Source organism: Delphinus delphis, chromosome 12, assembly GCF_949987515.2.
Source record: "Delphinus delphis chromosome 12, mDelDel1.2, whole genome shotgun sequence".
Lineage (NCBI taxonomy): Eukaryota > Metazoa > Chordata > Mammalia > Artiodactyla > Delphinidae > Delphinus > Delphinus delphis.
Genome location: NC_082694.2, coordinates 73534179 through 73606267, shown reverse-complemented (window position 1 = coordinate 73606267; position 72089 = coordinate 73534179). Strand labels below are relative to the sequence as shown.

Below are 72089 nucleotides of genomic sequence, written 5' to 3'. Positions count from 1 at the left end.
TGAAAAAGCAGAAAGTGCAGTTTTCAGGTACACATAAGATTTCAGGGTGAAAAGAAAGCCACAGAGAATAATGGAGAAGAGGTGTAAGGCAAAGGGATCTTAACGTGCTGAAGTGAGCTCACCTTTGTAGAGCTACAGCTAATCCATAAAGAGAATTATCTGCCTGCAGTTGGTAAGGATGACAAAGTATGAGAAGCAAAATCAAGGGCATTGAAGTTTAGTGTGGTATTTAAACTGTGTAAATACAGAAGCGTCTTATTAGGATGAATTTGTCAGGAGAAGGAAGTGAACGTAAGAAGCAAAACAAACCAAAATTGCCCATCAAGACAAAGAAAATAAGGTGCAATTAATGATTCACAAAATATACAAAGGATTAATTTGGCCCTTTAACAAATCCTTTATATCAGATAAAATTGGACTGAAAAATCACAGTGTATAAAGCATGAGTGTTAAAGGACCTTTCGTTCTGAGCTGCACCTCACACCAGAGCCTTGAGATCCCTTGATTCATTAATACCAATGGGTTTATTTTTACACAGGTTAAATCACCTGTTGTTAGAATGTGGTTCTGGGTCATTACACAGTGAATTTTAATAAATTAAACCTGCTGTCTTTTTCAAAAACAACACATGGGTCAACAACTATGATTAAGTTGTCTATATTAATAAGTGGTTATTTCTAGGATAATTACAGTTTCTTCTAAGTAATTTATATAAATGGGAAATGTCTTTAAATAGTTCTAAGTTATTTATATCCTCACCTTTGATATGTCCTGTGTGATCATATATCTGTGTATGGATACCCAGTGGTTCTAAGTTTAATATTTAGCTCAATATCCTGTCCCTTTTTTCCAGTAAGGGAGCAGTATGGCATAGTGGTTAAAGGCACAGCCAAACAAACTGCCTGGGTTAGAATCCCAGCTCTGAATCTTGCTCTTTGAACTCAGGCCTGTTGTTAATCTCTGTTGTGACTCAGTTGCTCATTTGTAACTTGGAAATAATAATAGTACTTATCCATTAGAATTATTCTAAATATTAAATAGGTTAATATATTTATAAAGTGTTATACAGGGAAAATACTTTGTAAGTTCTTAGAACAGAGTCTGGTACGGGACAAGCACTTAATAATTTAACTATTACAATTTCAGTCATTCTAGTCTCTGTTTTACATTGAGTAATATTGCTTGCTTGTTCTCTTGTTGTGGCTATTTCCTTCATAATAAGAAGGTAATTAGGTAATAAGGGGGAAAGTAAAACAGAAAATACAAGAATAAAATAACAAAGGTAAAAACTATAACACAAATGTAGTTTATATAACATATTATTATAGTACTAGCACTTAACGTCATTTTCTTCAAACTCAGGTAAAACATAGCTTTCGAACTTGGATATGTTCCATTTCAAATTCTGAATTGCCGAAGGAGACAGATTATCCTTTTTACCTGATGGCTTGGTGGGAAGGCAAAACTTTTTTTTTTTTTTTTTGAGGAAAATAGGAAAAGCCAATTTTCCAAGCTCTGAGGAAAAGTGTCTGGTTGCATTGAGATAGGGAGATATTCACTGAGCCTGAGTCATATCCTTTGGGTCTCTGTGAAATATCATGTTTTCTAGAATTCCACCATCTAGAAGCTAGTGACGAGGCTGGATGTGATTCACCTTGTCTCCCTGTGAATCACACCCAGGCTTACCGTTAGCTTCTAGATAGTAGACGTGGAGTTCCTAAGTTGATGCTCGCTTAAGGTGTATTTGAGCGCCTGTAAGTTACCAGAAAGCTGCTAGATGCTGGGAATACAAAGATGAACAACATGTGAATGTCTTTGACCTCAATTTTTTTTTTTTTCCAATTACTGGGGGAAGGTCACAGAGCTGATTACAGAGCTGGGATGTGTGAAAATATAATTCCAACAGCAGAACCATGGGAGAGGACTGCTGGGTGAAAACGGTTTGTACAAAATGCTTTTAAAGCACATGAAGTGAATGATGAAATTCATCACAGGAGGGGGAATATTGAGAACTGGGTATTTGTATAAGACTTAACCAATTGAATAATGTTTTAAATTGGTCTTTGAAATAATATTCATTTTCCCAGGCTGAGGAGAATGATATTCTAAAATACATCACTCAGAAGCTTCAAAAACCATTAGGGTACATGAGGACATCCAGAAAGTGAAATCTGGAGTCCAGTGGAGACCAGGCTGAAGGTACCCAAGGACCTGGTTGTAAAGGTGAAGAGTTCACGAGACAAAGAGAGTCTACTTTGTCCTGTAATCACGAAGGAGATACATATGATTAAGAATCAGAATCATATGACACGTTTTCATTTTAGAAAAACTACCTGAGAGGAAGCGAGGAGATTGATCAGGAAACTCTAAGAGAAGAGAACTTGAACCAGAGCACTGTCAGATGGAATGGGAAAAAGGAGAACGGATTGGAGAGGTGTATACATTGTAAAAGTAAGAGGACTCAGTGGCCAATTAGCTGGAGAAATGTGGTATAAGAAAGAGACTAGGATGACCCCATGATTTCTAGTGGAATGATTACATTATGTCTTTAGAGATCAAACCAGCAGATTTGTGAGAAAAGATGAAGATGCTGGTTTTGACCACAGTGAGTGTGAAGGGTCTACAGGACATTGTAGAGCAGACAGATGCTTATGAGTTGTGGAAATAAGATTCTGGAGCACAGGGAGAATTCTGGTTTCATGGTAGAGATTCAGAACATAGGTGGCTAAGTGTTACATACGTGAAGTCAGATGAAAATAAAAAAGCGAGGGAAAAGAATGAGAGCTTATGAATGTAAAATTCAAGGTGTAAAAATGAGATCTAAATAGAAAATAAGATGGAAATGGAGTGGCCAGAGAGAGAGGAGGGGTTGATGACTCACAAGCTAAGTGAGGCATTTTAAGATGACAGAGCCTTGTTGGGGTATCACATTTTCTGGAGAAGTCAGGTAAGAAAGTTTGAAAAGAAGCCAGTAGACTTAACATTTCAGATATCAGTTTCACTGGATGAATGGGTGGTGGGATTGAGGTATAAATTGGAGCTTAAAAAATAAAGACAAGGGGTTTAAATTCAAGATTTGTATAGCACAAGGAAAAAGAGAGGTATTTTATTTAGAACAAAGAGATAAACTCAAATATGTGAAGGTGTGCTATAAATTATAAACACGCTATACAGGGCAACCTTACTGAAGCCAACTCACCCTCTGCTGATTGGAACTGACCAAAGATGCTAAAAAAACATGTCTTCTGTTTAACTTCATGTGTGTCTTTTAGGGCTATGAACAAGGTCTAGGAAAATCAACAGGGTTCTAATTTTCCATGTTTACCTCCATTTCTAATACCTCTATAAAGGTCTCCTGAGGGATACAAGCTTCTTAATAGCCGGATCATCCAGTCCTGGGGTTTATGACCCCAGCATTGTTCTCTACTGGGTTAACACCGCGCCCCCCCCCCCCTCCAGCCATGGAAGTCTCTAGCTTCTTTTGTTTCCCACACAGGCTCATACTGAATGAAGTATGCATTTCTTGTTTAAATTCTAAAGTTTGTTTCTTATTGAAAACAAAGAGAACAGAAAACAAGCAATACTAAGTGCTGACAAGTCCCTGGAGGCACGTGGTTCTCTTGTTCTTTAAAAGCTCTCCATAGCCTTTGTGGAATTAACCAAAGTTCATTCCAGAGACAAAGAAAAAACACAGTTCTGCAGTGACAATTCCATTCACCTTTAAAGAAAAAAATCAAGAAAACAAGAATAGCTTAAGAGTCTAAATGTTTGGTTTCAGGCTATATTTTAATTTTTGTTCCCCTCCAATCAATCTAGAAAATCTATTTTAACTTTTAAAATATAAGACTATGCGATATCAGAGAAAGAAACTCTAACCTAAAACACCAGAGTCTAACCATTGAAAAACAGGCCTTCGGATGATGGGATTGTTGTGCCTGTGATTTTAAGGAAAAATAAAATCAATTTCATTGAAATTACCTGTTTATAAAACCCTGTTTGGATCCTATACAAACTGATTTCTTATAAAATGACATCCTTTTCCTGTGAAGAAAGGCGGGGAAGTGATTTTATGCCATTTAGAAACAAACATATGTTCTTAACTAAAGTTTATGCAGGCATTCTGTCTCTAAACTGACCAGGGCATTGTCAATACCTCCCTGAGGTTTCTGGAGATTATTTCCACTACTGATTCTCATCCTCTTCAGACAAGCTGAGCACCAGTTTTGTGAAGTACCTGTAACAGTTTTGTGAAGTACCTATAACACTATCCTCAGCATTAAGTCTGCATATGGCTCCAGAGTTTTGTTCACATCTTGCTAGGTTATAACTTTCTCTCTCATTCCCTTTAGTCTGTATGACAGACACACTGAACATGTATGTAAAATATAACATGTTGACCCAGAATTCCTCAACTGCTTATTCTCCCAGAGGAACTTCAGAGTTTAACTGTCGAATAACAACCACAACAAAAACAGGAAAAAACACATTTGTAATATTCATAGTTCTTGTTCAAAAAAAAGTGAAATACTTGCCTATTTATTCACCACCCCCTTTTCTGTGTGTGTGTGTGTGTGTGTGTGTGTGTGTGTGTGTGTGTGTTTGTAGTTTTCTTCATTTAGGACCCAAATCTTTCTAGGAATGCTTATTTCTAGTTGTTATGTTTTGTCCATGCTTGAGCAATGGCATTTCACCTTCTAATTGACTATTGGAGTTACACAGAAAGCTGCTGATTTTTTACATAGAAACTTTTCATCTTTAACACTTTATGATTTACAGAAAAATTGTGAAAATAGGGCAGAGAGTGTCCATATATCCTGCATCCAGTTTCCCCTGTTGGAACACCTTAAATTAGTATCGTACATTTTTTACAGAATGAGTATTGATGTTATTATTATCTAAAGTCCTCATTTTTGTGTTCCAGAATCCTACCTAGATGCCATATTACATTTTATTATCATCTCCTTAAGCTCCTCTTGACTATGACTGTTTCTCAAACTTTCCTTGCTTTTGATGACCTTGACAGTTTAGAAAAGCACAGGTCAGCATTTTGTAGAATGTTCTTCAATTGAGATTTCTGTGATGTTTTACTCACGATTAGCCTCAGTTTATACAATATGAGGAGAAAGATCACAGAGGTAAAGTGCCGTTCTCTTCACATTATACCAGGAGCACATACTGTTAATACGCCTTAACAAAGTTCAGTGATGCTAACCTGACCACCTGGCTGAACTAGTGTTTGTCAGATTTCTCCACTGTAAAGTTACTCTTTGCCCCTCCTTTCCATACTGTACTCCTTGGAAGGGAGTCACTACGCTGAGTCCACTCTTGAAGAGTGAGGAGTTATAGTCTACCTCCTTAGGGGCAGAACATCTACACAAATAATTTGGAACTGTTTGGTGTAAGTGATGTGTCTCATCTCCCTATTTCTTTATTTACTCAATTACTTATTTATATCAGAATGAACATGAGGATATTTATTTTATACTTTGAATTATCAACCAATACTATCTTTTTTAAGTACCCCATATTTTCCAGGATTGGCCATTAAGAGCTCTTTCTGATGGCTCCTATGTCCCTTTAGTGCACTCCTATCATTGTGCTGTTTTCTGGCACTGGAAGGTGGTAGGGTGATAGACAGATAGACAGATGATAGACAGATGGATAGATGGATAGATGGATAGATAGATAGATGATAGATAGATAGATGATAGATAGATAGATGGATAGATAGATAGCAGACAAAGATAGGAGTATCTATCTATATCTATCAACCATCTATACCTCTATGTCTATCTATCTATTATCTATTATCTATCTAATCTACTATCTATCATCTGTCTATCTTGTCTCAGTCTTAGAATCAGCCATTTTTCCAAGAAGTCCTGATTCTTTGTATTAGAGAATGACATTAGAAACCAAGATCTGAGTGCTTGTTGTGCTATGGCTACTGGGGTGTAGTTGAGTCTAGATACTCTTAGCTAAGAGAACAGAAACATATACTTGTATATACTAATGTTTGTATATACACAGATCTATAAATTCTCCAGTATGTTAACCATCTGCTAAACTAAGTTCATACTGATGTCTCCAACTCTAATCCATTACCATGTGGATTATTGTAGCCTCTATCCCTTGTTTATTTGTAATCTCCAGTTCCAACTCTGAGAAACCTTGGTTCTACCTCGCCATCTATTTACTTAATTGTTCAAATCCAGTACACACGTATAGCAGTATTGGAAGTATGAGCCGGTACCCCATGGGAAACAACTTTTAACTAAAATGCAGTGCTTATTTGCAGTTCCTTTTGGCTTTAGACTCACCTATTCATATCTGAAGTTACTTAGGTCACTGCTTATTCCCCCTACCCTCTTCAGGGAGGTTCTTTCATAAATGTGTAATATAGATAGATAATTCTGTCACATTCAACTTTCCATTTTAGGATCCTCTGCATAAATATATTTTCTTTTCAATTTGCATGCATTAAGTTTCATTCTTTCTACTGTAAAGTTTTATAGGTTGTGAAATACATAGTAACATATAATTAATGTTATAGTATCACACAGAATAGTGTCATTGCCCTAAAATAATCTCCTGTGCTTCATCAATTCAACCTTCTCTCCTAAACCCTAAAGTCTTAAAATCACTAACATCTACCAGCATTATAGTTTTGCTATTTCCAGAATGTCATATGTAGCCTTTTACGACTTCACTTAGCAATATGCGTTTAAGATCCATCCATGTTTTTCGTGGCTCGACAGCTCATTTCTTTTTTATGACAGGATAATATTTCATTGACTAGACATACCTCAGGTGAGGTATGTCTGCAATCACCTCTGCAATCGCTCGTTGCAGAGCACCTTGGTTGCATCCAGCTTGCAGCAGGTGGAATTTATGAATAAACTGCAATAAACATTTTTATGCAGGTTTTTGTGTGGACATAAGTCTTCAACTCATATGGGTAAATGCCAAATACCAGGATTCTTGGATCACATGTTGAGTTTATGTTTACCTTTGTAAGAATCTGCCAAACTGTCTTCCTAAGAGGCTTTCTTATTCTGTTTACATTCCCACCAGGAACCTATGAGTGTTACTATTGTGCTGCACCCTTGCCAACAATTTCTATCGTCATATGTTGCTTATGTGCGGGTGTTTTCTGTGTGTGTTCGTTCTTTAGTCATTCTAATAAGTATGTAGTGGGATCTCATTGTTATTTCAATTTAAACTCCATAATGAGACATTATATTGGGTATATTTTCATATACTTACTTATATGCTATTTAAATATCTTTTTTTGGTAAAGTGTCTGTATTTTTTTTAAGTATTTAATTAATTAATTTATTTAATTTATTTGGCTGCATCAGGTCTTACTTGTGGCAGGCAGGCTCAGTACTTATGGCGCGCGGGCTTAGTTGCATGTGGGATCTTATTTCCCCAACCAGGGATTGAACCCATGTCCCCTGCATTGGAAGGCAGATTCTTAACCACTGGACCACCAGAGAAGTCCCTGCATGGATGTTTGACTCATTGTTAACTGAGTTGTTTGTTTTCTTGTTGCTTTAAGAATTCTTTGTGTATTTTGGATACAAGTCCTTTATCAGAATGTGTTTTGGAAATATTTTCTCCCAGTTTGTGGCATGTCTTTCATTTTCTTAGCAGTGTATTTTGCAAAACGTAAGTTTTTTTTAATTTAAATAAAGTCAAACATCAATTTTTAAAATGAACTATGCTCTTGATGTCACATGTAAAATCACTGTTAAATCCAAATTTATGGACATTTCTCATTTCTCTTATAAATTTTATAGTTTTGCACTTTACATTTAGGTCTATGATCCATTTTTAATTAAATTCTGAAAAAGGTATGATGTCTGAGAGGTTTTTTGTTTTGTTTTATTGTTCTTTCCATATGGACATCTAATCATTCCAGCACCATTTGTTCAAAAGCCAATCCTTTCTTCACGGAATTTCTTTTGATTCTATTTCAAAGATCAGTCACTGTATTTATTTAGGTATATTTCTAAGTTATCTATAGTGTTCCATTGATCTGTGTATCTATTCTTTCCCCAATATCACACTCTCTTGATTATTATTTCTTTACAGTAAGTATTGAAATCTGGTAGTGTGAGTCTTGCAACTTTTTTGTCCCTTTTTAGTATCGTATTGGCTCTTCTGGGTCTTTTAAGTTTAGTTAACTGATACTTACAGAATAGCTTGCTGGAATTTTGATTGTGATTGCATTAAATCTATAGATCAGGTTGGGAAGAATTGACATTCTAACAATACTAAGTCTTTGAATCCATGAACATGGAATGTCTCTCCATTTATTTAAATTTTATTTAATGTATGTCATCATAGCATTGCAGCATATAATCCTGTATATACTTTGTTAGATTTATACCTAAGCATTTTTTTTCTTCTTTTTTACTAGTTGCCAGAAGATTTTATCATAAATAAATGGATGTCAGATTTTGTCATCCCCTCCCAGCTCCCCACCCCCTGCATCTATTGATATGATCATGTGATTTTTTTTCTTTAGCTTGTTGATGTTATAGATTACATTGATTGACTTTCAACAAAATCAAAAGTTGTTTTGATATATATGATATAAACTCTATATAATGATAAAACTCTAGCCAGGCCAAGCAAGAAAAAAATGGAAAAGACAAAAATTACCAATATCAGAAATGAAAGAAGAGACATCAATACTCATACCATGCACTTTAAAAGGATAATAACAGGATACTTTGAACAACTCTATGCCTACAAATTCAATAACCTAGATGAAATGAGCCAATTCCTTGAATGACGCAAACTATCAAAACTCACGCAAGCAAAGATAGATAGTCTAAATAGGCATATACCTATTAAATGAATTGGATCAAATATAAATAACCTTCTTCTCCATTAAAACACCAGGCCCATATAGTTTCACTGGTGAATTCTACAATCACTTAAAGAAGATGTGATACCAGTTCTCCACAATCTTTTCAAGAATATAGTAACAGAGAGAACATTAAAATTCATTCTATAAGGCCAGCATTACCCTAAAACTAAAAGTAGATAAAGACATTACAAGAAAGGAAAACTGTAGACCAATATCTCTCATGAATATACATGCAAATACTCTCAACAAAACATTAGCAAGTCATATCCAAAAATGTATAGAGAGAATTACACACCATGACCAGGTAGAATTTATTCTAGGTATTCAGGACTGGTTCAACACTTGAAAATAGGATGCCATCTAACTTTTCTTTCTTTTTTTTTTTTTTAATTATATAAGACATGTCACTCTTTTGCTTTGAGGCACTGAAGATTGTTCCTCTATCATTGAAGGCTAATGATTTTATAAGGATATATAGCATAGCAAAATAGAGCAGTATTTTCAAGAAACTTATAGTAAGAAGGATAAACCTTGGCTACTAGAGCTAAGGATAGGTCACTAAGAGTAATGGGTCCTTAATGTGTGCCATGTTGTTAAGTAAATAGGCCCAGAATAACACCTAGCTTTTCATTTACTTACAAAAGATAAGGTTTTTAATCAGAGAGAGTCAGTATAGGCGGATGTTGAAGAGTTATTATTTTGAGATCAGTGGTGGTATTTTTACTTTCTGGGTTCCATTGGATTGGTTCTCAGATGTTTATTTAGTAAAAAAAAAAAGATGCTTTGCTGGTTCAGACATGTTTGGTACCCACTTTTACAATAGATAGTTGACTCATCTTGAGTAATTTTGAATAATATGGGATATACCTTTAGATAATGTCCTCCCTCCAATGACAGTTGACAACTGAGATAATAAACAGTTGTTTGAAAACATCGGAGCTTTTCTTACTTTGTGAGCAGCTCTATGGTCATTATCAGTCAGTAGATAGAGTTAGTGCTAAATTGTCCAGATCAATGGAACGTAAGAAGTAGTCATCCGTATTTTGGAGCAGAGAATTTGAGTTTGATATAAGATTCTGAAGAAATAGGATAGAATTTCATAAATCATAACTTGAAACATAATTTTCCAGTTAAACTGTTGACTTTTTCTCAAGTGAAAGCAACTAAGTTGTTTGGATATGCTTATCCATAGGGGTCTTAAAGAAAGCCGAACATAAATCTACTATAGTAAAGAATTTGGCTACCGCTTGATCCAAAGTGTATTGTTTAGTTTAGGTATTACTGAGAAGCAAGGTATAACTATTTGTTAATTGCTTTGCATATCTATGACAAATCTATAGCCTTAAAAATTAGTTTTTTTTTTTTTTTTATTAGCTTAGCATATTACAAGCACTAATACAAAGGTACAGAGATATTTTTTCTAGTATCTTTCTCAATTTTTTTTTTCTGGTTACTGCTGACTGGAGACTTTCCTTGGCTTTAGTTTTAAAATATTGGAAAGCTTAGGTAACAAGTTACAAGTATTAAATTGGACTCTTATGGGCTCTACTCCAAATATTCTGCCTAAGACTTGGAGTTTTTGCTTATAGGGATTCTGAGACCATAGCTAATTCTTTGGTTATTTCTTGAATTATACATAGTATAAGTCTACTAACTTCCAGATCAGCTATAATTCGATTGTATGTTGGAGAATTTTCTGGGACTTCTAAAAATAGTTCTTCTTCAGTACATTTTATCTGGTAGTTCCATTTACAAATACTACTCTACCTATTAAATGTGCAGGTTTTTATCAAACAGAAGAGGAACTGTTCTCCTGTAATAGTTCTAAAGTAAAATTTTCATGTTGAGACATGGAGAAGCACTTAGGATAGCTAGAATTCTCCCTATTTGAGTGAATTTAGTAATCAAAGGGATACGATGTTCTGTTAGTGGGGTTAATGATAGATACAGTGACATGTAAAATAAGAAAACTATTGATATATAGCTGTAACCTAATCAAAACTATCCATACGTCTTTTTTTTCTAATGGAACACTTTCATAATTTTGAAGAGATACAAGAAGGAAAAACATTCAGGGTTAAAACAAAAGTTACATGGAAGTAAAGAAAGCAGAATAAATAAACACATTATTGCAAGGGTATTGATGTGTAGTGCACCTCCAAATCAATAGGTCTAATTATATTTGATGAAGACCTATATACATATAGGCCTTAGAATAACAAAATAAATTCATAAAGTGAAAAAATTATATATTTATCTTTGTATCAATTGTATTAAATTCATTGTTTTCATTCATTCAGTTTTACTTATGTTTCAAAATATGCTAGTTACAATCTGAAAATTAAACCAAGAAAACAATTCCATTAACAACATCATAAAAATAAAGTATTTAGGAATAAATTTAATAAAGGAAGTATAAGCTTTGGCTACCAAACCATAAAACATTGCTGAGAGAAATTGTCACAGATCTAAATAAATGGAGAGACTTTCCATGTTCATGAATTGAAGAACTTAATATGAAAATAGCAATTCTCTCCAAATTGATGTATAGATTTTATGAAATCCCTATATAAATCTTAGTAAGATTTTCTGCTGTAATTGATAAGCTTATCTTAAACTTTATATGGAAATGCAAAGGACCCAGAGTAGCCAAAAACTCTTTAAAAAGAAAAATTTGGGGAGACTTATGCTGCCTGATTACCAAGTATATTGTAAAGCCACAGTAATTCAGTAGTGTAGTATTGGCATACGGATGGCCATATCGATCTTCATATCGATTAATGGAGTTGAATTGATAGTCTACAAATAAACTGTTAAATTTATGGTTAATCAATTTTTAACAGAGGCCAAGACAATTCAGTGAGAAAGAATAATCTTTTCAGCAAGCAGTGTTGGGATAATTGGATATCCACATGCAAAACCAAACAAACACACACACAAAAACTTAAATTCCTTATCTCATGCCACATACAATTATCCACTCAAAACAAATAATATATCTAAATGTAAGAACTAAAACTATAAATTTTTAAGAAGAAAGATTTTTCCTCTATCATTGAAGGCTAATGATTTTACAAGGATATATAGCATAGCAATAGTATTGAGGCACTAATCTATTTTAGGTCTTTATAGATTTGCCCATTCTGGACATTTTGTATAAATAGAGTCATACAATATGTGATCTTTTGTGACTTGCTTCTTTCATTTAGCATGATATTTCAAGGTTCATCAAAGTCATAGCATGTATCAGTGCTTCACTACTTTTTATGGGAAATAACATTCCATTTTATGGATATGCCACATTTTCTTTCAATTGTCAGTTGATACATATTTGAGCTGTTTCCACTCTTTAGCTATTATGAATTATGCTGCTATGAACATTCATGTACAAGTTTCTGTGTGCACTTATCTTTTCAATTCTCTTGGCTATACACCCAAGAGTGAAATTTCTGGTTTAATTTTGTTTAATTCTGTTTAATATTTTGAGGAACTGACAAACTGTTTACCAAAGTGAATACACCAGTTTGCTTTCCCATTAACATTGTTTGAAGATTCTAATATCTCAATATCTTTGCCAACACTTGTTACTGGCCTGTCTCTGATTGTAGCTGTCTTTGTGAGTGTGAAATGTTATCTTACTGTGGTTTTGATTTGTATTTCCCTATGACTAATGATGTTGAGAAACTTTTCATGTGCTTATTAACCACTTGTATATATTATTTGGAGAAATGTCTATTCAAATGCTTTATCTGATTTTTTGAGTCATTTTAAAAAAAATTTTTGAGCTGAAAGAATTTTTTGTTTATTCTAGATACAAGTCTGTTAACAGATATATAGTTTATAAATCTATTTTTCATATTTTGTTGGTTGTCTTTTTTTTTTTTTTTTTTTTTTGCGGTACGCGGCCCTGTTACTGTCGTGGCCTCTCCCGCTGCGGAGCACAGGCTCCGGACGCACAGGCTCAGCGGCCACGGCTCACGGGCCCAGCCGCTCCACGGCATGTGGGGTCTTCCCAGACCGGGGCACGAACCCGTGTCCCCTGCATCGGCAGGCGGACTCTCAACCACTGCGCCACTAGGGAAGCCTGGTTGTCTTTTTCTTGATTGTATCCTTTGAAGCACAAATTTTTTTAGTTTTGAAGCAGCTCAATTTATTTTTTCTTATAATTATGATTTTAGTGTTATAGCTAAAGAAACTTTGCCTAACCTAAGGTTATGAAAATTGCACCCATTTTTTTCTAAATGTATTGTTTTATATTTACATTTAGGTCCTTGATTCTTTTTAAGGCAATCGTTGTATATGGTGTAGGATAGGGGTCCAAACCCATTTTTTTGCATGTGAATATCCAGTTGTCTCAGCACTATTTGTTGAAAAGACTGTTCTTTCCCCCATTTAATTATCATGATTCCCTTGTTGAAAAGTCAGTTTTTGATGATATGTGTATGGATTTATTTCTGGACCCTTCAAGTCTACTTCATTTATTTATATATCTATTCCTACTTATTTCAGTATTTTTTAACTTGTTTCATTGCATTTATTTTACTTTCTTAAAATTTATTCTGTTGAATTCTTTTAGTTTTTAAGTATAATGATTAGCTAATTCATTTTCAAATATTCATACAATACTAAAATGCATTTAAGGCTATGAGTTTGCTTTTAATTTCCACTTTGCTGGAATCTGAATAAGTTAAACATTTTTAAAAAACAAAAACAATACAAACATCTAACAATTTTTACTTTGGTCTTTGTTTTAACCCATGGACTATTTAGAATACTGCTTTACTGTATTCACACATATTTTGTTTATTTAGCTTTCATTTTATTGATTATTGTTTTTCTCTTTTTAATTCCAGTAATAGATATGTTCTATATAATCTTATTCCATGGGAATCTGTTGCAAATATATCCTACTTATAAAAGACTACCCTATGAATAGTTTTCTGACTGCTGCTTTGAAAGCTTTCTGAGGAACACTTACCCGGAAACAGATTGTAAACCGTCTTTAGTTACTAGAGATTCTGTAGTGTCTTAGGAAATTTTTCACAGTTCCAGCACCAAGGAATATTTTCCTGGGCATGTAACTGATATTCCCTATGGCTTGGGGCCCTGAGGTTCACCTCCAGCTTCACTACAAGAAGTAAACATGGATCCAGAGTTCAAGCTTTCTACGGTACATGGATCTGATGTGGATATTCCTTTGGCATTTAATCTCCAGGCCCTAATGGTGATATCAGAACGCCTAGGGCAAAGCAGCCTCATCTCTCACTCACCAGTAAGTGCTTTTTTTTCCATTTTTCTCTTTCTTTTATTAAATGCAAATATGGTTTTTAATGTGTATTGTGTGTTTATACATTTTATATAGCATTACTATGTGTTTAAAACAAGAAGTGGAGGGGGCTTCCCTGGTGGTGCAGTGGTTGAGAATCTGCCTGCCAATGCAGGGGACACGGGTTTGAGCCCTGGTCTGGGAAGATCCCACGTGCCACAGAGCAACTGGGCCCGTGAGCCACAACTGCTGAGCCTGCGCGTCTTGAGCCTGTGCTCCGCAACAAGAGAGGCCACGACAGTGAGCGGCCCGCGCACCGCAATGAAGAAGTGGCCCCCGCTCGCCGCAACTAGAGAAAGCCCTTGCGCAGAAACGAAGACCCAACACAGCCAAAAACAAACAAACAAACACATAAATAAATTAATTAATTAATTAAAAAAAAAAAAAAAAAACAAGAAGTGGAGATTTAAGCCTATGCCCAAATTGCCCTTTTAACTCAGAAGCTTAGTGGATTGTTTTTTAAATGCATTTTGCAGATTGATCTACTAGGCTTTTATGCCTTCTGCATGAAAATTGGTCTATAGTTTTGTCTTCATCATAGAGTTTAACGAATTTATTTATTTTTTTCCTTAGAGAAAGAATATAATCTGAAATCACTTTATAAATCTCCAGTGTGATAATTAAAGTTGGTATAAATATCCAGGGTAGATGTAGACTGAACACGCACAGTAGTGCTTGAGGTATTTCCCCAATCACAGCCCAGAACGTACTCAATTTTATCTACCATCACATTAAATAATTATTTCTAATTATGTGAGACTTTAATTTATAACATTATTTCCTTTCTCTTATCACTGCAACTATACACTTCACTACATCTACTGGGGTTAACAAAAATTCTCTTTGCAATCTAATCCTCTTTGTCAGCTAAAAGGAAGAGAAAATAAATGCAGGTATGGTACGTGCTGAAAGTTGGAATCAGAGGAATATACTATTTAAATAATGATTAAATATTTAGTCTAAATATATAGTCTATCTCCACAGATAGATAGATTTTGTATATGATATGTAAACTAGACAATAATTATTGCTTTTAACTGAACAGGAACTAGGTACAAATTGGTTCATAACTGGATCTTAAGGTCACATAGCCTATGTGATCCATATTTGGCATTACTCCATTCATTCCATTATACCTACTGCACTGCCAATACTAATGACTAATTCCTAAACTTCACAGAGCAATTAATCTCTCTCACTAACTGTGACATCACTGAATGTGGGATTTGTTCACCCTTTAATTCAATGAATCTCTCTAGTGACTAGATGTCTGCTCTTCCTTTCACCCCTGGGATCCTGAAGATATCCTGCTTACCAGTCTTATGGTATGTGTGGTATATTAAATTACTGTTCAGCATATATTCTCTATCTTCCTTTGACCTATTTGGGAAGAATATATTTCTGTGCTCCTCTGATATTGTGTGTAGACATGTAGCAAATAGTATGTAAATGGACATAATGTAAACAGAGGCCTGAAATGGTCTTGCACAAATGTGCCTCTTTTCTTCAGCCTCTGCAATTGCCAAGACAAGAATATAGCATACATAGTCCATTAAATCCCGGACCAGGGATCGAACTCATATCCCCTGCACTGGCACGCGGATTCCTAACCACTGCATCACCAGGGAAGTCCCAGTAGCAATAACTCTTATCAAACTAGGAATAAAAGGGAACTTTAAAATAATTTGGTGAAAAATATGTAAAAAATCCTAAGGCAAACAAGACATGTACTGTTGAAATATGGAACAAATTATTTCTGAGTTTGGGAATAATGCAAAAAATTCTATTTTCATCACTTGTATTCAGCATTGAACTGGATGTCCTAGCTGGTAGGATAAGGAAAAGGAAAATAAACAAAATTAATAATGATTAAAGAAATATAACTGACATTACTTCAGATCTCATTACTATGTATCTGAAAGTGCAAGAGTCTACAAACAAATAATAAAAATTAAGAATTGAATTTAGAAAGATTACTGTGTAGAAGATCAATATAAAAATCAATCATATTTTCATATTCCAACAAAAAATTTAAATTAATAAAAAACATAAAGCATCAAAATCATGCTAGATCTTGGAATACCCCAAAAGCAGATACAAATAAAAGGAATAAGTGCAAAGTTTATAAACTAGAAAATTTAACACTTTAAATATGTCAGTTCTCCTGATATTAATCTATAGATGCAATCTAATTTCAATTAAAATTACAGTGCTTTATTTTCTTGAAAATTGTTAAACTGTTTGGAAAAATTCAGGTTAAGAACAGCCAAAGCATATTATAGGGATAAGAACAAATCTAGAGGATTTAAACCACAGGACATCAATAACAATTATAAAGCTATGGTAACTAAGGAATTTTGAAATTGGCACAAGGACAGACAAACTGCACAAAACAACAGGGTAGAGTCAAGATAAGTATCCACATCTAGAAAGGCAGGTGATTTACAAGAAAATTGACACTGTAATGAGTGGGGAAATGGTGGTCTTTGAATATATGTTGCTGGTTCAAATGTATATCTGTATGGGGAAACAGAACATTTCTATTTGTTTTACTTTCCTACCTTAAACCACATACAAAAATTAAATTTAGTTGTAAAGCTAAAACAAGCAATCTTCTAGAAGAACACCAAAAAGAGTACCTTATAAACTTAGAGTATGTAAACATTTCTCAAACAGGACATACAAGGTACGAAACATTAAATAAAAAGCTAATAAATTATACTCCATTGAAAGTAAGAACTTTTGTTTATCAAATATATCACCAAAGGAGTGAAAGGACAAGCCTCAGCCTAGGAGAATATTTGTAATACATAAATCATTCATACCCAGAATACTTCTTAAAATTCCACGAATCAGTAAGAAAATAAAAATAAAACAGATTAAAAGTGGGGATAAGGGGCTTCCCTGGTGGCGCAGTGGTTGAGAGTCCGCCTGCCGATGCAGGGGACACGGGTTCGTGCCCGATCCGGGAAGATCCCACATGCCGCGGAGCGGCTAGGCCCGTGAGCCATGGCTGCTGAGCCTGCGTGTCTGGAGCCTGTGTCTGTGACGGGAGAGGCCACAACAGTGAGGCCACGTACCGCAAAAAAAAAAAAAAAAAAAAGTGGGGATAAGACTTGAACATACATTTCATCAAAGACAGTACTCAACCAGTATAAAGTAATCAACATTATTAATAATCAAGGAACTAAGCATTAAGTCCACAGTGAAGCACCCCTATCAGAGTAGTCAAAATTAAAAATATAGGCATTGCTATATGCTGGTGAGAATGTGGAGCAACTGGAACTTTGTTACATTACTATTGAATGTGTAAATTTTTCAACCATTTTGGACAACTGGTCATATCTGTTAAAGCTAAATAGAGCCGAGCCTATGACTCAGCAATTCTACTCCTAGGTATTTGCTAAATGGGTATATGCCCACCAAAACACAAACACAAGAATGTCCCTAGCAGCTCTATTCATAATAGCCCAAATCCAAGAATAAACAAATCTTGGACAAATAAATTGTTGCATAACTATACTGTAGAATACATTATAATAATTTGAAAAGATAACAAGGATAAACTGAAGATATACACAAAAACTTCCAATTCCATCTGTAATGGAGTAACAGGCATCAGATTTAATCCCCTACCTTAATCAACCAGGAAAGTCAAAAAAAATAGATTAAAAAAAAAAAGAGAGAGACTTTTTAAATTCTGGAAAACAAAGTATGCAAGACTGAGTTTCTTGGGAGAAGGGAAACAAAAAAGATGACCTCTGTGATTGACCCAGCTTAGTGACTGGAAAAGACTGTCAGGCCACAGGTGTAAATGGAGAAAATGCAAAAGAATCTAGAAGTCTGTTGATTTAAGAATACAGAAATAAGATTCAGGTAAGCTAAGCTGATTAGACTGCACTGAAAAATCCTGGAGAGGCAGCAGCTAAAAAAAAAGAAAAGTTGTGTGAGCTGCAGAGTTATTCCCTTGAGCCTTTGACCGAATACCAATCTGTGGGTTATTAAGAGAAAACTGCATGAGAAGGGAAAGAACCACTAGAAAGCAGTCAACTGCACAATTTCTAGAGGTCACACAGGCTTAGGGATAGTTTTCAAACCAGTTAAAGTGGAAACACCCCATAATACGCACAGCTTAGGGTTTTGAAAAGGTCATTGCCTCATTAGTAAGAATAAATTAACCTTAACCTAAAAATGTCTCTGGATTTGTCCCAATCAAGCCCAAAAGAAAACTCGAAAAATCAATATTATTCCAAGTAATTTAACTACTACATGTCAGAGCCAAGTTCAACACTATTTAAAGAAATATTTAAAAAGCTACTGCCAACATGATAAAGTTAATGATGTCTGACATGCAATGGAAAATTACCAAGCACATAAAGCAGGAAAATATGAACCATAAGGAGGAAGACGATCATTAGAAACAGGGAACGAGAGGATAGATAAATCAGAATCGACAGACAAGCATGTTTAGGTCAATATCTTGTAATAACCTATAATGGAAAAGAATCTGAAAAAGTATATATATATATATATATATATATATATATATACACACACACACACACACACACATACACACACACACACACATACATATATAAAATAAAAAAAGAAGTAGAGATTCCCTGCCCAGTCTCCCTCCTTTCTCCTTTTTCTAAATTTTATTTTTTTATTGAAGTATACTTGATTGACAGTTTTGTTAGTTTCAGGTGTACAGCAAAGTGATTCAGCTATACATGCATATCTGTATGTTTGGCAAACACTACCTTACCTGGATCAAGGTAATCTATCTATCTGTCTGTCTATCTATCTATCTATCTATTCTTTTTCAGATTCTTCTCCCTTATAAGTTATTACAAAATACTGAGTTGAGTTCCCTGAGCTATACAGTAGGTCCTTGTTGGTAATCTATTTTATATACAGTATGCAAAGGACTTCAGGGCCATAGGAAACAGAGGAGTTGTGGGGAAGGAAAGAACCTGTTTCCTTTAATCACCACTAGGAGAAATCTGCTTGGTGACAAGCAAGCCTGCTTTGGATTACTAAATGAGCAAAAATAAAAACAAAACAAAAAACCTATGTTAAGTCCTTAAATGTAAAGTTTTATTTCTTACCTAAATCACTGTTAACCTAATACAGAATTACCTATATAATTAGTGAAAAAAATTAAGTTTAGAATGGGTTCATTTTTCAACCATTGGAACACCCAAATTTATGAAAATCACAGCATGATTGCATAGATAATTAGTTCTGTTACTATATTAATCAGTGCTAAATTTCTAACTATTTAGGTACAGAAATACCTATTCTATTGAATATTCCTTTAAAGGCAAGAACAAGAAAAAACACATTGATATAATCTAGCCTGATCTTTAATTTTTATTTTTAAAGGTCTTGGTTATACTAAGCTATATGTAAATATAATCTTGTCATTTCAACTCCAAGGTTAGAAAAAATTTTGTATTAAAGAGAAACATATGTATATATATATATTTATAAACAAAAGTATTATTTTTTATATAAAAGAAGTATAAATAGAACCAAATTTTATCGGTGATAACACTCTGAAGTGTTGTGTATATCATAATAAGAATTAACCTATTTAGTTTTATAAATTATTGCTAAAATAGCCCTAACATTTCAGGGGCTTAATTTTGTTTTATGGTATCAAGGTAGTTTAATAATGTTACTTACACTTTAATTTAAACCCAAGAATTAGCTTGCTCAATCACATAATGTAGACTAAATGTAGTAGTGAATTACCAAATAGTTACAATGCAATATTTCTTAAAAATTAAAATATTATGTATGTATTTTTGGACTTTGCAAATGGTTTTAAAAGTTATTATGATTACAAAATTCTATTTTAAACTTCTAAACCTTACAGTAACCCAATCCATGTATTTATCAGTGCCAGTCTCAATACTAGTGTGCCTATCTGTTTATTCATATTGACATAACAGAAATAAGGAACAAGCGTCTGTCTCCAGATGATACACATTTCTTTAGAAAAACTGGGGAACTGAAAGAAGAGGAAGGCTGGATTACAGTTTCATACTTTCTCTATTGAATTCTTTTATTGTCATAACCTTATTTTTTTTGGAGCATCCAGGTTACTTTTCTACCCAAGGCCTTAAGACCAGTTCCTATTTTTTAACCAATAAAGAGTTTTGCTTATTTTTGCTTTTGTTCTCTGAAAGGATTTTGTGACCTATATGAATCTCTAAGTCTTATTAAAAAGAGTGAAAGTGAATGAAATTGTCCTTCAGTGTCACACAAAGTAGATTTGAGAAACATCTAAGACTACATTTAAAGTACTGTTTGTGAATAATGCTTTCTTGTTGATTATTGTTCTTGATAATTTATTTCATGGTAAATTAAATATCTTAATCATTTAAAAAAGAATGTTTAAAAACTAGCTATTATAAAGTCCTCCATATATTCAAGAAGTTAGAGGAAAATAGGAGCATGACGAGGAAAGAAACGGAAGATAATAAAAAAGAATAGAAGTTCTAGAAATAAAATATACCATGTCTGAAATAAAAATAATTGAAAAGAATTAATAGAAGATTAAAGCCCTGCCGAAAATAAGGATACATGTACTTGAAGACACAGAAATAAATATTCCAAAATGAAGCAGAGAGAGAAAAAAGACTGAATAATAATTTAAAAAATGACTTATGGGACAACATCAAACAGTGTAGCACACATGCTATTGGATTGCAGAAAAAGGGAAGTCAGGTGAAGGGAAAAAAGTTTTGAAGAAATAGTGGCAGAAATTTTTCAAAATTTTCTGTGAACTAAATCTATAGACCAGGAATCTCAATGAACACCAAGGGGAATAATTACAACAATAAAAACAAACAAACAAAAGACACTACACCAGGACACACCATAACTAAATTTGTGGAAACCAGTGGTAAAGAGAAAATCTAAAGAGCAGCCAGAGATAAGAGATGTATTACTTACAGAAGATTAAACATACAAATGACACCAGACTTCTCGTCATAACCCCTGTAAGCCATAAGACAGTGGAGTAAAGTCTTCAAAGGATTTAGCCACCACCACCACAGCAAAAAACAAACTAAAAAAAAAAAAAAACTTTCAACAATCATTGATAAACATCTAGAACCATAATATGTAAAGAACTCCCACATCTCACCAATAAAAGACAAACAACCCAGTATTTAAAATGTGCAAAGGATTTGAACAGACACTTCTTCAAAGAAGATATAAAGATTCCTTTGTCACAAAGGTGGAGCACGGCTCCCCACATGTAATTGTAGGCTACTCTTTGTGACTTATTTATAAAGAGGATAATATGGAAAGGAGGGAAGGAGTAATTTTACAGTGGGAAAATTTGGCTAACACTACCTTACCTGGATCAAGGTAATCATTATCAGTGATAAATCATATTATAGAATATACCTTTTGATATAGTATGTTGAGAATGGCAATTTATCTCTGTTATCCTTCTCTTAAAAATCCATAACCACAGTCCTACCATGAGAAAAACACAAACTGAGGAATATTCTATGAAACACCTGATCCTTACCCCTCAAAACTGTCAAAGTTATCAAAAACAAAGCAAGTCTGATAACTGTCAGAGCCCAAGGAAGCCTAAGGAGACATGAAAAGTAAATGTAATGTGGTATTCAACACTGGACCCTGAAATAGAAAGAGAACATTAGGGAAAAAGTAGTGAAATTGGAAAAAAGTATGGATTTAGTGAATAATAATGTATCATAACTGGTTCATTAGTTCACAGTTGTGACAATATACAATAGTAATGTAAAATATTAATAGAAGAAATGGTATATAATATATAGGAAATCTGCAACTTTTCTGTAAGTATAAAACTATTGAAAGGTTTAATTAAATTTTAAAAAGATAAGAGAATATGATAAACAATTTTCTAACAAAGGTATCTATTAGTTAAAATGGACTAATTCCTTGAAAGACACGAACTACATAATTTCACTCAAGAAGAGATACATAAACTAAATAGAGTGATATCTGCTAAGTAAATTGAATTCAAAGTTTAAAACTTTCAAGCAAAACAGCATTTTAGATTCATTTGGCTTCACTGGTGCATTCTACCAAACACTTAAGGAAAAATATAACCTATTTAAAAAAAAAAAACAAAAATAGAAAAGGAGAAAATACTTCTCAATTCATTTTATGAGGTCAGTGTTACTGTGATATCAAATTAGACAAAGGCATTAAAAGAACAGAAAACTACAGACCAATATCTATCATGAACATAGATACAGATATTCTTTACAGCACTGTGGTAAACAATGCAGCAAAATATATATAAAATGGACATCACAACCGAGATGGATTCACATCATGAATGCAAGGTTGGTTTAAAAAATCAGTACATACAATCCACCATATTAAGGTAAGTAAAAAGATCATATAACGATATGAATGTATGTGGAAAAGTGTTTGCTAGATCTCAACACCCATTCATAATAAAAGCTCTCAGTAACTAGGAGTAGGAAAGAACTTCCTCAACCTGATAAAGAACCTACTTGTGGATACTTATGGATGAAAATTTGTTTTTCCTCTTAAGATTGGACACAAGGCAAAGATGTCTGCTCTCATCACCTGTTGTCTGATATTGACTGGAGGTCCTAAACACCTAAAGCAAGGCAAGAAAAAGAATACCTGCTCTAATGTTTTATTTCTTCTGTTTTCCTCTCCCCTTTCATCTCCAGGTAAGAAACAAGGAGAAACAGGCAGACAGAGACAGAGTAAGAGAGGGGGTGGGTACAGGGGGAGGGAGGTTGGTTTTATCTTTTCTCTGAAGCTTCAGTGCCAGCTAATTACACCCAGGCTCAACTGTAGCACCATTTTTCTTCAAACAAAGACATTTCCCTTTACTTGATTAATTAAAATGCCAGTGAGAACAATACTTTTACTTTTCACAGAGAATGGAAATATATTTAGGAATCTAGTTTAATCTCTCCTTCCCAAAGGCTGTACAGGTACAAGGAGAAGAACAGCTGATCATTATAAAGTTTGGGTCAACTATTGTTTAGCATCTTCACAGAAAAAAAAAAGTACAGCTACCTATTAAAGACACCTCCTGGTAAACTTCATGCCATGAATCCTTTTTAGATATTCACTTTTTCAGTATTTTCTAACTGCTAATCATGACCCATTAATGCAGCGGTCCCCAACTGTTTTGGCACCAGGGACTGGTTTCGTGGAAGACAATTTTTCCACGGACCAGAGTGGGATGGTTTCAGGATGATTCAAGCACATTACATTTATTGTGCAGCTTTATTTCTATTATTACATTGTAATATATAATGAAATAATTATACAACTCACCATAATGCAGAATCAGTGGGAGCCCTGAGCTTGTTTTCCTGCAACTAGATGGTCCCATCTGAGAGTGATGGAAGACAGTGACACCTGAAGTGTGTTGCTTATGTCCAGTCTACTCCATAAGATGCAGCTTAATTGTCACTTGCCACTCACTGATAGGGTTTTGCTATGAGTCTGCAAGCAACTGATTTATTATGGTCTCTGTGCAGTCAAACCTCTCTGCTAATGATAATCTGTATCAGCAGCCGCTCCCCAGCGCTCGAATCACCGCCTCAGCTCCACCTCAGATCATCAGGTGTTAGATTCTCATAAGGAGCGTGCAACCTAGATCCCTCACGTGTGCAGTTCACAGTAGGGTTTGCACTCCTATGAGAATCTAATGCCTCTGCTGATCTGACAGGAGGTGGAACTCAGACGGTAATGGGAGCAATAGGGAGCGGCTGTAAATACAGATGAAACTTCACTCAATAGCCCCCCGTTCACCTCCTGCTGTGCAGCCTGGCCCCTAACAGGCCATGGTCCGGTATCAGTCCATGGCCTGGGAGTTGGGGACCCCCTGTATTAATGGCTCAAGGCTGTGACATCATTTTTTAAAAATAAAGCAGAGAAGAATATATTAGAAATGATAATTTCAGTGAGTCTCTCACATATAGTGATATTAATAACTGTTTTCTGCAAACTTTGGCTTGGTCACATATATATACATTTACATATGGGAGTTTTTGATTACAATATTTAATTTATTCTTATTTCAATTGACAATAAAATGTTCAAAATAAACTACATTAGTTGGTTGTTGATTATTTATTTGAAAAGAATATAGAATTCTCCCTAACAATGGCTAAATGTGTGCTTTAGGGTAAGTTTGTGGGTGTCTGTGTGGTAGAATATATATAACATAAAATTTCCCATTTTAACCATTTAAATGTACAATTAAGTGGCATTAATTACATTCACAGTTTTGGGCAACCACATATCAATATTTCCAAAACCACTCAAAATAGATACTCTGTAATCATTAATAACTCCCCATTCTTCCCTCCACTTGGCCCTTGATAACCTGTAATCTTCTTTCTGTCTTCATAAATTTATTTATTTTAGATAGTATTTTATATAAGTGGAATAATAAGATTTTTTTTCCTTTTATATCTGGTTTATTTCACTTAGCACAATTTTTTTAAGGCTTATCCATGTTGCAGCATGTATCAGAACTTCATTTTTATGGCTGAATAATATTCTATTATGTGCCATATTTGTTAATTTATCTTTTATCTTTGGATGGACACCTGGATTATTTCTAACTTTTGGCTATTGTGAAAAATGTTTTTTACAATCATTGGCATACAAGTTTTTGCATCCTTGTGTTCAGTTATTTTGGGAATATGCCTAGAAGTGGAATAACTGGGTCAAATGGTAACCCTATGTTTAGCTTTTTGAGGAACTGACCTTTTTCCACAGTGGATATATCAGTTTACTTTCTTACCAATAATGTACGAGAATTCTGGTTTCTCCAGATCTTCTTCAACACTTGTTCATTTTATTATTATATTATTGCTATTATTACTGCCACCTAGTGGGTGTAAAGTGGTACTTCTAAGTGGTTTTGATTTGCATTTCCCTAATGCTAATCAAATGTTTTTTTTAATGTGTTTACTGGCCATTTGTATACCTTCTTTTTTTTTAATTAAAAAAAAAAAATTAATTGAAGTATGGTTGATTTACATAGCCACTGTTTTTTATTTATTCACTTATTGGCCTCACCCTGCAGCATGCAGGATCTTAGTTCCCCAACCAGGGACTGAGCCCATGCCCCCCGTATTGGGAGTGCGGAGTTTTATCCCCTGGACCACCAGGGAAGTCCCATTTGTATACCTTCTTTAAAGAAATATCTACTCAAGTCTTTTGTCCATTGTTAAATTTTTTTTTTAATTTTTGTTTTTCAGTTTTAGGAGTTCTTTATATAATCTGGATATTAAACCCTTATCAAATATATGATTGATTTCCTCCCATCCTTTTTCATTTTTTTGTCTTCATTTTATCCATTGTGTTTATATTTTATTAATAAAGTTCTCTGATGAAGAAACATTTTAAAAAATTTGATGAAAAACTTGTTTCTTTTGTTGCCTATGCTTTAGGTGTCATATTTAAGAAACCAAGACCAAATCTAAGATCATGAAGATTTCCTCCTCTATGTTTTCTTCTCTAAGTTTCATAATGAAGCTCTTAATATTGTCTTTGACTCATTTTGAGTTACTTTTTCTATGTGTTGTAAGGTAAGGATCCAATTATATTTTTTGCATGTGAATATCCAGTTTTTCCAGCATCATTTGTTGGCGAGACTATTCTTGTCCTATTGAATGGTCTCAGCACCCTTACTGAAAATTGTGACCATATATATGAGGGCTAATATTTATAGTAAAAAAAAAAAAAATAACACAATCAGTTATAACATGTTATATTTTATCTGAGAATCTGGATGCAAAGCTGGAGGGAAACATGCCATCCTAAGTATTTAGCACTGATAAAAGTCTAGGAGTAGGGGGCATTTAGAGTAAGGACAATCAATTGCATAATAATTCAGTAAACCCACAAGATGAGCACTGGCAAGCCCCCTACCCTTTCCCGAAAATGTAAAGAGTAGTGCATTTTAAACAACCACCTGAAAGAAAACCAAGCCTAGATTATAAATGTGGCTGTGGATTGTAGAGATCGAAAAAGTACAATTAGGAAGGCAACGACAACTTCTTTAAAAAGTAAAAACATTCACAGAGAAAGTAAGTTTTAGTTCCACCTCTTTGTAAAACTTTCTCCTGGAAAACTTACGGAAATGTCATTGCATAAAATATTGGTTTCACAAATACATCAGAATATGGGTCAGGTTGATAAATTGTACTGGAAATGGCATAACTACAAAATGTTATGTCTTACAGAGCTACATCAAATGACTATTTGTAGAAAATTAAGCCCCATGCACTTAAAACTGGATTCATTTCTTTCTAATTTTATTGAACAGGATTTACCATTAAAGTGGACACTGAGAGACCTTGATATTTTTACATATCCTGCCACGATTTTCTTTGACACCTTGGAAAGTAATTTAAACTCAATAAAATGAAGATAATTGCACTTACCTCACAGAGATGTAGAGGGCATTAATGAGATCACGTCTACAAAGTGATTCAAAGTCTTTAGTTGGTAATATAAATAGCAAGCATAACTACATTTTTCCAGATGTCTAATAATGATAACTGTAAATATGATGAACTGAAAAGTTAAAAGGCTGCCAGTAAAAGTAAAATGTTTTCATTTTAATTGCTAGTCATTTAAATGTTCCCTCTTGCATGTTTGGATTATAGAAAATGCACAGAAGTGTTAATTATGAGTTCCATTTTAATAAGGACATGTCCCCCAAGTTTAGATTCAAGAGTACTTAACTTCTAGCCAGATAAGGAAAAACTGAACTACCTCTTCTTTGCAATTATGTCTAATAAATCACCGTAGATAAAATAAATCACAGCATAAATTTTAATGAAACCTATACATTACTTCTTCAAAATGTTTCTTAATATGAAATACAAGATCATGACTTCAGTTCCAAATCCCATTACTCAATTGTCATACCTTCAGTGTGTCTTTATTCCTGAGCTGATAAAGCCAAATACTAATATCCCCCATTCAGTTCCTATCCTGTTAAATATTTCTCAGGGCAGAAATACTTGTAATAAGTCCCAAACTATTTTTAAGTTCAGAGCCTACACTATAATCCTACTGCTGTCAACCATTTGTGAATTAAAGTACTTATCTTTAAAACTGAATTGCATTTTACATTAAATGAGCCAGAAAAAGCAATGTTGATTCTAACGGGAACAGGCATGATAATCTCCTGGAAAAGATGCTTTTCAAAGCACTGATTCTTGGCAGCTTGGTGGTTCACTGTCTACTCTACTTGGCCATGGGATAAGCATTGCACACAGGGACTTTGAAATGAGACCAGACATTAGGTCTGGATTCAATAAATACCAGAGGAAAAGAGGTCACTCTGTACAGCAACCAGAAGGGTAATTGCATCCTAAAGGACAGCAGAATTTCTTGTCACGTCCCATGAGAGTGGTTTGGGTTGCATTGATCTGACTGGTTATTGTTGGATCTCATCCAACAGGTTGTCAGAATCCAATAGTCGATCATGCTCCACACACACAAATAAGAAAAGCAAAAGCTGAGACAGAAAAATTCCAGTGACTTCTTGGAATAAGAAAACAAATTTTATTTCCTTTTAACCTTCCTCTGTAATCCATCAAAATTAATGAGTTCATTGCTGGATATTGAAGTCAAAACAAATGCATTCAGCTTCTGCACATGGCCCCTCGAGCTGAGGAGTCACCGCTGCCATTTCCCATGAGAAACTTTAGTCTGAAGTGCAGGGGGTGAGACCTCTGAATGTGGCCCCCTGTGAGCAAGTGGAACTAGACTGAGCACAGAGGAAAAGTTAAAAAGTTTGGAGAATCCTGAAGTCGTAAACCTCAGGTCCAGATGTAAACCTGGGTGGAAAGTGTAACCTGGGTCTCAGACACTGGTCGAAACCCCGACGCTGAACTCTGGAGCAGAGAAAGCAAGTGCCCGGCACCCCACATGACTCAGACCTGACGCCCAGCCCTCAGGAGACTGCACCTGAATGGGAAGCCCCTGAGAGGGGGCCGACCCTCAGGCGTCTGTGGGACCCGAGGAGAGGAGCCCTCACAGAATGCCCAGGCCTTAGGTGACCCAGTGATAGGACGGCTGCCCGAGCCATGTGGCTGACAGGGTCTTGGTGCTCTGGCCTGGTGTCAGGCCTGAGCCTCTGAGATGGGAGAGCCAAGATCAGGACACTGGACGACCAGTGACCTCCCGGCCCCATGTAATATAAATTGGCGAGAGCTCTTCCAGAGATCTCCACCTCAACGCTGAGACCCAGCTCCACCCAATGGTCAGCAAGCTGCAGTGCTGGATGCCCCATGGCAAACAACTAGCAAGACAGGAACACAAACCCACTCATTAGCAGAGAGCCTGCCTAAAATCATACTAAGTTTACAGACACCCAAAAACACACTACCGGATGCAGCCCTGTCCACCAGAAAGACAAGATCCAGCCCCACCCACCAGAACACAGGCACCGTCCCCTCCACCAGGAAGCCTACGCAAGCCACTGAACCAACCTTATGCACTGGAGGCAGACACCAAAAACAATGGGAACTAAGAACCTGCAGCCTGTGAAAAGGAGAACGCAAACACAGTAAGTGAAGCAAAATGAGAAGACAGAGAAATACACAGCAGATGAAGGAACAAGGTAAAAACCCACCAGACCAAACAAATGAAGAGGAAATAGACAGTCTACCTGAAAATAATTCACAGCAATGATAGTAAAGATGATCAAAATCTTGGAAACAGAATGGAGAAAATACAAGAAACGTTTAATAAGGACTTAGAAATAAAGAGCAAACAAACAATGATGAACAACACAATAAATGAAATTAAAAATTCTCTAGAAGGAATCAATTGCAGAATAACTGAGGCAGAAGAATGGAGAGTGACCTGGAAGACAAAATAGTGGAAATAACTACCACAGAGCAGAATAAAGACAAAAGAATGAAAGAATTGAGGACAGTCTCAGAGACCTCTGGGACAATATTAAATGCACTAACATTCAAATTACAGGAGTCCAGGAAGTAGAGAAAAAGAAAGGAACTGAGAAAATATTTGAAGAGATTATAGTTGAAAACTTCCCTAACAAGGAAAAGGAAATAGTCAATCAAGTCCAGGAAGCACAGAGTCCCATACAGGATAAATCCAAGGAGAAACACAACACACATATTAATCAAACTATCAAAAATTAAATACGAGGAAAAAATATTGAAAGGGAAAAGCAACAAATAACATACAAGGGAATCCCACAAGGTTAACAGCTGATTTCTCAGCAGAAACTCTGCAAGCCAGAAGGGAGTGGCAGGACATATTTAAAGTGATGAAAGGGAAAAACCTGCAACCAAGATTACGCTACCCAGCAAGGATCTCATTCAGATTCAACAGAGAAATTAAAACCTTTACAGACAAGCAAAAGCTGAGAGAGTTCAGCACCACCAAATCAGCTTTACATCAAATGCTAAAGGAACTTCTCTAGGCAGGAAACACAAGAGAAGGAAAAGACCTACAAAAAGAAACCCCAACAATTGATAAAATGGTAATAGGAACGTACATATCGATAATTACCACAAATGTAAATGGATTAAAGGCTCCAACCGAAAGACATAGACTGGCTGAATGGATGCAAAAACAAGACCCGTACATATGCTGTCTACAAGAGACCCACTTAAGACCTAGGGACACATACAGACTGAAAGTGAGGAGATGGAAAAAGATATTCCATGCAAATGGAAATCAAAAGAAACCTGTTGTAGCAATTCTCATATCAGACAAAATAGACTTTAAAATAGACTATTACGAGAGACAAAGAGGGACACTACAGAATGATCAAGGGATCAATCCAAGAAGAAGATATAACAATTGTAAATGTTTATGCAACCAACATAGGAGCACCTCAAAACATAAGGCAAATGCTAACAGCCATAAAAAGGGAAATCGACCGTAACAAAATAATAGTAGGGGACTTTAACACCCCAGTTTCACCAATGGACAGATCATCCAAAATGAAAATAAATAAGAAAACACAAGCTTTAAATGACACAATAAACAAGATGGACTTAATGATCTTTATAGGACATTCCATCCAAAACCAACAGAATACACATTCTTCTCAAGTGCTCATGGAACATTCTCCAGGATAGATCATATCTTGGATCACAAATCAAGCCTTGGTAAATTTAAGAAAATTGAAATCGTATCAAGTATCTTTTCTGACCACAATGCTATGAGACTAGGTATCAATTACAGGAAAAATACTGTAAGAAATACAAACACATGGAGGTTAAATAATATGCTACTAAATAACCAAAAGATCACTGAAGAAATCAAAGAGGGAATTAAAAAAAAATACTTAACAAATGGCAATGAAAACAAGATGACCCAAAACCTATGGTATGCAGCAAAAGCAGTTCTAAGAAGGAAATTTATAACAATACAATCCTACCTCAGAAACAAGAAACATCTCAAATAAACAACCTAACTTGACACCTAAAGCAATTAGAGAAAGAAGAACAAAAACCCCGCAAACTTAGCAGAAGGAAAGATATCATAAAAATAAGATCAGAAATAAATGAAAAAGAAATTAAGGAAACAATAACAAAAATCAATAAAACTAAAAGCTGGTTCTTTGAGAAGATAAAAAAAAATTGATAAACCATTAGCCAGACTCATCAAGAAATAAAGGGAGAAGACTGAAATCAACAGAATTAGAAATGAAAAGGGAGAAGTAACTAACAACTGACACTGCAGAAATACAAAGAATCATAAGGGATTACTACAAGCAACTATATGCCAGTAAAATGGACAACCTGAAGAAATGAACAAATTCTTAGAAAAGCACAAACTTCCAAGACTAAACCAGGAAGAAATAGAAAATATAAACAGACCAATCACAAGCACTGAAATTGAAACTGTGATTAAAAATCTTCCAACAAACAAAAGTCCAGGACCAGATGGCTTCACAGGCGAATTCTATCAAACATTATAGAAGAGCTAACACCCATCCTTCTCAAAATCTTCCAAAACATAGCAGAGGGAGGAACACTCCCAAACTCATTCTACGAGGCCACCATCACCTTGATACCAAAACCAGACAAAGATGTCACAAAGAAAGAAAACTACAGACCAATATCACTGATGAACATAGATGCAAAAGTCCTCAACAAAATACTAGCAAACAGAATCCAACAACACATTAAAAGGATCATACACCATGATCAAGTGGGGTTTATCCCAGAATGTAAGGATTCTTCCATATACGTAAATCAAACAATGTGATACAGTAGATTAACATACTGAAGGATAAAAACCATATGATAATCTCAATAGATGCATAAAAAGCTTTTGACAAAATTCAGTACCCATTTATGATAAAAATTCTCCAGAAAGTAGGCATAGAGGACACTTAGCTCAACATAATAAAGGCCATATATGACAATTCCACAGCCAACTTCGTTTGCAATGGTGAAAAACTGAACCCATTTCCACTAAGATCAGGAACAAGACAAAGTTGCCCACTCTCACCACAATTATTCAACATAGTTTTGGAAGTTTTAGCCACAGCAATCAGTGAAGAAAAATAAGTAAAAGGAATACAAATCAGAAAAGAAGAAGTAAAACTGTCACTGTTTGCAGATGACATGATACTATATATAGAGAATCTTAAAGATGTTTGCAGATGACATGATACTATATATAGAGAATCTTAAAGATGATACTATATATAGAGAATCTTAAAGATACTATATATAGAGAATCTTAAAGAATCTTAAAGATGCTTAAAAATCTTAAAGATCTTAAAGATTCAGAAAGAGAATCTTTCTGAATCTTAAAATCAGAAAACTACTAGAGCTAATCACTGAATTTGGTAAAGTTGCAGGATACAAAATTAATGTACATAAATCTCTTGCATTCCTATACACTAATGATGAAAAATCTGAAAGAGAAATTAAGGAAACAATCCCATTTACCATTACAACAAAAAGAATAAAATACCTAGGAATAAACCTACCTAAGGAGACAAAAGACCTGTATGCAGAAAACTATAAAACACTGATGAAAGAAATTAAAGATGATACAAACATATGGAGAGATATACCATGTTCTTGGATTGGAAGAATCAACATTGGGAAAATGACTCTACTACCCAAAGCAATCTACAGATTCAATGCAATGTCTATCAAACTACCAATGGCATTTTTCACAGAAGTAGAACAAAAAATTTCACAATTTGTATGGAAACACAATAGACCCCCGAATAGCCAAAGCAACCTAGGGAAAGAAAAATGGAGGTAGAGGAAACAGGCTCCTGGACTTCAGACTATACTATAAAGCTACAGTAATCAAGACAGTATGGTACTGGCACAAAACCAGAAATATAGATCAATGGAACAGGATAGAAAACCCAGAGTTAAACCCATGTACATATGATCACCTTATCTTTGATAAAGCAGGCAAGAATATACAATGGAGAAGAGACAGTCTCTTCAATAAGTGGTGCTGGGCAAACTGGACAGCTACGTGTAACAGAATGAAAGTAGTACACTCCCTAACACCATATACAAAAATAAACCCCAAATGGATGAAAGACCTAAATGTAAGGCCTGACACTATAAAACTCTTAGAGGAAAACATAAGAAGAACACTGTTTGACACAAATCACAGCAAGATCCTTTTTGACCCACCTCCTAGAGAAATGGAAGTAAAAACAAAAATAAACAAATAAATGGAACCTAATGAAACTTAAAAGGTTTTACACAGCAAAAGAAACCGTAAACAAGACGAAAAGACAACCCTGAGAATGGGAGAAAATATTTGCAAATGAAGCAATGGACAAAGGATTAATCTCCAAAATATACAAGCAGCTCATGCAGCTCAATATCAAAAAAACAAGCAACCCAATCCAAAAATGGGCAAAAGATCTAAACAGACATTTCTTCAAAGAAGATATACAGATAGCCAACAAACACATGAAAGGATGTTCAACATCACTAATTATTAGAGAATTGCAAATCAAAACTACAATGAAGTATCACCTCACACCAGTCAGAATGGCCATCATCAAAAAATCTACAAACAGTAAATGCTGGAGAGGGTGTGGAGCACAGGGAACCCTCTTGCATTGTTGGTGGGAATGTAAATTGATACAGCCACTATGGAGAACAGTAGGGAGGTTACTTAAAAAACTAAAAATAGAAGTACCATATGACCCAGCAATCCCACTACTGGGCATATACCCTGAGAAAACCATAATTCAAAAAGAGTCATGTACCACAATGTTCATTGCTGCTCTATTTACAATAGATAGGACATGGAAGCAACCTAAGTGTCCATCGACAGATGAATGGATAAATAAGATATGGCCCATATATACAATGGAATATTACTCAGCCATAAAAAGAAACGAAATTGAGTTATTTGTAGTGAGGTGGATGGACTTAGAGTCTGTCATGCAGAGTGAAGTAAGTCAAAAAGAGAAAAACAAATACCGTATGCTAACACATACATATGGAATCTAAAAAAAAAAAAAAATGGTTATGAAGAACCTAGGGGCAGGACAGGAATAAAGACCCAGAAGTAGATGATGGACTTAAGGACACCTGGAGGGGGAAGGGTAAGCTGGGACGAAGTGAAAGTGTGCCATGGACTTATATATACTACCAAATGTAAAATAGCTAGCTAGTGGGAAGCAGCTTCATAGCACAGGGAGATCATCTTCGTGCTCTGTGACCACCTAGAGGGGTGGGATAAAGAGGTTGGGAGGGAGATTCAAGACGGAGGAGCTATGGGGATATATGTATAGCTGATTCACTTTGTTATAAAGCAGAAACTAACACACCATTGTAAAGCAATTATACTCCAATAAAAATGTTAAAAAATTATTACAAAAAATAATAAAATAAAATTAAGAAAACAAGTCCATTTGTAATAACATACAAAAACTTGGCATACGTAGAAATAAATGTAATAACTAAAAGAAGAGTAAGAGAGATGCAGTAAAAACTACAAAGCATGTTGAAAAAAATAAAAGACCTAAGTAAATGAAGATGTATCTGTGTTTATTGATTAGAAGAAAAGATTTTTAGGATGGCAATACTTCTTGTGTCAAGCCACAGATCCCATGCAATTCTTATCAAAATCTCAGGTGAACTTTATTTTTCCAGAAATTGACAGGCTGATTCTAAAATTTTATGGAAATTCAAGGGACCCAGAAAATTTCATCTTGTACAAGGGGAATAAAGTTGGAAGATTCATAGTACATGATTTTAAAACTTACTACAGATCTATAGTAATCAAGACCGTGTGATAGTGGCTTAAAAATAGATTTATAGATAAAGTTAATAGAATTAAGAGTTCATAAATAAACCCATACATTTGTGGTGAATTGAATTTTGGCAAAAATAACAATGCTATTCAATTGGAAAATAAATTAATCTTTTTAGCAACTGGTGCTAGCATAGCAGGATATTTACTAGCAAAAGAATAAAGTTGGAATCCTGTTTCACAAAGTATACAAAAGCTAACAAGATGGCTTGAAGAAAAAAATGTAAGTACTAAAACAATAAAATTTTTAGAAGAAAACAGGTGAAAAATTTTGTGACCTTCGATTTGGCAATGGTTTCTCAGTTATGACATCTAAAGTACAGAAATCAAAGAAGACAGATTAGATTTCATTAAAATTAAAAAACTTTGTATTTCAAAGAACACTATCAAGAAAATAGAAGCTTAACCAAAAGAATGAAAGAAGGTATTTGCTAATCATGTGTCTGATAAACTCTAGTATACAGAAAAAAAGAAATTATATTACCTCATGGTAGGCACAAACCAAAAAAATCTATAATATATACACATCCAAAAAAAAGAGCAAGGAATCTAAACACAGCACTAAAGATAATCATCACATCACAAGGGAAGAGAGCAAAAGAAGAAAGAAACAAAAAACAAAACAATCTTGAGAAAAAAGAACAAAGCTGCAGTTATCGCACTCCCTGATTTCAACCTATAATACAAAACTACAGTAATTAAAGCAGTATGATACTGCCATAAAAACAGACAAATATATCAATGGAAAAGAACAGAGTCCAGAAGTGAACCCACACTTATATGGTCAATGACAAAGAGGCAAAAATACACAATGGGGAAAAGACAGCCTTTTCAATAAATGGTGTTGGAAAAAACTGGACAAATACATGTGAAATAATCAACCTGGACTACTTTGTTACACCATATAGAAAAATAAACTCAAAGTGGGTTAAAGACTTAGATATAAGGCCTGAAATGATAATTCCTTGAAGAAAACATAGGTGGTGCTATCTTTGACATTGGTCTTTGAAATACTTTTTGGATATGTCTCCTCAGGCAAAGGAAACAAAATAAAAATAAACAAATGGAACTACATCAAACTAAAAGTCTTTTGCACAGTGAAGGAAACTAGCAATGAAACAAAAAGGCCACCTACTGAATGGGGAAGATATTTACAAACAATATATCTGATAAGGGATTAATATCTAAAATATACAAAGCACTCATACAACTTAACTTAAAACATTATAATCTGATTAAAAAAATGGGCACAGGACCTGAGTAAATATTTTTCCAAAGAAGACATACAGATGGCCAATAGACACATGAAAAGATGTTCAACATCACTAATCATCAGAGAAATGAAAATCAAGTCCACAATGAGATGTCACATCACATATGTCAGAATGGTTATTATCCAAAAGACAACAAATAACAAATATTGGTGAGGATGTGTAGAAAAGGGATTACTTGTACCCTGTTGGTAGAAATGTTAATTGGTGCAGCCACTATGGAAACAGTATGGAAATTTCTCAAAAAAATAAAAATAAAATTATGGTACAATCCAGCAATTCCACTTCTGGGTATTCTTCCAAAGATAACAAAAACAGTAATTCAAAAAAGGTATATGTACCCTTTTTTTCACTGCAGCATTATTCACCAAGGGAGCAACTGAAGTTACCATCAATAGATAGATGGATAAAGAAGATGTGTTGTATATATATATACAAAAGCATACTACTCAGCCACAAAAAAAGAATGAAATCTTGCCATTGTGATAACATGGATGGACCTAGAAAGTATTATGCTAAGTAAAATAAGTCAGGAATCTAAAAACAAAACAAAATGACAAAAAAAACAGAAACAGAGTCATAAGTACAGAAAACAAACAGGTAGTTGATAAGAGGGGAGGGGAGTGGTGGGAATGAGTGAAATAGATAAGGGAAATTAAGAGGTACAAACTTCCAGTTACAAAATAAATGAACTAGAATATAGGAATACAGTTAATGTAATATCTGTGTGTAGGCTGATGGGAACTAGACTTATCATGATGTTCATTTTGTATAGAAATATAAAATCACTACGTTGTACACCAGGAACTAACATAGTGTTGTAGATCAATAATACTTCAAAAAACTCGACAACCAACCAAACAAACAAACAACAAATCTGATCTCTGAAAAAAAGATCATATTTGTAGTTATGAGAGGAGGGGGCAGCGGTAAGGGGAATTGGATGAAGGTGGTCAAAAGTGACAAAGTTTTATTTATACGATAAATAAATACTAGGGATGCATGTATAATATGATGAATATAATTAATAGTGCTATGTCATATATGAAAGTTTTTAAGAGAGTAAATCCTAAGAGTTATCATCCCAAGGAGAAAATATTTAAATTTTTTTTATTTTGTATCTATATGAGATGATGGATGTTCGTAAACTTATTGTGGCCATCATTTTATGATGTATGTAAATCAAATAATTATGCTGTACACCTTAACCTTCTATGGCGCTGTATGTCAATCATATCTCAATAAAACTGGAAGGAAAAAATATCCACATATTAGTGGATTGGTGCATTTCAAACCTGGGTTGTTCAAGGATCAAGTGTAGTTTACATCACTTTGCTCAGAGCCTTCTAATGACTTCTCATTCTACTCAAGATACTTAGGTTAGTATAAATTCTAGTGTTTTTCTTTTTTTCAGCTTGAATTATTTCTGATATGAAATGTCTTATTTCTCTGGTCACTATTAAGAGTATTTCCTTTTCACTGGTTTTCAACAGTTGGATTTGGATCTCTCTTAGTATATGTGCTCTTTTGTTTTTTATGTTTATCCTCTTAAGGTTCTTTGAGTTACTTAGGTCTTTGTATTTATCGCTCATCTAATCTGGAAAATGTTCAATCATTATTTCATCAAATATGTTTTCTGTCCAAATCTTTTTCCATTTATTTTTTTTTTTTACTCTTTTGCATGTGTGTTAAACATCTTTGTATTGTCCCATAGGTCACTGAGGCACAATTTATTTTTATTAGCTTTTCTTTTCTTTGTGATTTAGCTTTGATAGTTTCTATTTCCTTCTCCAAATAAACTGATTTTTTTCCTAGTGTTCAACCTGCTGTTAAACCTATCCAATCAATTTTTTTTCACTGAAGGGTTTATATTTTTTAGTTGCAAATTTTCAGTTTGGTCCTATTTGGGAGCTTCAATTTCTTTATTGAGATTCCATATTTGTTACCTCATTATGTCAAAGAATATTCCAAAAAATAGTGATCAACATTAACGATTTAGAAAATACATTAGAAAAATATGCTGAACTCACACTGGCAAATATTAAACAAACCATAAAATTGCTATTACAAAGTATTTTTTATTTGACCTTATTCATTAAAAGGACAATTTATTGATTTGGACATGATTGTGTGATTCATTTCATATTTAATCAATTTATTATTAGCAGGTCTGATTTAGAAATGATCACTAGGAAATAACTACTGGGGTGACTCTTGACACTGAACTAAAGTACACGGCTAAAGGTTGTGTGAAAACTGTGAATGTATTCTGTGGTTTCTGGGATTAGATATATCAGGGTAATACAGGAAAGATAATATTGCTTGAATTGTGCTAGAAACTATTCTGTTTAAATTCTTCAAATCATCAGACGTAAAATGATAAGAGCAGAATACAGTTCTCAGAGATCTGTGTTCAAAAGTAACCTTCTATACTTAAGAAAAAAAAATATGTACATACACATATACATTTATAAAAATATATGTATTTTTATTTATTGTTAACATTTTATTAAACAAATAAAACTATGTTTCATTATTTTATTTTCCATTTTTTGTTATTTTTTATATATATTCAATACTATTCTGAATCTTACATCTCAGCTATAAAGAAAATTTACAGTTTCCCCAAATTTGACTGCCTCAGAATGTAAATAACATATCCAATAAAACATTATGAGACTAAGTAATCTTTCCTAAACTATCAATTATTAAAGGAAATTAATTTATATCACTAGAGGAAGGATTGAATTGACTTTGCATTCTCATGTCAGAAGTTATAATTACAAAATCATTTTCAAATAAAGGAACATTAAAGAAAATGCAGCCAAAATAAAATAGTAGGAAAAATAAAGAATTATGTTAAAAATTTTATAAATAAAACATTATATTGTTTTCCTGGATCTTATTATGATTATGGTATTTATTGTAATTTCTTTTCTCATTATGAATAAATGTTTACTAATTGTATATTTTTTCCCTATAGAAGTGTTTGTCAAAATTGTATATGCTTGAGGCCAGAACAGAGTGAGAGAGAACTCACACAATTATGCACACTTCTATGTGGGAATGAACATAAAAATATAATTCATAACCCCCAAATATAAGAATATTTAGCAAACAAATGCCAAATATTTTTTCTCTTTACCTTTTACTCTTCCCCCTTTCTTCTTCCTCTCCATTATCCTTCTGTGTCCAATATCCTCCAGCTTTTCTGCAGTCAGCTACCGATACATTAATGACTTTAGTTTTAGAATTTTTAAACTTAAGCTACACTTTTAATGAGGGTGAAGACATCAATCAAAGAGGACCTAGTAGTGATCTTAGTATATGAGAAAACATGGCCAACTAGAGCTCTCAACCCACATACATCTCCAATTAGTTATGCTACTTTGGACACGTTATTTGAACTCGCAGGTTTCACTTTCCTCCTTTATAAAATGGACTCGAAAAGCTGTGTGGGTGTTTGTTAATTTCAAATAAAGTAGTGCAAAGGTAAGCACAAGGAAAATATAAAAGTTTCAAATTTTTATTGCTTACTTTGTGTCTTAATAAAAGCTTCCTATGAAAAAAATGTACATACCAGAAGAAACTGTAAAAAAAGACAACAGATACAAAAACAATATTTTTAAGGCACATACTGAAAGAAAGAGGATACCTCCCAAGAAAAAACTGTCAGATAAGAAGAGAAACTTTCACAGAGTAAAGCGAATTAAATAAACACAGTTGTCTTCGTAATTCGGCGAGCATCTCGTGAAGGAGGCAGAGAGGAAGCTCAGTCCTCTGGCGTCCCAGTGAGCACGTGGTCGAGTCTCCCCCTGCAGGAGCTGCTGCTAACACGGAGGCCTGGGGTACATGACCAAATACCAGGTCATAGGGAACACGAAATTTAGTGAGAGGGTAAGGATCTTCTGTCAGCTTTGGCATCCATTTTCCAGTCACTTGACACTTCCCCAAAGACGTCGGCGGAGCATCTGCTCTGTTGACAGCATGAGCTGCTTGACATTTCTTCTGAGGAATGAACGATTAGGGTTCTTGGAAAGCAGGATGGAGCCCGGCAGGCAGCCGCACAGCTTCCGTCCACCTCCGCAAACCGCCTCCCAAACGTCATGGATGCGATTACATTCAAATTTTTCTCTTGATAAGTAAGTGAAGGGCTAAACCACAGCCTGCTTCTCATAACAGATCTGCTCTGGGCACAGTTCCGAGGTTTCCACACTGACAGCAGGAAAGGATGAATGAAAGGTTTTCTTTCGAAAGCATGTGTGTCTGGTGCAGGCCTTGGGGTGGACCCAGACCACACAGAGTTGATCGCCTGTTTGTATGACATTTTCTCATTACTAAGACAGGTTTTGAGTTACTATGCTGCTTATTTCTTGAAGAAAGTGTATATAATGGTATCAAATGCCTATAGTAAAAACTTAAAAACTTGCAAGACGTATAAGGAAAAATAAATCAGCCTCCACATTTCCAGGATACACTGCAATGTTAGCCACTGTCGCCAGGTTCTTATGTATCCTTTAAGCAGCATTTATAGATTTACAGCATTTTTTTTTTCTTAATGACTGCTTGGTATTCCATTGCATGAAGGTATTTTCTAAAATTCCTATATTGTGTGGTATTTACATCATACCAATACTGTTTGGATAAAACTACTGCAATGAACAGCCTCACACATTCAGGGAAGGGCAACCAAATTTGGTTAAGAGCCTGGAGTGTAGAGTCAAACTATCTGGAATCAAATTTGAGTTCTTCTTTTTTTTTTTTTTTTTTTTTTTACTAGCTTTGATCTTGGGCAACTCACTTAACCTTTATTTGGTTTAGTTTCCTCATAAGTAAAATGGTATAATAAAGTAGTACTGGCTTCATAGAGTTTTGTGAGGATAAAATTAGCTGATGAGTACATACATAAGTGGAATACCTAGGCCAGTATTGATACACCTTTTAAAAGGTATCACATACTTCTATTCCCACCCACAGAATATGAAAGAGCCAGTTTTCATTCTTCTTCAGTAGCAGAATATTCTAACATACAAATAACTTCTGCAATTGATAGGATGAAAATTACATTTCACTGTTGTTTTAAATTTTATTTCTTAATTACAAAAAAATAAGGGTATTTATATGTTCTGCACCATTTTAACTGATTTCTTGGTGAACTCTCTATTACTATTTCCTTTCCCTATTTTACCATTTTGTTGTTCATCATTTTTCTATTAACTCACGGAGATGCTCTATATCTTAAATATGACAACTATACTTCTACCCGTGTGGTTTTTATCTGTTGACATTTATTTTGATACTTACATTAGGCCAAGACTTTAAAAAATTATCTATTTTAATAATACCAAATATCAGTAAATATTAGTAAATTAAAATATCAGTATTTTAATTTATGACTTCTGGTTTCTTTTATGTGCCTTAGAAGACCTTTCATCCTCCTTTAGTAGAATGGAACAGAGAACCCAAGGGGAAAATCACCATACTTGGGTATTCAATTTGTTTTAGAAGTGATTCTGTAGATCAGTGGGAAAAAGACTGTTTTTCCAAAGGGAGATTGGATATCCATATGAAAAACAAAAGTTATTTGGCCTCTTTGTCACAGTACAGCAAGTCCCCTACATATGAATGAGTTCCATTCCGAGAGTGCATTCGTTAAGTCCAATTTTTTCATAAGTCCAACAAAGTTAGCCTAGGTACCCAACTAACACAATTGGCTATAAAATACTGTACCACAATAGGTTTATAATACTTTTCACACAAATAATACATAAAAAACATACCAAAAAATAGAGAAAACATTTTTAATCTTATAGTCCAGTACCTTGAAAAGTACAGTAGTACAGTACAACAGCTGGCATACAGGGGCTGGCATCAAGTGAACAGGCAAGAAGAGTTACTGACTGGAGGAGGGAGAGGAGGTGGGAGATGGTAGAGCTGAAGGATCGTCAGTAATAGGAGACGGAGGGCAAGCTGCAATTTCACTCACGCCTGACACTGATGGCGCAGCTTCTGGTTCCTTGCTGGATTCAATTCTATCTACCCTCTTGAAAAAATGATCCAGTGATTTCTGGGTAGTAGCTTTTTTTTTCTTGTCACGGATGACACAGTAGCACTGGATTGCATTCTGAATGGCTGCTGCAACCTTCGTGTACAATTCTACATTTGGGTCCTGTGCCTCAAAAACTAACAGTGCCTCCTCAAATAAAGAAAATCCCCTTGCCATTTACTGCATCGTGAATCTCTTTGGTTCTTCAGTTACTTCTTCGTCTTGTCTCTCTTTGTCCTTTCTTGGTGCTTGGCGCTTCTTAGCAGTACCAGCTATATCACTGTTGCTTTTACACTTGCTTCTGGACATCCAGAAATAAAGATACGGTACTACTGTACTCTATACAGTACTGTACAGTAAAGTACACAAAAGCATAACCACTTGTAGAGGTGTATGCATGTGACAGTGTACACCAGACACGTGAACTAACTTACGTGATTGATGTGTGAATGCATGTTTGCATCTTTGAAAGTTCGCAGCTTGAAAGTTCGTGTGTAGGAGACTTACTGTACACACAAAATCAAATTCTGGGAGATTGTATACCTATATGTGAAAGACACAACTTTCAGAAAATCATGGAGAAGAATATATTCATGACCTTGGGGTAGGAAAATAGAATAAAAGAAACTGATACGATGAACCATAAAGGAAAGTTTGATAAAATTTGACTACCAAAAGTAAAAATTTACCTCCATCAAAAGCTACAATTAAAAGGAAAACCCACAGAGTAGAAGACGCTTACAACTCATGTAATCAACAAAGGCTTTATTTCCAGAATATATAAAAAGTGTCTTCAAATCAATAAGAAAAAATACATTATTGAAATGTAGGTAACACAGTTTAAACAGAAACTCCATGAAAGAACATATCCAAATGGTTAATGTGAAAATGTGTGATGACTCATTAGTAAGCAGGGAAATGCAAATTCAATAAAAATAAAATGTCACTGCCTATCTACTATAAAAGACTGATAATGCCAAATGCAGAGAGAACTTAGAACACATTGCAAGTGTAAGTGCAGAAGCATTACTACTTCAGCAAAGAGTTTAGCATCATCATGTGAAAGAGGATTGTAACTTGGGCAGGGTGTGCAGTTGAAGTGGTGGAAGGTAGTAACATTATGTACATATTTTGAGGAGAGATGATAGATTTGCTGTTGGAATGTACGTGGTGAGGAAGAAAAAGATAGAGTGAAGCATCATTTCAAGGACTGGTCTGAACAAATGGATGAATGAGGTTGTCATCAATCAGTGTAGGAAAGACTGTAGAAGGGCTATTATTTTTCATGGAGGAGGGGATGGTTCAGTAATTCAGTTTCCTGCCATGTTAATTTGAAATACCAGTTATGAATCCAAGTGGCAGTGTCAAATAGGTAGTTGCAGATACAAATCTGGAGTTCAGGGATAAGAACCAAGCTAGGAAACTATACTTGGATTCATCAGTAAAGGGAAAGTATTCAAAATTATGTAACTGGAAGTAATTACCAAGGCAGTGAATATAGAGAATGAAGAAAGTCAGCAAGAAGACTGACCACTGAAGTTTAAATGTTTGTGGAGGTGAGGAAGAACCAGCCAAGGGTATAGAGGATTGGTAGTGAGAAAGAAGGGCAAGCAGGAGATGGTGATAACCTGGAAATCAATCAGAAAAAAATAGTTTTAGGAGGAGACAGTAATCAGCTGTTAAATTCTGTTGATAGGCAAGGCAAGGCGAGAACCAAGAATTGAGGCCATTGGTGATCTTGAAAAGACAATTTTTGGATGCCTGGTGGAGATGAGATCCTAAATGAAATGGGTTCAAAGTAGGGGAGAAACCAGTGGTAGAATATAGACAACACTTTTGAAGAGTTTTGCTGTAAGGGAAAGGAAAGAAAAGGCAATAACAAGAGAGGGAAGTAGAGTAGAGAGAATAGGATATGTGTATGCTGATGAGGGAGATACAGTAGAAAGATAAATTATAATGGCATAAAAAAGAGCAGATATGGAAGCAATATCCTGGAATGGGCAAAATTCATGAAATCTCATGTGCAAGTTGACAAACTTCTGTTAGGAGTAGAAGTAATTCATTTATTATAAAACACCAGAGAAGAAAGATCATTGGAGCACGGCTGCAGATAGGTGGTCAGATGTATTAATAGAAGCTCCTGAAATGTTTTCTAATCACTTTTACTTTCTCAGTAAAATAGGAAAGAAAGACATCGGCTCTACATAGAGAAAGGGGAGGTCTACAGGGATTTTTTAGGAGAGAGAAAATGATATGCTGTTATCTTCCAGAAGAGTGGGAGAGTGAATGGGCAAGGGAATTGTAATAAGAATGGCAGGAAGCAGTAAAATACTAATTTGCACAGATTTTTATGTAAATATGCAACAATATGACTTTTTAAATCACAAAACAGTATTTTTTTTCTTTTATATACTAAAATCATTTATTGTGTTCTGAGAATACTAGATGGACCAGATGTATGTGGTCATTGTTTTTAGGGAGCTTACAAAACTCTTCCTCCTCTGAGGTCCTCTTGGGAAGCTAAAACATTATTTCCATTCACAGTAAAGTACTGAGAAAACAGGTTTTCGTTCATTCTTCAGATATGCATTCAGAACATACAAACACAAAAACTATACGAAGAAATTTAATTTCTGACGTATTTCATTTTAAAGGACATAATTATTCTCATATTATTTCAAAGTAAATTATCTGTGAATTGCTTATTTCTTATCTGTCTTCTGGATTTTAGGGGCAAAGAGGGCAAAAACGTTTTCAACACCATTCAATCTTCAGGTCCTGGAATGGTGCTAGCACATGGTAAGAGCAAAGTGACTATTTGTTGAACATATAAATTAATGGAAGGAACACAGTATATCAGAATATGCTACTTGAAGAAATACCCGAAGAGACAAAAGAATCCCACATATTTTCCATTTCTATATTCTACACTATTTTGTTGAAGTGGAGACTTAATAAATATTGGATAAATGTGATTAACCTATTCAAAATATTTTGACTATAAGACGTATGTAGCCCTAGAATATCACAGGAGTAGAGTATAATGGAACTTACAGAGAATTTTGCTAGATATTGTTTAAAAAGATTAAGAAAAGTTCTCAGCTCACTGAATTTCCATCTTCAGCAAATAAAGAAAATGTCATTAATTATTAATGAAAGCCTTTTCACTTATTAATCTGTGAATTGTATGTGTAAGATGAATTCGTTGTTAATAACAAAATGTGAATATGAAAGATAACATGCCTAACTATCAAGTTTGCCGAACAAAGTAAAGTTCTTACCTCTCCTGGGAATGAATTTCATTAGGAAAAATACATTGAGTATTGTTAAAAGTGGAGAACAATTGGGCATGGATGAGGAAGTTATGACAGTGATGCATATTCCTCTATAAATACTGAGATTTATCCCGTGCATCATTCAATACATATTTTTTTAAAAATAGAGTTAAAGGACCTCATATCAGTGATCTAGGAACATAATGTGAGAAACATGATAAATTAAATGATTGATTGTTCATGTTTTAATGCTTCACACATTCACCGATACTGAAAAAAAAAAATGGTTCATTTATTTAGGCTCATTAATTATGAACTTAGGATCATTTAGGGATTAAAAAAAATAAAACTTCCAAGTTAATATTTTGTTGTCAGTTTCTGAATAAGTTTCTTAAGAAAACTGGTGAACTGGTTAGCTATGGAATCCATTATTTCAAGTTTCTCATTTTGACTTCAATGTGAAAGTTTACTTATTTATTTATTAAATACAAGCTGTGGTGTAATTTATTTATCTTTTAATAAAAAATAGTGTATTATGTTTTAATTATGAAAACATCTGTAAAATATGTATGCTTTTTATTGAATTAAACAATTAAAGAGATATATTTTGTACTACCAAAAGTCAAATTTCAATAAGACTACACTGGGTTGCTTAATGGCTTTTTAAATTTTGTAAACATGACTAATTCTCTTTTATTGATGACTTAAACACTTAAAATCATGCAAATATAATTTACTTTGCCTTGGCACTAACCCAGACAGCACCTGCAGTAAGCATGCGGTTCTCTATAAATGACACTTCTCTTCAACAGGTGAAAAGACAACTAGTAAGTCTAGTAAAATTATTTTCCTCTAAAAATAGTGATGATCTCAATAAGTTATTGCTACTCATTGACTATGGTCAGAGTCCTATAAGTTTCAGGAATGAAATTTCTGTTGGCAGCCTTACACCTCCCTACTTGCAAGGAATGTGCAAGTTAGGGGACCCTGGTCTTCTCTCTTGGTCTGTTTCCTATAAGTGGGACTCCTTGAGGATGGACTATGTTTCTAAGACCTCTGGCTTTCTTTTCAGACAGAATGCTTGAAATTACTCAGCTATATATTTAGCATGTCTACCATTACACTCAGCACTCCGAAATGGATATTGCCTCTGTCATCATTTTTTTTTTTTTAATGTATCAGTTTTCGGGCGTTTTTTTAAAAAATCAAAACCACTTTACTGAATCATCACGCCTTGCATGTGCATTGTAAACAATAAATCCAAACATCAGTTAAGGGCAACACTACATTACTAATTGTATCGTAACCAAGATAAACCATTCTTCATCTGAAAAAACTTTCCCATCTTCATCATATATTTTTTTTCAATGACTAGAACATTAAGTCTTTCATTGTGGACCTGTATACTTATATATATTTATTTTATGTACATTTGGTAGATTTTGTGTGTGTGCGTGTGGCATCATTTATTGAATCATTTTAATGATTTTTGAATGTCTGACCTGGCATTGGTACGTCACCTCTGTTTGTTTGAATGAGTTCCTGACTTTAATCTTGGCTTGAAGGCTACAGGGTTATTAGCAAAGTGTTGCTCCTATATCATACAATCCCTACTGCTTTCCCACTACATCATCACTTCATTGATTAGGCAGAGTTCATTGTACTGCTCCAACATGAGCAAAGATTCTTTTCAAGAGAACTTGACCTTTCTATAACTTTTTTTTTTTTTTTTTCGGTACGTGGGCCTCTCACTGCTGTGGCCTCTCCCATTGCGGAGCACAGGTTCCGGACGCGCAGGCTCAGCGGCCATGGCTCACGGGCCCAGCCGCGGAGCGGCATGTGGGATCCTCCCGGACCGGGGCACGAACCTGTGTCCCCTGCATCGGCAGGCGGACTCTCAACCACTGCGCCACCAGGGAGGCCCTCTATAACTTCTTGCTATTGATAATTACCTGAATTGAACTTATTTCTAAGAACTACACCACCATTCTCACATTCATGAAAAAGAGACAGCTTTCTCTTTGTTCTATACACGGTCAAAAGCTATGAAATAGATGTGTCTTCTCTGGTCAGCACTTAACCAGTAAGGCGACTGGCTACCTGAATCCAGTTCCTCTCTCAAACTCACCAGTATGATAACTTACTTCAACTCTATATGGGGATAGTAAAAGGGAGGGGAAAGAACTGCTACAATAATGGGGCTTTAACACCATGTAAAAAAACATCAGTTTGAGAGGAAGTGTTTTCCCCAAATATTCCATGTCTTTCCACATCCTAACTCACTGGGTTTAGCCACTAAGCTTATGGTCAACCAAGAATGTGATTATTCTTCTACCATGAAGGAGATCAACATTGCTGCCTTACTGTCACGAGGCCACTTCCCCAACAATAACAACTGCTCTTCTTGATCATCTTCTGGGAATACCATGACATAATACAGATTTGGCTACCCAGAAGTCTAAGATATATTACAACAGTGCATTTACTAATTCCATTCTAGTTCCATACTGTACCCAAGGCTAGGGTTTTCCAATGTTCCATCCCAAATTATTTCAAGCCACTTGGTCCAGAACAGTTTTTTAGAGATTCTGTAATGGGGTCAAATGACCACATCAAGACTGATGTAAATTTCAATAAATACATGGACCAATTTGAATACAATTCACTTGCCATGATCAGATTTTAAGAATAAAATTATCTATAAAGCCAAAGAAAATAAACATATGCAATTTTCGAGTCAATCTAAACAAAAAAATGTTAAAATAAATCAAAATCCCCTATTAGCATATCGTATATTAGCATACTTCTTCCTGGAAACAAGAAGTCACATATTCCTATGTTCCTTAAAAAAAAAAGAAAAAAAAAAAAAGAGGGAGGAGGAATAGGGAGAAGAAAAAGAGAGAAAAAAAAGGAAGAAAAGCATGTTCCATGTCAAAATTCTCCAGAAGTGTAAATGCAATCATACCAATTAAGGACAAGCATCAAATTAATGTCTAAGGGTTCTTTAGTGGCTCATATTCTGGCATGAACAAGGTACCAGAATGTGGAGTACAGAGGCTCCTTGTCATTTGTCTTGCTGTGTTTCAGAGCATCTAAGTGCCTACTCTTCTATAATCAAGTTTCCTTTCCTTCTACACTCTAAAACTTTTCTACCAATGCTGCTTTCTCCTGACAGTAGGGTGTTTATATTGATGACAGGCAATCCTACTGGCAAAATACATTGATTTATAATTTGGACAACTCCAGTTATTTGATCTCCAGATAGTGCTTGATCTCATTCAGTCATATTTGGGTGTCTTCAATTTCCTGATATCCCTAAACATGTATCAACCTAATTCTGTCTGTTCTTCCAACTTGGGAGGTGCCCTCACAATAGTCCTTGGAGTCCCTCTTGATGTATAAATGTCTTCATTGTTTAGATTGTTGGGAAAACAGCTGTGCTTAATTTTCTCTGTTGAATGGCCTTTTACTTTTTTTTTTATAATATATGTCTCAGACCCTGCCGGAATCCTCTGTTGAAAGAAATGTGCTGCCTTTCATTTCTGGTTCTGTCAGAACATTTCTCTTTTTGTTCTCCTGAGTAGGGAAATCGTTTCTAAGAGTATGACTTCTCTGAACCCCAAATCTAGCCCAGATCTGGATTCTACTTATTGAGATCTGCCTGTTTTCCCCCTGGTTCTTATCATCCATCCTCTATCTTGCCTTATTTTTTAAAATTTCCACAACATATTCTTTGAGAAAACTACTGGGGTCCAGGGCAGGCCACTCCAAAATGCACCTCAATTTTATATTGATAATTGGAGTTAAAGTTACCTAAGAAATGGCCGATGCAAGAGGAACCCTTTGACTCCCGGTCTCTGTCTTCTTGAAAGCAGGAAATAAATCTCCCGTATGAAAGGTGTCCTCCCTGTACAGGGAGGTATAAAAATATCCTTATCATCAGAGATAGGGAATTCGGAGTCCAGAAATCTGTATACATAAACCTTGTTACTTTGTTAATTTACTATCCAAGCCCAAACTTTGCTGAAGTCCCTTATTAAGCACCCAAACCTATTGCTTTATCTTGTCAACTCCTCACAAATTTATTGTTTCTTTGTGTAAAAAGATATAAAATCTGCCTGCTTTGGGTCACTCTCTGAGCATCATTTTATGATCTCCTGTACACATGAAATGAAATTGGGTTTTCTCTTGTTAATCTGTCTTGTGTCACTTTTATTATTAGTCCAGCCACAAGAACTCAAGAGGGATAGAGGGGGGAAATTGCCTCCTCCCGACAGAATGGGTAATACTGGTGACTCTGTTTATAATAATCAATTTACCTTGAAACTCACTCAACAATAATTTAATTTGAGCATCTTACACGGATACTCCTAGTCTTCTATTATACCTGTTCCAATAGTATATAAGCTGTTATTATAATTTATCACAATCTTCAAGGATACAGTTTTCCATTCGTTTTTAGTGTGTACTGTATCTGTACCTTTGAGATGGCATTTCTCAATAGTTTCCTGGGTCCTAGCTCCAACCAAAGGAATTATTTCAGTCTGATCTCTGTGATCTTAACTATATTCTTCTGTGAGCTTTCTCAAGCCCTGATCACTTTTTCTGGCTTGCTTATCAATAAAAATATTTACCTCTTGTCTAGCCAAAACCTTAAAAGTAGGTAAATCTTGGTATATTGTGTCCTAAGTACATTTTTTTACCCTTTCATTTGAACCGTGGCCTCTGAAACCTTGAATTTCTTTGAGGAATATGCCTTTTCTCTTTTTGCTTGGCTCTCCTAGATCATCCTCAGTTGTTTTCAAAGACAGACTTTTCTTCAGATACCATCTTCTATTCATCTAAACCATGCTTCAGTTTCTCTACCATTTTCCTATGCTCCAACACTGTTTTCATACCAGGCTAATTTTCAAGATTAATTCACCCAGGCATAAGCTTTCTTGAATACTAATAATTGACGAGGTGGTTCAAGCATTTGTGATCAGCTCTCCTCTAGCTGTATCTGTGTGAAGGTTATATATTCCAGCCTGGCAGGAGCCTTCATTTCTACGTGTATGTTCGGCAATACCATCTATCATATTTCAGTACATAGGGCTACTATTTGGATTTCCAATATTCACAAGCTAATTATCAAATAATGGGTATAACTTTAAGGTATGTTAATAATAATAACGAAGGACATATAATTTTTTAGCTGGCCTTGCATCAGCCCTGGTGAAAAATAGTAGTTACAACCTCACAGCTTTATTAAAAAAAAAAAATCTTAGTAACCTACAAACCTGTCTGAGAAACAACATAGAGGTCATTAACTGCACAGAAGTTACTCTAAACTGGGTATTAACAAGCTTTAAAGAAAACTATGAAGATAAGATACCGTGTACCGGTTTCCTCAAAATGTCTCCACATGTAACTTTAGACTTCACAATTCTTAAGTTTCACTGCTTGACGAATGAGTTGTGAGGATATGAGGATACTACACAACCAAACCCACAGGTCTCGCCACTGAAGCGACAGGACCCATGACTGTGAACCTTAGGATGGAGTAGAGCAATTGTGAACCTCCAACAGACAGGAGAAAGAAAGGAGGAGGACCATACACACTCAGTCTCCTCTTCCCAACCTCACTAACAAGGTAAGCTCTCCTTCCTCCTGGGGGTGAGTTATGGAGGGGCCAGAGACCGGCCTGAAGTAGTATCCCAGTGGGCATCCTGCTCTACAGATGGACATTTCGGATGGGGGCAGGTCATGGGGGAACTTTCCACTTCAGAAACTAGTAAGCACACTTATACATGTTCTTCAAGGAAAGGCTTTTGACTGATGGAGAACGAACAGTTTCACATTAAGCCCCATTGTGTACTCAAGCTCTCTGTATCAGAGAACTCTTTTGGACCTTCACTCATAGAAATATAAGACAAGGAAATCCAAATGTAACAGGAGGATCTGTGGCCATCTAATCCTGCTGTCCTGTTAGCTTAACCCAGAGCGATGTCTTCTTTTCTGTGTGAATTTTCTTCTGAATTTTCTTGATCCATTAAAAGACAGACTCATGCTTTCTACCTGCTGGAGTCAATCGCAGACCTCCGCTGCTCCTAAAGCTGCCTGTGGTGTGAATGTAGACAAAGCAACTTTAATCTGATTTGTGCTGTCCATTGTTGGGTGATATCTCTATTTGCAAGCAAGCAAGAGAGCAGCTACTCAGAGGAGATGGACTTTTTTTCCCTAGATAAAGGTATAGTATGGGATTTATATAATAGTAGCAACTTTATTTTGACTAGTAGGTATTTTTGCTTGGTTCCTGAGATCCCAGCAGCCTTTACTGAATTTCCAGAAATAAAAGGTAGGGACTGAAAGAAAAATATAATAGAAATTTATCTCTAATGGTGGTAGAATAATAGCTTATCACATTGAAAGAACAGCATAGTCTTAATTAACATATATAAGAATTGGGTTGATATTGCTACTAACCCCTTTATGTTATAAAAAAGAAAGCTGGCGCAGTTGTTTTCATCTAAAAAATTATTAAGGGACCAATACATTCACACAGCCAGTGTGGTCGTCTTCACTGGGTATACGGCTTAGTTTCAGTGCTTTGAGAGTTACTACCAGTCGGTTTTGGTTTCTGAGATTTTCTAGAATGTGTGCCTTAACATAGTGCCTGATGTAGGGTTTATCATTTCAGTAGCCACATCAGGAATTTATTCTATACCACATTTGGAAAGGTAACATGTATGCTCTCTGAGGTAGCCTTGTGCTGTTGAGTTATCTTCCTAGATAATATATCCCACACACATATTTTTTGGAGCTGGACTAAACTTGAAGGTATTATAGTAGCTTCCCTAAATATTTCTAACCTGAGATGATAATAATTATAATAGCAGTACTAAATCTATCACTTTAGGTATTACCATAGACACAAAATTTATCTGTTAGTTAACAGTTAAAATTAAACTGATTTACACTCTATATTTAAAAGATATTAATATACTCTTCCATATATTTCTGTTAAAAACTTGAGAAATGGGGCTTCCCTGGTGGCGCAGTGGTTGAGAGTCTGCCTGCCGATGCAGGGGACACGGCTTCGTGCCCCGGTCTGGGAAGATCCCACGTGCCGCAGAGCGGCTGGGCCCGTGAGCCATGGCCGCTGAGCCTGCGCGTCCGGAGCCTGTGCTCCGCAACGGGAGAGGCCACAACGGTGAGAGGCCAGCGTACCGCAAAACAAAAACTAAAACAAAAACCTGAGAAATGGATAAGGTAATATGTCTGTTTAAGAGATAATAAATCTGGGCTTCCCTGGTGGCGCAGTGGTTGAGAGTCCGCCTGCCGATGCAGGGGACACAGGTTTGTGCCCCGGTCCGGGAAGATCCCACATGCTGCGGAGCGGCTGGGCCCGTGAGCCAGGGCCCGTGAGCCAGGGCCGCTGAGCCTGCGCGTCCGGAGCCTGTGCTCCGCAACGGGAGAGGCCACAACAGTGAGAGGCCCGCGTACCGCAAAAAAAAAAAAAAAAAAAAAAAAGAAAAAAAAAAGAGATAATAAATCTGCCTTATGAAGAAATAAGCAACAAGTTTATGAACATTCAATAAATAGGTGGCTAACCTGAAGCCAGGTTTATATCTCTCCTGAATCTGCATCCTTAACCATTTCATGAAACTTTCTCTAAGGAGTAGAATACTTTAGCATACAAGCTGACAAGGTGCTTCTTTATAGGACCCAGGTAGCCTAGTTCATACAGCCCTTAAGCAGAAATATTAGTAGTGTGGAGCAGAAAAATAAGTCTGAGCCAAGGAACCTGTGTGATGCCCACCTGAGCCTCCCCATGACAACAAATATGTCCCAACAGGTTTGAAGCCTCTACAGGAGATCAAGACCACCTCCCTCCTGTACAACACTCTTTTTTGTCTGTACACCCTATAGCTGCATCACGAAAGCCTTGATAAATCAGTTTAGTGCTGGCAGTGAAGGCAAAACAAATCTTACAAGCTGCTGGAGAGCTAAAGAACATTCACTAAATATCTACAGCAAAAGCAAAACCTCGATAAAGGTTTGAGGAAAATAATGAGGATGTTACAAGGAGTGCAAACACCACTACAAAGGAACTAGCATAACTGAGAAATTTTCATCCTTGGGAAATTCCAAGCAGCCTTTGACTACCAGAGCGTTCATTCACCAGTGTATTATTTCCTAGGGGAGACTTAACAATCTGTGAGGTGAACAGCGAGAAGGGGTAACCACCAAGGTGAGACTACTCATTGGACAGAATGTCAAGGTCAGGAGCAACGAAAATACTGAATGTCCTTTGTCTGACCATTATTTGACACCAGTGCAGTTATTTCATGGGGCTGACATCTAGTCACTTAGAGAAAAACTCTTTGAACTTTTAGTTTTGGAAAATAGACCTCATACAAGACAACACATAAGATGATAGAGTACTTTTTTTCTGGTCCAGTCAAATACTTGGCATCAAGTAGTGGGGGAAAAAGTAGGAAAAAAAAAATTCCTAGCCTAAGCTTTTTCTGTAATCATCTAAAATTATCTAGATTAAACTTGAATCTATCTACTGTACCTCATTAAGCACCCTGTTCCACTGCCTGCCCTTTCTATCTGAAAATGTTCTCTCATTTTCAAATCGAATTTCTCTCCCATTAACTTACTGCTTAGGTATATTTTAATGGCTTTCCTTTCAATGTAAGCCCATTTGTTTTGGCCGTGAAATTATCTCATTTCATTGTATAAAGCCCAGCTTCATTTCTAATTTTCAGTAACTGTGTCCATTTCTAGGTGAAAAATGTAAGCCCAAACAAAAGCCCTCTTAAAACTGGCCTGTCGTTTTCAATTCTTTCGCTTGCAGACAGTGGTTGTTAATTTTCCTTACAATAATGCATGTCTGTTCTCACCCCCTCCAATGTACTGTTATAACTAATACAGTGAAGCATCTGCACCTTGCTGTATGAGGTCATCCTCGGATAGGAAGCTGACAGCTTCACACAGTAATAGATAGTACAGGTGTTGTAGCCCTCAGGTAACCCATCACCCGTTTGCTTTCTGAATAAAAGCTATTCAGAACCACAGTCCTATCCTTAATTTTCCATTAACTAGAAGTTCACTGGCTGAAAGCTTTGTCATGTAGAAACTCTGAAAAAAGTATATTTTATTTTAATCCTCAATATATATTCCCCTACACACTCACACTTAAAACATGCACACATTGGATATACATTAGCATGCATGCACACTCACACATATACACTCCGAAAAAATCACATATATTATATAATACACTACACACACACACACACACACACACACACACACACGAGTCTTTTAAAACCTTGTTTCAAAATGAGTTGCCAATACCCTTCAGTCTGATTTGTGTCAATTTGCCAATGGGGGAGAATGAATGGAAGATGACATTCCAAGTAGAGAAATGAGCTTATAGAAAGACACCATGTGCAGAAAAGACCTTGAAATTTTGCAAAACATGGCAAGGTAAGTACATCTGGTAAAGAAAAAAATCCACAAAAATGAGTTTGTAGCTGAAACTTGGAGTAAAACTGCGAAGAGCCTTATGTGCCAATCCTCAGACCCTGGGCATGATCCAAACACACGGTGTGTGAATCAAGCATCTGAACTTAATCCAAGTGATACGAAGGGCATGAAAATCATTTGAAAGAAAATAAAACTTATCAACCACTTTTATACATCCGCACAAAATTATTAGTTAAAATGCATTTATACGTCTTCCCTTAGTGATCCATAAAACACAGAAGCTAATAATAATAATAATAAACACCTATTAGGAGCAGAACAGGCAGTAGGGTGATTATCAGTGTAAGAATGAGGAAACCCAGATTCGAGGCATCTAAATGAATTTTCAAGTTCACACAATTCCACTGTATTGATGCTTTCTAACTGAGTAGTTTGAACGCTACTACACCAATCTGGAGAAGGATGCTGAGAAGAATTTGCAAAGAGGTAGATTGGCTTATAAAAATGGGTCTTAGTGTAGGTGCACTAAGTGATTTCCAAGTTCCCATAGGAAGACCAGGCACCAGAGCAAAGAAGCATAGAAATGTGAAAGATTAATATTATATCTAGATTCAGGGAAAGATTTTGACAGAAATGTTTGCTAGGGGATTATTTATAATGAGAAAAAATGGAAATAATGTATGTGTTACTGAATGTGAAGACTAAATAAATAATGTGTGTTACATATTTCAATAACATGTGGGCGTCAGGAACAATTTTTAATTAAACGGAAAATGATTCACTGGATAATGTTAAGAATAACAAAATACACACACATACAAACATCAAAAAAAATCAAAAAAACCCAAAAACTATACACACAGCCATATTCATTTTCAATTATAATTTATCCATTTATCCAGCTCTGTGTCATCTATTGATTCTCCAACTAACCATGGTTTCAATCTGTCTATCTACCAGGCTTATAAAGGAGACTGGAAGGAAACACATTAATTAGATATTAGGGCTTTTTTTTTTCCTTGTAAAATTATTTTTCTCCATATTCTTCCCTGTGTGGTAGAGAAACTTGGTGAGGGAACTCACGTGCCACTATTTCCTAAGGTAGGTAATTTTGTCTCCTCTTTAAAATGCACACAATTAGTTACTTACTGGCTTGTATTCAAATGGCAAGTGAGGAATCAGGGCACAAGAAACTACAACACAATTATAAGTCAATAAGCATTTGCCATAAGTGCCTACTATGTGCTGAGCAAGGGAGATTCCCTGTCTTCATGGAGTCAGGTGGTGTCTATAGATGATTAAAAAAACCCCATAGCAATGCAAATGGGATACATGTGATAAACAAGGAAACGCAAGGTACCTGGAAACTACATATTCAGAACATAGAATCTGGTTTAGGAAAACGTCAAAAGGCTTACAGAAGAAGAGCTATTGAGACTGAGATCCTAAAGGAATTTTAGCAATATATGTCCAGAAAGAAAGATCAGGACGTATGAAGGCACTGGCATGTGAGAATCCTGCCACATTTGAGAAACTGAATGGTATTCAGATCAATTGCACTATAAGGTGTATGTTTTGGGGGCAAAGAATTAAAAGACAAGGCTTTAGAAGTAGGCAGTGCCAAGTCGTAAGTGCTGCTACAAGTATAAAAAGAAACGTAGGGTCTATTCAGAGGGCAGAAAGATTCCGGTGGAGCTAGCTGAGGGGTAGAGGTAATCAGGTCAGCCTTGTAGTGGGTTTATTCTGGCTGCACTGTAGAGTGCTGACTGTTGTAAATACGATTAGATAGAGGAATATCTGTTAGGAGGCTGTTTCAGTAGTCTCCGAAAGAGATGATGGGGGACTTGATTCTTTCAGTAAAAGCAGAAATGAAGGAATGATGATAAGCCATAGACTTTAGATGCAATGATATGGATCGAATGGTGAGGCCCCAAGTATAACTGGATTGTTTTCTTGAGAGAGTTTGGATGATGTATAAGTAGCAGAAGGTGTAAAACAATAGCTTTTTCACATGAAAAACTTAAAGTATCATTTAAAAAGATCATGTCATATAGATTAGAGCACACCTAAAACATTTATAGAAGCACTAGCCTTGGGACTCTCTGGAGAGTTTTAGTTTGTGTGTGCCTATATGTGTGTGTCGTGGGGAGTGTAATTTGAGACTTCGGGGACAAAATTAGAGAGAGTGAGGAAGAGCAGACATCCCTGGAGAGGTGTGGGAAACACAGGTTTGAATGTTCCCAGAGATAATGGGCGCTGGGAGGTCTGTGTCTCCACCTGTGCTGGGGAGAAGAATGTCATAGGAAATGAACTTGGAAGTGCATGGAAAAAATATAATTATGGCATAGATGCAATTCATACCCGCTTCTCAATGACATTTGGGTACAACTGTATTTTTCAAGTTTTCTACAATAAGCAGATATCGTAAGACCCTTGACATTTACAAGGGATAAATCCCAAGATCTTTGCAAATTTCTAGCTCTGCAAATACACAGGAGTTTGTATAGTCTCTTGACTTTCTCAAAAATTGTATTTTCTTCAAGAGAAGTAAGTCTCTAGTGCATTTCCTTACGTGATCAGCAAGTCTTACTGCTTCTAACCCTAACTACAGCACATATGTGGATTCTATCCTCACTTTTCAAACTTCACTATGACCACTCTAGTTTAAACCACATCATCTTTTCCTTGGAGAACTGCAATAGCCACTAAAACTGTTATCCACGTTTCCATTCTTGAACTATACATAGACCAGAATATTTATAAAATGTATATCATATCTCACTCCTCTGATTAATATCTTTCAACATCTTTCCATAATTTTTAGAAACTAAAATCCACACTCATACTGCTATGACTTAAAAGTTCTTTATAATCTAAACTTCCTAAATGTAGAAATTTTTCTTGCGCTACCCTTTTCCATCTTTAATATGCTGCAGCCACTCTGACCTCTGGGAGCACAAACTGACAATAACCAGCATATAACCTTACTGTGGAAAAGATTAAAATTCATCCTTAGAGATACTGAAAACAATTTTAGATCACAGACGCTCAGCAGTGTTCATGGTTTTAGTCAACATGAGGTAAGGTATGCTGCTTTAACAGATAACCACAAATCTTTTGGGCTTCATACAAAAATGATAACTTTTATTTATAAAAATTTGCCCTAGGTCTAGGAAACTCTCAGTGGCAGCTGTCTTCCACCCAGCCTGCTGCACTATTGGGACTTGGCCATCACAATGGGAGGACTCCTTCATAAAAGCTGCAGTAGCAGAATAATGAAATTAAAAACTTCTCAGAGTAGTTTTACTGCCTCTGCTTGAAAGTGATGTGTTTTACCAGCCAGAACCAGTCACATGGCCTCATCTCACTATAAGGAGGTTGCGAAGTGCCGTTCCTCTAACTTGAGGCAGGAAAGGAGGATTGAATACTGACGAACACTGGTAAATCCTGCTACAGTTTTTCTCCCAGTTCTAATACATTAAGTTTAATCTTCATGCTAATACAAACCCCCTTGCCAAGGAAGACCACCTCAATCTTATCCAACAAGAGCTCTAAAGTTTAGGTGTTGTGCAATAACGGTCTCTCCATCAGATCTGGACGTGGCTCCTCTTGGACTGGAAACCTATGAACTCAAATGACATTCATCTCCTCCTTCCCATACATGCTTTGTATATAATGGTAAAACAAGGCTAGGATAATTGTAATAAACATTAGTGTTCTGAGAAAAGAAAACTGAGAGTTACTGGTCATTAGAAACTCTGAATAGCAGTTACTGGTCATTAGAAACTCTGAAATCCCACTGAGCAGACATAGTGTGAACCACCTATCTTGAAGGTAGAGAATATTCCTTATCTTCTCTCCCAGGAGAAATTCCCTTTTCCATTGTTCTCAGAGGCCTCCTAGCTCCATCTTCTGAAAGCTTTTTTTTCCCTCTGTCTCTCATTATCTTCCATGTCCTTATCTGAAGTGGACTTTGGGGAAAAGGCCCTTCCTAACGATTGTAACAGTTTATCAATCCACTATCTGCCTGCAGAAGTGTGAGGGCCCAAGGATCATTTTGACAATGAACATTAACATTTATTGGATGCTTTCTATGTGATAGAAATCACACTAAGCAACTGCATGCATTTAATCCTCACAATGACCTCTAGAAATGGCATTATAATTACTCTTGTTTAAATTGCCCAGTGTTCCATAGCTAGTCCACAATGGAACTTGGATGCTAACCCTGCTCTGTTCTGATACCAATCTGCAATGTTTCCCTTACTTCTATTGTCTTTATACCTCAGAGTTAAAGGAATTATTTCAGGAATTATTAAGAGTTAATTCTTGGTGGTAGCTGGACATAATCAATGACCAGTCAAAGTCTTAAGGAATAACAGGCTTTTTCAGTCTAGGCTCCAAGTGTCTTTAGTGATATGATACTCCACACACACACATACGTACATACACACATGGTAGGGCTCTTACATATTTGAATCCATCCAGATCCATGTATCAGGAACCATACATTTATTTACATGTTCTCAGGTCCAGTATTTTCTCTGATTTTATTTATTTATCTGTTCTCTTACTTTTTTTCTATCCAAATTGATCTACTGAGTCAATTTTGAATAGTGTAAGAAAAGGCTCCACTACAAATAAATCTGATCTTTACCACAAGGTATTTTAAATATTGATATTAATTTATTGGGCATTGACCTTTAATCTGATCTTTGTTTTAAGTACTTAAGGCTTTTGAGAAGTTTTAACAAAAGACAGGAAGGCCTTTAATTTATTCATTGTTACATGGCTAAATTCTTACCGATTTTTTACTTTCAAAGTTTTTATAATATTCATCACTTATATTTTGGGATCAAAAGCTGTCTGCTTCACCAATATTGCAAAACCTGGAATGCTTATAATTCCGTCATTCCTTTCCATAGCCAATTATTTCCTGAGCTCATCACTTTCTTAAAACATCATATAAAGTGTGGCCAATTTTATTCAAAACACACTAACGAAATTCTATTTTCCAACATTTTCCCTATGCTCTGAGTTCAAGAGGAAAAGTTCATCATTTATATGCTCTAATTCTTAAATTACTCCAGGCAAGAGTTTTATCACTCTATCATGTATGACAAATGCTCTGCCACTTTTTGATATAAATCACCATATTTTAAGGCACCTATAACAGCCATGTCACGTAGTTTAGGTTTCTGTGATGACAGCACCCCACCTCCAGTGCTAATTCTCTGTATTAGGTAGGCAAGTGTCTTGGTGGTTCCCAAGATCATCCCTACACTAAATAATTCACTAAAAGGACTCAAAGAACTCAGAAGTCATTGTACTCACGGTTATGGTTTATCACAGTGAAAAGATACAAGACAAAATCAGCAAAGATGCATCAGTCAGGTCTGGAGGAAACCAGGAGCAAAAGCTTCCAAGAGTTTTCTCCCAGTGGAGTCGCCCAAGACACACAATTCTTCCTGCTATAAACTGTACCAAACATATGTGAAGTGTTGCCTACCAGGAAGTTTCCTTGAGCCTAAGTCTCAGGTTTTTATTGGGGGTTGACCATGTAAAAACACACTGCCTTCACGACTGACTGCAATTACCAAAACTAGAGACTGCCCAGAAGAAAGCAGGTGCCTACCATAAATGCCAGTGTTTGCACGAACTGTCTGGATAAACTGGTAGAATTTCCTTCAAAGCTCCAAACATACAAAACACACTTATCAGAACATTTTAAACATTCAATTGCCTGTAGCCCACCAAGGGCCAGTTGAGAAAATCAGCTTGTCTGGGAATGTACAAGTTTTAAGCAACTAAAACCTGATGAATTTACTGTTTCCTGAACATGCATATTAGAATATACTGTGATAACCAAAACAACCCTCTAATTTCATTGACTTAATACAACAAAAGCATTTCACCACCACTGCCTATCCCATTTATGTCAACTTTGTTAAAAACCTGGAGGACTCTCCACGGCACCTGATTGCCACTCATAACCCATGTTGCTTCAGTTCTTTGGTTCTGCCAAGTGAGCATAAAGTTTTGTCTGCCATTGCAGTGGCAGAGGAAGAAGATGCTAGAGAACCCCATAGGGATCTTCTTTGCATCAACCTGCAGCAGATGCTATTTTTGCTCTCATTTCATTGGTTTTCACAGGGCTCTACCTAACTTCAAGGGGCAGGGATTTTAGACTTGTATATGTCCAAGATGGAACAGAGAGCCAGTTGTCAATGAGAACTAGTGGTATCCATCATATTTTCAAATTATCAGTATTGTGGATGTTAAATCTGTGAATGACAAAGAACTCATACATTTAGTTTATAATCATGAAAATCATTTAAAAAATTACTGAGAAGTTAAAAAAAAAAAAGAAAGCCAACCAAGTGAACTAATGGGAACCAAAAGTTTCCCTTGAAATGAAAGAGTTTGTCCTCTTATTTACTCAGATGTCAGTATCAAATCTTTTGAAAAAGAATAGTACTTTCCCCCAAACTAGAGAGGTACCATCTCCTAATAAAAACAAGTAAATATTTTAATTACTTTGAGAGCCTGTAGAAAAATCTGAGACAGTCTTCTAAGAGGAAAGAAAATTTCTCTGCAGCCTGACGGTATAAACCCTCCTGAGGGGTAAAGGTGGAATTTCCACAAATTTTGAACAGGTTAGCTATTGAATGCTTTCTATGGGCCTGCCCTTTTGGTAAGAAATTTACATTTACATATATCAGATTAATTATTCCTCACAAGAATCTTTTGAAAGAAGCATTTTAACAACTCCATTTTACAGATAAAGAGTCTAGGATTAGACAGGTAAATCAGGTATATTAGGAAGAGTCAGAGTCAGAACGTAAACCCAGGTCTGTCTTGCTCTAAAACACATGCTTATAAACTACTAGGCAAATTTTTTGCTCGAAGGAAGAAGATGAGCTCAGAGACTTGAACGAGGCTGTGGTCACCAGGCATGGACAGATGAAGCAATTGAGAATATCATTCACTCTAAATAATTTTGCTGTCCTATTCATCTTCCAGCCATTACCATAAAAATGATGAACATGTGTCTGGAAATAAGGAAGTTTATTAACTATAATTTCTCTTATTTTTATGCTGACTTATTATCCAGCTTATCTTGATGTATAGAGAATTGTGGTTCAAGGTAGGGCAGAACACATAAGGATGCAGAAGACATAGAAAGGCAGGGGATAAAAGAGGACAGGGGGTACAGAAGGTCAGAGCCTTGGGGATATAGCAGGGCCAATGGTAAAACAGGGCAGGCAAAGAAGAAATAGATAAGATTATTGCCCTAAAAGATTTTATTGCTTAGTCAAAGAAATAGAATAGATGCATAAAAATGATAGCTAGCATCTTGAATTCACGTATTTTCTGCTAAAAGTCCAACTGATGATCAGAACAAGATATCACTCAAGGAAGAAGGTTATTATATATAGTCTGATTCACAGAAGACGTTGCAAAATGAGCCGATTAGGGAAGGAAATGTCCAAAATTATGAAGGGTCAGTATGGTAAATTTGGTAGAACATGGAATCCAGAATCAGATTTGAAATTAACTTTTCCCTCTTTATGTGACTTTAAGTTATTGCAATGTTTTTAGCCCCAATCGTTATCTGTAAAGTGGGGGTAATAATACCTATATCTCAGGTTTGGTGGAGCATTAAATGAAGTAATGTATATAACGTGCCCTGCACCCTTCCTGAAACAATGTGTCTGTTCTTCCTCATCTTTGCTTCAAGCCTGGGATGATCACTGTTCCTCTGCCAGTCAACCCCTTAATTAAAGAAACATTTACTGAATTCTTGCTAGATAGTATTCAGTCCTCTAGTTGTTTCAGACTGAGTGGTGAGCAAACCAGGTTTCTGCTTTCTTAGAGTTTATATTTTGTGGGAGTCATAAAAAGCAGAGTAACTAAATAATTATACATGCTTATTTCACATGTTGATACATTTTATGAGGTATTAAAAGTGTGATGTGATAGTGAAGGGTAGAGGGGTGTACAACCTCTCTGATAAGGTGATACCTGAATGAGGGGAAATGGAGATGACTTTTTCCAGGGGGAATAACATGTGTAAAGACACAAATCTGATGGCTGAGCTTCAGGTATTGGTGGAAGGAGAGAGTGGCCGGAGCTTAGTAAACATGGGGGAGAATGATAGGAGAGAGGCTGGCGTGAAGGCATGGTCCAAAAGACACAGGTTGTTTTAAACCTCAGTAAAGTGTCTGGGTTTATTCTCAGGAGCAGCTGTGACAACGACAGAGAGCCCATGCCAAGGAACCAAAGAGGAGGTGCTGTGGGAGAAACCCTGTAGGCAGATGATGACTCAGTGCCATGATTGGGAATTTAAACAGCCTCCTATGATCACTTCCGAGCTAGATCCAGCTCTTCCCCAGTAGCCCAGAACCTTTTTCTTGCTTGACCAAATGTGATCATTAGACAGTTCACAGTTTTCTCAGCACATTTTTTTTTTTTTCCAGGCCATTGAAACATGTAGCCTGGTCCAGCCATGCTGGATTTTCATTCCAGTGAATAAACTCCCTTTCACTGCCTCTCTGACTGTCCCTTCTGCAATTTCCTAGATGTTTCTCCTATTTGGTTCCTAGTCATGCCTCTGTTACTGTTTTCATTATTTTAAAAATGGAGAGGATGTGTTTCTGCCGAAGTTGCCCAATCTTGTTTTCACTCTATTGGACTCCAAAGTGTGCTATCTGGATGCTGGCAGATGGATGAGGCAGAAAAGCCACTGATTTGATTTTCCCTTTCAATTTTCACATCTTTCACTGCTTGCCTGGTTTTGTTTTCTCTCCTAACAGTGCATCTAAATATATGCCTTTCCTTTCTCTCGAGGTAATCCTTTTTATTTCTTTTACCTGTAACATTTGCCTTTGATGATTTCTGGATATGCCTTTAGGATCAAAGATGTTCTGTTCTATGCTTAGTTATCATGTCTGTGCTTTAACTTAGTTATTTCCTTTTGGACTGTGATTTCTATTTTGGGCTTATTTTTTTCAGCTTTCTCTTTTTAGAGATTCTTTTACTTAGGGTGTCACAATAGGGTTTTCAAATAAACTTTTTGGCCTCCAGAACTTTTAATGTGTCAGATGGTATCTTATTGTTGGTATTTTGAAAGAAAAATACCACCTCAGAGAGGCTCAGTATTCCCACACAAGTTCTGTGTTTTTCCTCCTGTTTTAACACCTCGCAATTAGTTGGTATACACTCCCTAAATCAGGTCTCCACTGAAGCCAAAAAGCAGCTACCCAACCATTGGGCAGTAAATCTAAGAAGCCTGCTCAAGTAAGTGTCTTTAGGAAATTTAAAATAATTTCCTGCTACTGCTCCCTTACTTCCCAGAAACTAAAACAATCACAGGAATTCAAAATGCCGTGTCACGTGTCCACGATGGTGTTAGAGTGCACACAAATTGTATGTTTATGAAAGGACATCTTCCTAGCTAAATATTTGGAATCTCTCTATATTTATTGTATAATTGCCATCTTTATTATTTCCTCCTTCTGTTTTAATTTTTTAGGGACACCTAGTTTTCCTTGTTAGCTGACAGAGTTTACCCTCAGCTATATATATTGTGTTTTGTAACAATACTTATTCGTTTATGTTTGTCTAAATTATTTGCAGTTTTCATGCTTTAATATACTTTGCAATGACATATAGGGTTGACTTCTATGGACATGCACCATTCCTTTTTCATATAAGTTTTGTTCAATTTTGACCCCAGATTTCAAGTAAACATTTAAAGTTTGTCATGAAATATATCATACCTATATCTCTAGGTATTTCTACAATTTGCTGGTTGAAGAGTGGTATTGATAAAATTATAGATAGGCATTAGTATGCATCGGCATCCTATTTCATTTTGTTTGAATGCATATATTTTCATCATTATAAAAACAATATAACCACAGTGTAAAATTATGAGAAATTTAAAAATGAAAACTTACTATCTTAATGTAATCATACTATCTTACTATAAACATGCTTGAACTTCATATCATATAGGTTCAGTTCTTGGGATGCTTATGATGCTTCTATACATCCAGAACTTGCTAGATCCTGGGAAGATAAAGAAGAAATGGACAGCCTCTGAGCTCACAAAGGGTCCCAGTGGAGATGGAAGCCTCCTACAAAGCCAACAAAGAGACCATCTTATAATAATGTGTCAGAGTCTAGGATAGAACCGTTAGCAGGAACCTTAGGTGTACATAGAAAGGAAGTAGAGTCTCAGAAAAGATAATTCCTGGGTGTTATCTTAAGGAATAAGTTGGGCTGCCTCAAAATAGGAAGGACAGGAAGATCATTCCAGGAAAAAGAAATACACAAATCAAAGCTCATACCACAGCTTTAGTTGGAGTACTATAAATAATTCACTGTTGCAGGAATATAACCTAAGTGGTGAGAAATATTAGACATTAAATTTTTGGCCACTTCAATCTAGTCTGTGCATCACACTTTTGAAAATAGTTTTAATCAAAGGAAATGTAAATATAGAGCTGCATTTATTTTTATACACACATATGTATATGTATGTATATATATATTTATGCATATGCGTGCATATATACATATGGCTGGGTGTGTGGCATATTGCATTTAATATAAAGTCATATGGCTACATTGCATTTTATTTAACAATTATTGTTGCATATTACATATTGTTAAATATAAATTTAAAATAAATATTGTTCAATATTAAATATTATTAAATATTGCTAAATAAAAAATAATATTATGGCTACTGCTCAAATTAATATCATTAATCTCAGGTTTTTGTTTTTATTTTGTGTAGCCTGGATTATTCCTTTAGAGTATGTTTCAAGGCTTAATCTAACAAAACATAAAACACCTTCATGTGTTTTATGTTATCATGGCTCTTTATATATATTAGAAATTACTTAATAAGATAGTTTTTGCACAATTTAACCTCTCATCCACAATGCAAGTTTGAATTCATACATTTCCCAACAGCCACTGCTAACACTGGTGATTTTTTTCCCCTTAAGTTTTGCTAATTTATTTGGCAGAATATATCTTAGTCTTTAGTATCAGTCCTTGTGATACAATGAGAATTATTCTCATGTCTTAATGATGTTATAAGGATTAAGTAATGAATGAAAATTGCCTAACACACTGGCACATGTGTTCGATAAATTATGGCTATCATGTTATTGTTATCACTCTGACTAATAAAGACTATCTTGATCTATTTTTTTTCTCTTCCTGGATCTAGTGGGGAATTAATAACTTAATCAATACTTAATGCTCATGTTAGAAAGCATTTTTATTTTATAGTAGTGATTGACTACCAGCACACAAAGCCCACAACTAAGATGAGGTGCAAATGTAATGCAACGATTTCAAATCTCCCCCAAAGTATCAGTCCATGTAGACTCTTTAGCTTCATTACAATTTAGTCAAATTCCTAAGGTTCAAACCAAGGAAAAATAAATAATGTAACCAAATGGATCTGCCACATTCAGGGAGGGAAGATGATTGTTAGCTCTGTATCTTATATCAAAAATCTTCACTTGTACTAGAAAATATAAAAAAGTGGAAGTGAATCAAGTGTCTTAAATACAAGATCAGTTAAAGAAAAATGATGGAAGGAAAAATGTGGAAATAAATGTGTACTTTGTAGATATTATGAGATTGAGTTTTAAGCACCTGTGTATAATCTTTATGTTGGCCAAAAATGTTAGGCTGAGCTATAAAAACAAACAATTAAATAAAAACCATATTATTAAGAAAAAGAACATATCAGTGTAAAGCATATCAAAGAACATATCACTGATAGTTACAGCAGTGGTATATTTTGTTTCCTTTCCTGAATAACCCAATCTCTCCTTTTTTTAATAGTCAGGTTTATTGAAATAAAATTTACATATAGTAAAATTCACCCTTTTTAGGTATTTATCTCAAAGCATTTGTCCACTCAACCTAAGCTGTCAAATTTATAGTCATAATGTTGTTCATAATGTTCCTGTATATTTTAATGTCTTTGGATCTGAGGTGAGGTTCCCTCTTTTATTCTTGATATTGGTAATTTGTATCTTCTCTCTTTTTTTCTTAATTAGTCTGGCCAGAATTTTATCAATTTTATTATTGATCTTTTCAGTTTTGTTTTTTTTGATTTTCTGTATTTATTTTATATTTTGAATTTTACTTAGTTTTGCTCTTTTTTATTTTGAATTTAATTTGCTCTTCTTTTTCTACTTTCTTAAGTTGAATCTCCAAAGATTGATTAGAAACATTTCTTTTTTTCCCATTGTTACCAATTTTTTCTAAGCACCACTTAAACGGATCACATAAATATTGATATGTTGTATTTTTACTTTCATTTAATTCAAAATCTCTCCTAATCTCTTTTTTTGTTTTCTTCTTTGACACAGGATTTATTCAGGGGTATATTTTTTAAGTTCAAAATATTTGATAATTTTCCAATTATTATCTATTAATTTCTAGTTTCATTCCATTGTGGTCTGAGGATATATGTTGTGCAGTTTCATTCTAGAATCTGTGTCACAGAATATGATCTATCTTGGTGAATAGTGTGTGTGCGCTTGAAAAAAATGTATTCTTCTGTTTTTAGGTTTCTGCCCTCTGTCCTGTAAATGTTAAGTAGGTCAAGTTAGTTGACAGTGTTGTTCTTACTGATTTTTACTTTACTTATCCTATCAATTACTGAGATATCTCCAATTATAATTGTAGATTTTATACTAGTCATTTTTAAAATGCCATGTGTAGTGGCACTGATTCTTAATGTCTAATAAATTAGCAAACTTTTTATATTTGCTTAAAGCCACATAATTAGCCAAAATGTGTCTGCTAAATTCAATGTAATTTGGGTTTTAGTCACAATAAGAAGCATCGGATACTTTTCACTGAGCAACAAATAATAGCAACTATTTATGTGTTCACGGATAATATAATCAAAGACATATTTTGGTATTTGGGGATCTATCCCTATTTTTAAAACTTTCTAAATATCACTAACCAAAAGGTAAGACACTAGAATTCTTCTGACATTAAGATCCTGGGCTATGACTTTTAGAAAATTCCCATTTTAAGGCTTAATTGCATCAGCTGTAAAAGAACAAAGGTCAGCTGAATGAGATTTTAAGACTGCTTTCTGCGACCTCATCTTCTTCATCAAAATCAGCATACTTATTTTATTTACAATTTGTTTTACTTTTAGGGCCTACCACTTTTTTTCTATGAAGTAACTTACCAAAATGAGCTTCACTTCGTCAATTACAAAATAAGATCATAACACAGCCCTACCTATATACCAGGAAGTTGTAATAAATAAGAAGATAAACAGAAAATTTATTTTGCCCTGGTCAAGAATTGTATACAACCAAGTTGATATTATCATAATGATCATTATCTGCCAAAAACACTGACATGGTAGTGAAAGTTGCTACTTTCCTCTGAAATACACAAAATAACACTTCTGCCCCAGAAACTTAATTATACCTGTCCTATCATTTTGTATAAGTCTTTGAATGGTCTTATATTGTTTCTAACTCAACATTTCATGATCTTTCCTTCCCTAGGCAGCTAATTAAATCAGTGATGGAACTGTTCAATTCATACTAAGGCAATCAGGAATTTCTATTTCTTCTCAACTAGTTCCCTCAATAATTGCACAGTTTCTTTTTCTAGAATCTCAAAGAAGCAAGATTGAATGAACTTAATGGCTTACTTTCAGAGCCACAAACATAACTGACTTCTCAAGATTTTGGCCAACTGGCATCCATCTGAATGGAAGATGGTTTGACTGGTCAAAACTGAGCTAGAGGGACTTCCCTGGTGGCGCAGTGGCTAAGAAACCACCTGCCAATGCAGGGGACACGGGTTTGAGCCCTGGTCTGGGAATATCCCAGTTGCCGAGGAGCAACTAAGCCCGCAAGCCACAACTACTGAGACTGCGAGCCACAACTACTGAGCCTGCGAGCCACAACTACTGAAGCCCACGTGCCTAGAGCCCGTGCTCTGCAACAAGAGAAGCCACTGCAATGAGAAGCCCAGGCACCACAACGAAGAGTAGCCCCCGCTTGCTGCAACTAGAGAAAGCCGGCACATAGCAACGAGGACCCAACGCAGCCATAAATAAATAAATAATTTTTTTAAAAAATGAGCTAGACTGAGCCCTAATGTGGCTTTTGATTAATCTACTCGAATGCTTCTGAATTTGTGCCATCTACTTTAAAAAGAAATCGAAAGCATGATTTCTTATTTTTCATCCAGAGAGGATTAGTGGAGAGAAAATTAAGTTCCCTCATTTAAGTAAGTACCTCAGGGAACTATTCACCTATCAATGTATAGGAGAGTTTCAGCCTGTGGCTTACCCAATTTCATTAGCATTAATGGGAGTTTTTTTGTGAAATCCTGTGTGAATCATCGCTTTAGGAGTTCTGTAAGAGTATGTTGATTACTGTTATTTTGGTAATGGCTCTGTTCTGCAGTTCCAACTTTTAACTCATTAGGCTTGCAATAGATGCTAAATTTTGGAAGGAATCAGACTTGGACTTCTGAAGGTAATTAAATCAGAGCAGTATCACATAGAATCATTCACCATTGTGAATGTTAGATGCTGTTACGTGTTAGGTCCCAGGTGTTCTACTGGCTTGCTGTCTACAGTGGGCAAAGACTGAAATTTAAGTTTTTAGATTTCACCTAATTATGTTTTATTACTGTGTACTCATCTACGAATATTCTTACTAAAGCCCTCTATCTTTTCTTCGTTGATGGGCCATGAATTCTGCACCCATTCGGATGACCCTTCAAGCACCCTGCCTTCCCTTTTACTCAGCTTCATAATATTTAGTGACCTTTATATAGCATGAAAAGAGAACTTGTGTCCAAACCTGGGCAATTTTGAAAATGAAAAGGGGAATTGGTGGAGGATGGGGAGACTTGAGTGCACATGTGCAAACGCCCAGTGACGCGCAGGGAGACCCAAGCAAGCCGGAGCCCCTCGAGCCTGTGAGGTCTGCGTGCCTGAAAGGAAGATGCGCAGAGAAGCCCAGCCAGAGGGGTATCCCTAATACCTCTAGGGGTCCCACTTCTTTCACCTCCCAGAAACCTCCTCCAGACCTAGTGTGTTCCTGAGCCCCAGAGGCCTGGGATATGAGTGGTTTGGGAATTCAGAGGAAGAAGTGATGACTTCTGAGAAGAAAATTCAGATGAACTACCTGGCGAATGACAAAGAAAGCACAGAAATCTGATAGCGTTTCTCTTTCTTTGATGAAAGCCTGTTTTTCTGCATAATGAGGGATATATGTTGTGCAAGAAGTAGCAGAGAATTCACAGAGATGCCATCAAATTCGGACCGTGATGCCGGTGTGAGTGAACATTCAGGTGGTTGGAGCAGGATTCAGTTTCAGATGAATTCTCTGGAATTTAAGTTGAGTCTCGATTCAGAAGATGATAGCTTTAGTGCGGAAGAATAACTCTCGAGAAAGATGGCGAGGTATATCAAGTTCCTGTACATCAGACATGGAAGAGTGATACAGATTCACTTGAAGAAGATCCTGAAATGTCTTTAATTGACTACTGGAAGTGTACTTTATGAAATGAAATCAACCCTCCCCTTCCACTGCCTTGCAACAGACGTTGGACCTTTTGTGAGACTTAGCTTCCTGAAGATAAAGGGAAAATGTCAGAGAAAGCCATTCTAGAAAACTCAACACAAGGGGAAGATGGATTTGATGTTCCTGATTGGGAAAAACAAAAAAACAAAACCCTACAGTGAACGATTTCAGAGTCATATGCTGAAGAAAATGATAAAATTCACCTGAGCCTCTCAGTCCCAAAAAGGTGACCACTATTCTCAGTCATCAACCCTTACAGCACCACTTCTAACAGCCAGGAAGATGTCAGTGAGTTTGAGAGGGAAGACAAAGAGGCGAGTATGGAATCTAGCTTTCCTCTTAATGTCATTGATCCATGTGTGATTTGCCACAGTCCACCTAAAAATAGTTGCATCCTCCGTGGCAACACAGGACATCTTATGGAATGTTTCACATGTACAAAGAACCTTTAAAAAGTATGCAAGATGAGTAAATTCTAGAGATTTGCTGTACAAAATAGTTTCTATATATGTATATACATATACATATGTAGTTAACAACATAGTATTGTGCACTCAAAATATGTTGAGGATAGATCTCATGTTAAGTCTTCTTACACACAAACAAGAACATAAGGAAATGGATTTGGTTAGTACCTTGATCGTGGTGATAACATTACAGGTGTATGCTTATGTCCAAACTCATCAAAATGTATACATTAAATATGTGCAATTATTTTGTATATCAATTATACATCAAAAAGCTTTAAGAGAGAGAGAAGTAAGCCTTGCCCAGTATGAAGACAGCTAATTCAAATGATTCTGCTAATTTATTTCCCCGAGTTGACCTATCCATAAAAGTAGCATTATATATTTCTAACCATATAACCCTAAACGTTTAGACAACCATAACAAGTGCTTTTATTTTTTTACATATATCAAAGCAAGAAAGTATCTCAGTCCACGTATATTTTTTCTTTTAATAGTATAATTTACCTACTTTGGCGGGGATAGTGAATATTTGCTTTCATTTAGGAAAATGTAACTTCTGTTTATATTTGGATTTTAATACAATTTGAATTGGATATACAGCTCATCCTTTACCCCTACTCCTAATGTTTTAAATCTTATCCACTTTCTATTGAATGAGAAGTATCTGATATATATATATATATATATATATATATGTGTGTGTGTGTGTGTGTGTGTGTGTATATATATACACATATATAGAACATTTAAATGTAACATATTTAGTACTTTTCGTGTAAGGAGAAATATTTTGTGTGAAATATTCAATGTTAATATTTTAGATACCCCTTAACTTGTGAGTCTTAGCTTCTCTGCTCTTTCAGAGCCTCTTAAAATACTCTTTCCGGATAAAAAAATACATTGGTAGTTATATTTGGTGTTATGTAGTTAAATTGTACTTCTTTTTCTTTGGCTACTTTAGTATATAAAGAATTGGTGGTAAAGACGTTGTCGATTGAGAAGTCTTTGAGAATAATCATAATTTATCCACAAGACAAAACTTTTTAAGGCTCCATAGTAGAATATGGAGTTGTCCTGGTGGGAGGGGGGCTCAACTCTGTATATCAGGCATTTTTTCACACTCAATTTCAGGATTTAGTGGAATCTATTGTTTCCTCTAAGTTGAAAGCAAATCTAACACACTCTGAAGTACCCTCTTGGATTCTGGATTCCATGGTTCCTGGCAGTTTCCTAGGTTTCAGACATTTGCTTAAGGCTAATTCTAGGAACCAGTGAATTCGGAAAGATGAATTCAGAAATGTGATAACAGAAGAAAATGTTCATTTTAAAACTAGCCAGAGCTCTATTTACAATAGCCCAGAGATGGAAACAATCTAAGTGTCCATC

At 35.5% G+C, this 72089-nt stretch overlaps 1 pseudogene; it reads left to right on the top strand.

Moving 5' to 3' along the window:
• Window positions 1-14024: 14024 nt before the first annotated feature.
• LOC132434747 (E3 ubiquitin-protein ligase Mdm2-like) lies at window positions 14025-71069 on the top strand (annotated as a pseudogene).
• Window positions 71070-72089: the final 1020 nt, after the last annotated feature.